This window comes from Musca autumnalis, unplaced genomic scaffold (assembly GCF_047663935.1).
Source record: "Musca autumnalis isolate F117 unplaced genomic scaffold, ASM4766393v1 scaffold_5, whole genome shotgun sequence".
Classification (NCBI taxonomy): Eukaryota; Metazoa; Arthropoda; class Insecta; order Diptera; family Muscidae; genus Musca; species Musca autumnalis.
In genome coordinates this window covers 200,485,053-200,557,141 of record NW_027412088.1, presented here as the reverse complement: position 1 = coordinate 200,557,141, position 72,089 = coordinate 200,485,053, and the positions used below count along the sequence as shown (strand labels likewise).

The 72,089-nt window shown below is 41.9% G+C and overlaps 2 protein-coding genes across 11 annotated transcripts; both read right to left on the bottom strand.

Moving 5' to 3' along the window:
* Nucleotides 1–43,602: 43,602 nt before the first annotated feature.
* Letm1 (Leucine zipper and EF-hand containing transmembrane protein 1) lies at nt 43,603–71,250 on the bottom strand. Of its 10 annotated transcripts, none has more exons than XM_073956393.1 (6): nt 71,048–71,250; nt 70,425–70,683; nt 45,742–47,783; nt 44,986–45,090; nt 44,629–44,925; nt 43,603–44,558 (listed from the first exon to the last, which is right to left on the bottom strand). In XM_073956393.1, exons 2-6 carry the CDS (start codon nt 70,498–70,500, stop codon nt 44,400–44,402), a joined length of 2,679 nt encoding a protein of 892 aa, XP_073812494.1. In that variant the 5' UTR covers nt 70,501–70,683; nt 71,048–71,250; the 3' UTR covers nt 43,603–44,399. The 10 variants fall into 10 exon arrangements, with proteins under 10 accessions (XP_073812494.1, XP_073812492.1, XP_073812500.1 ...); XM_073956391.1 differs by having other exon boundaries at nt 71,106–71,250; XM_073956399.1 differs by having other exon boundaries at nt 70,425–70,662; nt 71,106–71,250.
* Nucleotides 61,713–63,058, bottom strand: vrs (versager). Its single transcript, XM_073956402.1, has 2 exons — nt 62,612–63,058; nt 61,713–62,547 (listed from the first exon to the last, which is right to left on the bottom strand). Exons 1-2 carry the CDS (start codon nt 62,915–62,917, stop codon nt 61,813–61,815), a joined length of 1,041 nt encoding a protein of 346 aa, XP_073812503.1. The 5' UTR covers nt 62,918–63,058; the 3' UTR covers nt 61,713–61,812.
* Nucleotides 71,251–72,089: the final 839 nt, after the last annotated feature.

The window sequence follows — 72,089 nt, the reverse complement described above, 5'->3', positions numbered from 1 at the left end:
GTAGTTATTTCCAGACACAATTTTCCCTGAGTTCCATTTTTGGAAAATTAAAACTTGCTAAAGGTGTCTAAAACTTGTTAATGAAGTAAATTAAATGCATTGCCCTTAAGTGGATGAAAATGTTAGGTGTTAAAGTGGATGAAAATGTTAGGTGTTATGGAGTGCAAATAGTTTGGTGAATAATCAAATCTCACTGTCCTTTTTTATTCACCTTCATAGCATAACAAACCTAATAACTTTATGGGTTTTCTTTCATTATCCCCCCACTTTTGTTGTAATTAAATATTCTCAGAGAGTGAAAAACAAAGTACCAAGAAAACCTGATGACTGCCTGCAATTATCTTACTACGAATTGAATTTTTCGTTTTGGTAATGGAACAAAAAAATGTGTTTTAATTGCATGCTCATTAATTGTACTTCAACAAGGATGCAAAGCACACTTACCCACACACACATAAATAGTCATGCATGCATTCACTCATTTATCCATTCACTGAATGAGTTAAAGCTACTTCATAATAAATGAAGTCATCATCAATTCGAAAAATTATCCTTGCTCCACAAGTCTTTGGAAAAATGCATTTGCTTCTACTTTTCAATTAAAAAATATTTTCTAGAATTTTTGTAATGAGTTTGGTGGTAATAGTTCTTTGGGGTGATAATTGATAATAAAAATAATCATACGCACTGTTGAACATTGTTATTATTAAATTAATAATAGTCATTCGCCACAATGTCCGAAAGGGTTAACAATAATTCACTCTCTCAAGGTTTCTGGTCAAGCAACTCGGTCTATGGGATATGAAGAGAGGGTGATGAGTACTTACTTTCCGAAATGCAGATAAAACGATATGATTGAGGATAACTGTATATCACCCCAAGGTGATATGGTTCAACATCATTTCTGAAAAAATCACACATAAACAAAATTCACATGAAAATATTATTTCAAAATTTCTTTTCAAATCCCTTGTCTCCCTTTGTCATTCCATCATTGTCCTGAGGACAACAGAATTAAAAATTTAAACCTTGGCAATGAAAAACACAATTCATTCGTAAATCCCCAAAAGAAAATCCTCATCAATTCAATTAAACCTATCCAAACCCATAGGAGTTCTACTGAGAACCACAACATCTGTTTGTGGTTAATGCGATGTCACTATGCGTTCGTCATTGTAAATGTAGTTGTTTTTGTTGCTCTTGAAGTGCCAAGTGTCCGAGGAATTTCATTAAATTGAAATTAAAAATTGAAAATATTAAAAAAGAGAGCGTAAGGAGGTAGGTACTAGAAGGATATGAGTCACTGCATAAGTAGAGGTATTTGAAGCAAGCCTGAGGGTAACGTTTCTAAAGGAAGGCTTTAAAGACGAGCTTAAGGAAGCCCTTTAGACAAGAAGAAGAGAGTCTTCATAGTCGAGCTGAAGGAAGTCATTATAGACGACAAAGTGGTAGTAATTACAGACAAGGATGCTTCTTAGGACCCTTTTCAAAGGTAAGGTTGCTTCTTAAAGACCTTTTCCAAAGCAAAATGTGCTTCCTAAAGACCCCTTCCAAAGGAAATGGTGTTTCCTAAAGACCCTTTCCAAAAGAAAGGGTGTTTCTTGAAGGAAGTCTTTAGTGATAAATTGCAGAGAGTCTTCATAGATGAGTTGAATGGAGTCTTTATAGTCGCACTGAAGAAAGTCTTTATAGGCGAAATGAAGGGAACCATTACAGCCGCCTGAAAGGGAGTCTTTATAGACGAGCTGGAGGAAGACTCTATAGAGGAGCGGAAAGGAATAGACGAGATTATTAAAGCACGAACTTGTGACGGTCTTTTAATGAATGGTCTCCAATAAAAAATCCTTCATACGGCCCCTTATTTGTGGAAGATAAGGTCCTTTCATCTAAATGGTCCACAGGGTTGTCTATAATAGAGTAACTGGCCCCAAGGGTCGTCCTCTGAAGAGTTGATGGTTTCTAGGGTCGTCTATGTAAATTAAATGGCCCCTCGGACCGTGCACTGTAGAGGAGATGGCCTCTAGGATCTTCTATTGTAGAGTAGATGGCCCCTAGTGTCGTCTGATGTAGAGTGATGGCCTCTAGGGTTGTCTACTGTAAAAAAGGCCCATAGGGTCGTCTATTGTAGAGAAAATGGCCCTTAGGGTCGTCCACAATAGAGTATATGACCCTTAAGGTCGTCTACTGTAGAATATATGACCCTTAGAGTAGTATACTATAGAATAGATGGCCCTTAGGGGCGTCTACTGTAGAGTAGATGGCCCTTAGGGTCGTCTACTGTAGAGTAGATGGTCCTGAGGGTCGTCCACTATAGAGTATATGACCCTTAAGGTCGTCTACTGTAGAATATATGGCCCTTAGAGTAGTATACTATAGAATAGATGGTCCTTAGGGTCGTCTACTGTAGAGTAGATGGCCCTTAGGGTCGTCTACTGTAGAGTAGATGGCCCTTAGGGTCGTCTATTGTAGAGTATATGGCCCTTAAGGTTGTCTACTGTAGAGTAGAAGGCCCTTAGGGTCGTCAACTGTAGAATAGATGGCCCTTAGAGTCGTATACTGTAAATTAGATGGCCCTTAGGGTCGTCTACTGTAGAGTAGATGGTCCTTAGGGTCGTCTACTGTAGAGTAGATGGCCTTAGGGTCGTCTACTGTAGAATAGATGGCCCTTAAGGTCGTCTACTGTAGAATAGATGGTCCCTACGGTCGTCGTCTATAGAGTAGGTGGCCCCTAAGATAGTCTACTGTAGAGAAGATGGCCCTTAGATTTGTCTACTATAGAGTAGATGGCCCCCAGGGTCGTCTAGAGTAGAGTAGATGGCCCTTAGGGTCGTCTACTGTAGAGTATATAGCCCTTACGGTCGTCTACTGTAGAGTAGATGGCCCTTAGGGTCGTCTTCTGTAGAGTAGATGGCGCTTAAGGTAGTCTACTGTAGAGCAGATGGCCCTTAGGATCTTCGTCTATTGTAGAGTAGATGTCCCTTAGTGTTGTCTACTGTAGAGTAGATGGTCCTAAGGGTCGTCTACTGTAGAGTAGATGGCCCTAAGGGTCGTCTACTGTAGAGTAGATGGTCCTAAGGGTCGTCTACTGTAGAGTAGATGGCCCTAAGGGTCGTCTACTGTAGAGTAGATGGCCCTAAGGGTCGTCTACTGTAGAGTAGATGGCCCTAAGGGTCGTCTACTGTAGAGTAGATGGCCCTAAGGGTCGTCTACTGTAGAGTAGATGGCCCTAAGGGTCGTCTACTGTAGAGTAGATGGCCCTAAGGGTCGTCTACTATAGAGTAGGTGGCCCTTAGGGTCGTCTACTATAGAGTAGGTGGCTCCTAGGGTCGTCTACTGTAGAGTAGAGTAGGTAGTCGTCTACTGTAGAGTAGACCATAAGAGCCATCTACTCCACTACAGTAGAGTAGATGGCCCTAAGGGTCGTCTACTGTAGAGTAGATGGCCCTTAGGCTCGTCTACTGTAGAGTTGATGGCCTATAGGGTTATGTACTATAGGGTAGATAGCCAATAGGGTCGTCTACTGTAAAGTATATGGCCCTTAGACTCGTCTACTGTAGAGTATATGGCCCTTAGGGTCGTCTACTGTAGAGTAGATGGCCCTTAGGGTCGTCTACTGTAGAGTAGATCGCCCTTACGGTCGTCTACTGTAGAGTAGACCATAAGAGCCATCTACTCTAATACTGTAGAGTAGATTGCCCTTAGTGTTGTCTACTGTAGAGTAGATGGTCCTAAGGGTCGTCTACTGTAGAGTAGATGGCCCTAAGGGTCGTCTACTGTAGGTTGTCTACTATAGAGTAGGTGGCCCTTAGGGTCGTCTACTGAAGAGTAAATGGCCCTTAGGATCGTCTACTATAGAGTAGGTGGCTCTTAGGGTCGTCTACTGTAGAGTAGATGGCCCTTAGAGTCGTCTACCGTAGAGTAGATGGCCCTTAGCGTCGTCTACCGTAGAGTAGATGGCCCTTAGGGTCGTCTACTGTAGAGTAGGTAGCCCTTAGGGTCGTCTACTGTAGAGTAGATGGCCCTTAGGGTCGTCTACTGTAGAGTAGATGACCCCTAGGGTCGTCCACCATAGAGTAGATGACCCCTAGGGTCGTCCACCATAGAGTAGATGGCCCTTGGGGTCGTCTACTGTAGAGTAGATGGTCCTAAGGGTCGTCTACTGTAGAGTAGATGGCCCTAAGGGTCGTCTACTGTAGAGTAGATGGCCCTAAGGGTCGTCTACTGTAGAGTAGATGGCCCTAAGGGTCGTCTACTGTAGAGTAGATGGCCCTAAGGGTCGTCTACTGTAGAGTAGATGACCCCTAGGGTCGTCTACTGTAGAGTAGATGACCCCTAGGGTCGTCTACTGTAGAGTAGATGGCCCTTAGGGTCGTCTACTGTAGAGTAGATGACCCCTAGGGTCGTCTACTGTAGAGTAGATGGCCCTTAGGGTCGTCTACTGTAGAGTAGATGGCCCTTAGGGTCGTCTACTGTAGAGTAGATGGCCCTTAGGGTCGTCTACTGTAGAGTAGATGACCCTTAGGGTCGTCTACTGTAGAATAGATGACCCTTAGGGTCGTCTACTGTAGAGTAGATGGCACTTAGGGTCGTCTACTGTAGAGTAGATGGCCGTTAGGGTCGTCTACTGTAGAGTAGATTGCCCTTAGGTCGTCTACTGTAGAATATATGGCCCTTAGGTTCGTATACTATAGAGTAGGTGGTTCCTAAGGTCGTCTAGTGTAGAGTAGATGAAATGTCTTTTAAAGGCCTCTTTAATCTTCTACCTTTCCTTTAGTAATACCTTCCGTGTAATGCCCCATATTCTTAAATCCGAAAACGAAAAAAAATTTATTCCATATTATTTATTTATAGACTAACAAAATCTTTTAATCCTTGTAAAACCTCAAACAGATATACCTCTGGCCACATAGACGAACAACAACTAAGCATAGTTCTAGTAGAACTACATACAAAACATTAGACTATATACAAACATATGCATATATGCATGTACTTTCCTCCCTACAGAATACCACAAGTGATAAAAGTTGTAGAACTACAACAACAACAAGAAAAGTACACACAATTATTTATCCACAATTACAAATAGAAAAGTCCTACTATGTTCACACGCACGCACACACACCGTAACAAAAGGACACCTGCATAAACTGAACTTTAACACATTGGCAATTGGGGACACACTTAACATTGAATGCACTGAAAACAATAAAATGCTATCGGGAAACCTCAAATGGGGAAAAAAGACTAGAAGAAAAAAAACAACAGAACTACTCCAAGGTAAGTGACTACTATCCCCCAACTCCTTTTCTCCTCTTTACCAACAATGTATGTAGTTGTAGACACATTATACGACAAAAAAGTTAAGCAATGACAACTTTTCCCCCTTTACAACAAACTGAACAAATATTACATTACAACAACAACGGCTAAAACACGACAGTAATCCCAAGATTTTTTTTATTTAGTGGTAAAGTGAACAACAACAACATCAACAACAACCTATGTATAAAACTTAATCTAAAATTCTCGATTTGAACTTAATTCACACCTAATTCCCACAATACCACAAAAGAGCAAACACTCACCGGCAAAAGGTACAGAGATAGAGAGAGAGCACAGAGACCTGATAAGCATTACGCTTCTTCATTAATTTAATTCAAGTCCCAGTGCAGGAGGCGTGTATGTGTGTATTACAGCAATATTACTAATGAGTTGTATTCTATGCGGTGCCAAAGCGTCATGTCTCCCATTACAGGTGGAAATAAACAGGGAGTTATTATTCTCGGAGGATTCAAACATTTAATATTTTCAGTGTTTTAAATTGTTGACGGTTAATTGCTGTAATGTCTTCCTTTGTTGTTTTTCTTATTAAAAAATACAATATTTAAATTATTTGGAAAAGATTTTAATGGAAAATAAGTTAGCGTTTTCGTTGTAGATGTGTGCAGATGTGATAGAAAATGATTATACCCTACACCACTATGTGGGGAGGGTATTATAAGTTGGTTTTGGCCAAAAAGTTTGTAACGCATCGAAATAATGGTCGTAGACCCATACTTATATATACCAAAATGAATGTCTCGACGAGCTGAGTCGATCTGGCTATGTGTGTCCGTCCGTCCGTCTGTCCTTCTGTCCATCTAAACCTTGTAATCACGCTACAGGTCGCAATTTTGATCGGATCGTCACGAAAGTTTGGGAGTTGATGAGCGTCCTGGAGGGGAAGAAGCCTATTGATTTTGATGGTCGGATAATATTCAGGGGTCGGAATGGGCAAAAAACTTATGTGGATAAAAAGACAACGTTTTTTCCCAAAGCGAATATCTGAGGTTCTATATGGGGTATATCGAAAGCAAGAACTGACAATAAAAGTAGAAAATATCACCTTTCTAATGATGTAAAGTAAGTTCTCGTAGGTTATCAAACAACGAAGATATTACAATAGTCGCAAATAAAACGCAAATTTTCATTCTTGCGATTTTAATTATAATGACGAATATCACAGCTTTGATTGGGGACTTTTCAAAAGCAAAGCCTGACTATGAAAGTAGAAGATCCCATCTTTACAATGATGCAAACTAGGTCGGCGTAGGTGACCAAATAACGGAGATATTGCAATAGTCGGTAATACATCCAATTTTTCCATTTTTTTTTGGGATTTCACGCTACAGGTCGCAATTTTCATCGGATCGTCACGAAATTTTGGGTGTTGATGGGAGTCCCGGAGGGGAAGAAGCCTATTGATTTTGGTGATGGTTGGATAATAATTAGGGTCGGAATGAGCAAAAATTAGTTAAAAGTTTAGTCGCTAATAGAACCCAAATTTCATTTTTGGGATTTTAATACAGTAGAACCTCCATAATTCGTAATTCAAGGGACCGGCTATTTTATTCGAATTATCGAGTATTTCGAATTAGCGAGGTTAAAATGCGTAGGAAATGAATTCAAGGGACCGACAGCTTTTACGAATTATCGAAGATTACGAATTATCCATGTACGAATTATCGCGACTCTACACTTACACATTATACAGTGTTTTATATTTCAAACAATAATTTTGGAGAAAACAACAATTCGAATGGATCACAGCTTTTATATCTTACCAAATAAATATCCTTCAAGAATGCCACCAATAAAAATTTAGACTAGAACAACCGTGATAACCTAATAATTAAGAATTATGTATAACCTCACAGACTTCGAATTCCAGACAAAAATACCAATTATCGAGAAGACCAATACATACATATTTTATACGAATAATGGCGATTTTTCCAGTGGGCCCGCAATTACGAATAATCGGGGCACAAATTATCGCCATTCTACTATATTTCCAATATTAAACAACTATAAGGCAAATAATATATGACTTATACCTTAAAATACAAATACCCGTATTGCCGGGAATTTCAAAAAATTTTCCCGGGAAATACCGTTCAAAAAATTTCGGGAATTCCCGGGTAATCCCGGGACGGGAATTCTCGACCAGAAACTCTAATTGCGACATTTTGTAACATTGAATGTAAATGTAGTTCTATTCAAGAAAATCACAACAATAAACCGCTATATCCATGTTAGTTTTCAAGTTTATTTTCGTAGATTGACGGATAGCGGAATATGTTTCACTCTTGCAATCTCTTTTGAAGATGTTCTCTCTTTTTGAAAACAAAATAGAATAAATGTTTTGTCATGTTGTTTAAAATTTATTTTTTATTCGGGGTTAAAAAAAAGTTTTTTGATAAGTTTGATGTGCAAAAACGTATTATTAAATAAAGGTGCAACAAACGTGTCATTGAACTAAATTAAAAAACTGATGACCATTTTCAGTAGAATATTTGGCAACTTTAGATTCATTTTTGGGACAATACATTGTTTTATTATCTCATTAAACTTTTATACATTTTATTTCAGGTATTTTTAGTTCAATGTTTCAAGCATAAGAAAATAAAAAGTTTTTACACGATATCCAACAAGAATTGTGAAAAAATTTGAAAATACATAAAACGCCTTAAAATTTAATGGTCAAAACATATGCAACTGAGTCAAATCGCATGCAAAAATTTTCAATATTTTGTAAAATATAATTTTTAATATGATTCAAGTTATTTTTATACCCTACACCACTATGTGGGGAGGGTATTATAAGTAGGTTTTGGCCAAAAAGTTTGTAACGCATCGAAATAATGGTCGTAGACCCATACTTATATATACCAAAATGAATGTCTCGACGAGCTGAGTCGATCTGGCTATGTGTGTCCGTCCGTCCGTCTGTCCGTCTGTCCATCTAAACCTTGTAATCACGCTACAGGTCGCAATTTTGATCGGATCGTCACGAAAGTTTGGGAGTTGATGAGCGTCCCGGAGGGGAAGAAGCCTATTGATTTTGGTGATGGTCGGATAATATTCAGGGGTCGGAATGGGCAAAAAACTTATGTGGATAAAAAGACAACGTTTTTTTCCAAAGCGAATATCTGAGGTTCTATATGGGGTATATCGAAAGCAAGAACTGACAATAAAAGTAGAAAATATCACCTTTCTAATGATGTAAAGTAAGTTCTCGTAGGTTATCAAACAACGAAGATATTGCAATAGTCGCAAATAAAACCCAAATTTTCATTCTTGCGATTTTAATTATAATGACGAATATCACAGCTTTGGTTGGGGACTTTTCAAAAGCAAAGCCTGACTATGAAAGTAGAAGATCCCATCTTTACAATGATGCAAACCAGGTCGGCGTAGGTGACCAAATAACGGAGATATTGCAATAGTCGGTAATACATCCAATTTTTCCATTCTTTTGGAAATCACGCTACAGGTCGCAATTTTCATCGGATCGTCACGAAATTTTGGGTGTTGATGGGAGTCCCGGAGGGGAAGAAGCCTATTGATTTTGGTGATGGTTGGATAATAATTAGGGTCGGAATGAGCAAAAATTAGTTAAAAGTTTAGTCGCTAATAGAACCCAAATTTCATTTTTGGGATTTTAATACAGTAGAACCTCCATAATTCGTAATTCAAGGGACCGGCCATTTTATTCGAATTATCGAGTATTTCGAATTAGCGAGGTTAAAATGCGTAGGAAATGAATTCAAGGGACCGACAGCTTATACGAATTATCGAAGATGACGAATTATCGATGTACGAATTATCGCGACTCTACTGTAATAATGACGGATATCACACCATTGGTTGGGGACCTTCTAAAAGCAAAACCTGACTAAGAAAGTAGAAAATCCCATCTTTAAAATTATGCAAATTAGGTTGGCGTAGGTGGTCAAATAATAGAGATATCGCAATAGTCGGTAATGCATCCCTTTTTTCCACTTTTTCTGCAATCACACTACAGGTCGGAATTTTGATCGGATCATCACGAAATTTGCTCACAGTTATAGAAGCCTATTGATGTTGGTGATGTAGAGAGTAGTCAAATCAAAATTAAATATTAATTATTTTGGTTCAGTTCGCCTTAAGTAATTTGGTATAAAAGCCAGAGAGGTGAAAACTTTCGTATCTCCGTAAAAGAAATGTTTTCGAGTGAAAAGATTATGCACAGGGGTAGTGGTGTAGGGTATCACATAGTCGGCCCCGTACCGACTATAGCCTTTTCTCACTTGTTTTAGTATAAGTATATTGATAGAAAACCTTCTATTTATATCCTTTCTCCCTATCGATAGAACACCCTTGAAATGTCACATACAGAGGTCTACTACGGAAAAAAACCTTCTGGTGGTCTACTAGAGATAGAATTCTTTTATAGATAGAAGGCCTTGTAAATGCCTCCTAGAAGTCAAAACAATTCCATTGGTCTCAAAAATTTGATTTCCAATAGAGTCCAATGGAGTTCTTTTTAGATTCTCCTATAGGTAACAGACCCTTTAAAAGCATTTTATGGATAGAAGATGTGTCTTCTTCATTCTCTATGGATAGGCCTCTTATAACTAGGAGAACAATTGAAATGTATTTTAAAAAATGTCTTCAGTAGAAAGAAATTCTTCTGAAGGTATCATATCTTTAGAAGACCCTTTAATGGCCCCTTACAAATTGAAAATTTTCTAAATGTCTCCAACAGATTGACCCTTGGTGCCATATACTCTACCGAAGACGGGCCATCTATTTTGCAGTTGCTGATCATTACCATAGTAGAGTACTTTAGTAGTCATCCACTCCATAACAGACGACTCTATAGGTCATATACTTTCCAGTAGAGAACCTTATATTCCATCACGACTATAGCAGATGACTCTTAGATGGTTCCAGTGGTGATCTGCTGTAGAGAGTTAGGGTCCGAGAGACGTCTACGGTAGAATATGTGGTACACAGGGTCGTCTACTGCAGAGTCCATGATCCATGGGTGGTCTATAGTAAAGTAGATGGCCCATGAAAAGTAGGATAGAGCCGTCTACAGTAGAGTAGATGCCCCCTAGGGTCGTCTACTGTAGAGTAGACGGCCTTCTGATTTATCTACTGTAAAACAGATGTTCTTGTGTCGTCTACTCTAGAAAAGATGGGCTCTAGGGTCGTTTACTGTAGAGTAGATGGCCCCCAGAGTCGTCTACTGTTGAGGAGATGTCCCCTAGGGTTGTCTACAATAGAGTAGATTTCCCATAGGGTCGTCTACTGTAGGGTAGATGGCCATTAGTTTCGTCTACTGTAGGGTTGATGGACCTTAGGTTCGTCTACTGTAGAGTAGATGGCCCTTAGGGTCGTCTATTGCAGATTAGATTACCAATAGGGTCGTCTACTGTAGAGTTGATTACCCATAGGGTCGTCTACTGTGGAGTAGATGGCCCCAGGGTTTTCTACTGTAGTGTAGATGACCCCAGGGTCTTCTACTGTAGAGTAGATGGTCCCAGGGTCTTCTACTGTAGAGAAGATGGTCGTCTCTGTGGTCGTCTACTATAGAGTAGATGGCCCATAAAATGGTAAAAAGATGTTCTTGTGTCGTCTACTATAGAGTAGATGGGCTCTAGGGTCGTTTACTGTAGAGTAGATGGCCCCCAGAGTCGTCTACTGTTGAGTAGATGGCCCCTAGGGTTGTCTATAATAGAGTAGATTTCCCATAGGGTCGTCTACTGTAGGGTAGATGGCCCTTAGTTTCATCTCCTGTAGAGTAGATGGCCCTTAGGGTCGTCTACTGTAGAGTAGATGGCCCTTAGGTTCGTCTACTGTAGAGTAGATGGCCCATAGGGTCGTCTACTGCAGAGTTGATTACCCATAAGGTCGTCTACTGTGGAGTAGATGGCCCCCAGGGTCTTCTACTGTAGAGTAGACGACCCCAGGGTCTTCTACTGTAGAGTAGATGATCCCAGAGTCTTCTACTGTAGAGTAGATGGCCCCTTGAGTCGTCTCTGTGGTAGTCTACTGTAGAGTAAATGCCCCCTAGGGTTGTCTACTGCAGAGTAGATGGCCCCTAGGGTCGTCTACTGTAGACTAGATGGTCCCAAGGGGCGTCTACTGTAGTGTAGATGGCCCGTAGGGTCGTCTACTGTAGAGTAGATGGCCCGTAGGGTCGTCTACTGTAGAGTAGATGGCCCGTAGGGTCGTCTACTGTAGAGTAGATAGCCCGTAGGGTCGTCTACTGTAGAGTAGATGGCCCGTAGGGTCGTCTACTGTAGAGTAGACGGCCTTCTGATTTATCTACTGTAAAACAGATGTTCTTGTGTCGTCTACTATAGAAAAGATGGGCTCTAGGGTCGTTTACTGTAGAGTAGATGGCCCCCAGAGTCGTCTACTGTTGAGGAGATGTCCCCTAGGGTTGTCTACAATAGAGTAGATTTCCCATAGGGTCGTCTACTGTAGGGTAGATGGCCATTAGTTTCGTCTACTGTAGGGTTGATGGACCTTAGGTTCGTCTACTGTAGAGTAGATGGCCCTTAGGGTCGTCTATTGCAGATTAGATTACCAATAGGGTCGTCTACTGTAGAGTTGATTACCCATAGGGTCGTCTACTGTGGAGTAGATGGCCCCAGGGTTTTCTACTGTAGTGTAGATGACCCCAGGGTCTTCTACTGTAGAGTAGATGGTCCCAGGGTCTTCTACTGTAGAGAAGATGGTCGTCTCTGTGGTCGTCTACTATAGAGTAGATGGCCCGTAGGGTCGTCTACTGTAGAGTAGATGGCCCGTAGGGTCGTCTACTGTAGAGTAGATGGCCCGTAGGGTCGTCTACTGTAGAGTAGATGGCCCGTAGGGTCGTCTACTGTAGAGTAGATGGCCCGTAGGGTCGTCTACTGTAGAGTAGATGGCCCGTAGGGTCGTCTACTGTAGAGTAGATGGCCCGTAGGGTCGTCTACTGTAGAGTAGATGGCCCGTAGGGTCGTCTACTGTAGAGTAGATGGCCCGTAGGGTCGTCTACTGTAGAGTAGATGGCCCGTAGGGTCGTCTACTGTAGAGTAGATGGCCCGTAGGGTCGTCTACTGTAGAGTAGATGGCCCGTAGGGTCGTCTACTGTAGAGTAGATAGCCCGTAGGGTCGTCTACTGCAGAGTAGATGGCCCGTAGGGTCGTCTACTGTAGACTAGATGGTCCCAAGGGGCGTCTACTGTAGAGTAGATGGCCCGTAGGGTCGTCTACTGTAGAGTAGATGGCCCGTAGGGTCGTCTACTGTAGAGTAGATTAGATTAGACCCCTAAGATGGTCTAATGTAGAGTATATGTCCCCTTGGGTCGTCTACTGCAGAGTAGATGGCCCCTAGGGTCGTCTACTGTAGACTAGATGGTCCCAAGGGGCGTCTACTGTAGTGTAGATGGCCCGTAGGGTCGTCTACTGTAGAGTAGATGGCCCGTAGGGTCGTCTACTGTAGAGTAGATAGCCCGTAGGGTCGTCTACTGCAGAGTAGATGGCCCGTAGGGTCGTCTACTGTAGAGTAGATGGCCCGTAGGGTCGTCGTTCCTGGGTTCGTCTGCGGTATAATAGATGTTCCCTACGGTCGTCTGCGGTAGGGTAGATAGTGTTTAGGATCGTCTACGGTGGAGTATATGGTACCTACAAACCCCGTGGTTCACCCCTAGTAGCCTACTAGTGTCGTCTACTGTAAAGTAGATGCCCATAGGTTCGTCTATTGTGGAGTATATGACCCCATATTGTCATATACGGCTAGTATAAAATTGATTGCCCACAGGGTCGTGTACTTTGGATACTGTTTTATATAGAAGTATTTCTTTAAAAGGCCATACTTCCTTAGGTCCTTTCTCACTAATTTAGTTCATGCACGTCCGGTAACTAAATTTACGGCTTAACTCTATGAGCTCATTATTAACATTCACCATCGTTTTTTTTCTGCGCGATAACAATAGCTGAGTGGTTATTGTAGCTGTTTACATACATCTATCCTCTTAAATAGCTCGGATATTAAAGCGATCCACTAAACATCCTGCACATTTCATCAACATGGTCATCATCGTAAACTATTTTCAGTTCAATTATTAAGCCATTGTTTCCTGTTGCTTTTCCAAATGTGTATGTGATGGTTGTATGTGAAGCTTTACCACCACACATTTCTACCAAATAGCGCGGGAGAGTTTCAATTGTTTGACGAATCATGATATTTGGTAGTTGTACCCTTCGTCCTCTTTATTGCTATGACGCTCCCGTTCGAATAAAAGCTAGATGGAAACCATTCGTTCTCAGTTTATTAGCCGGGTACAATGAAGTACTTTTAACACTTTTTTTATCGCCACCTTCTCTGATGTTTGCCTCAGGCTATGAATGATGGCTGTTTCGATGAATGGGATGAAATAAAAATCCACTTGAAATCCATGAAAATCGTCAACGGTTTGTTTATTACTCGCTATGTCAGCCGGATGGCTTTATAGGCAATGGTAGAGAGGACAGCCATGAATATAGTCAGGGTGAGACTACCACCATAGGGAAAACATAAGGGGCATTGAAGTACTTAATTACTAAATTGTTTACAATTTCGAGGATTAAAGTTTAACTTGTGGACTATATTTGCAAATTAAAAGATGCTGGGTAAAAACATGCTTTAGGTTTAATTTAAAGGTAATCTGAATACCCTGTAACATTGAGGCCCAACCCTCTTTCCTACGTCTCTGCTAGAGTAATATTATCTCACGAATCACCAGGACAATGAAGTACAACAACATGCAACATGAACGTGAATGTTGTATTTAAAACTTCCGACAGCGCATTTATTGCCAACCATCCCAAATGACTTGCAATTCGAATGTTATTTTTCCGATTATGAGGAAAGGATTAAAATGCTCCAAATGAGAAACATGTTTGCCACACAGCATTGAGAGGCAATTAGTTAATGACAATTGAACAATGAACATCAAAATACTATAACTATAGCCGATTAGGGGGGAATTAACAATGAAATACGGTTTATTGAATTGATTGTAGACCATTTCAGGAGCACTCTTTCTTTCGTAAAAGTTCAATAGAAGCACCCTTTCTTTTAGAATTGGTCAATGGAAGCACTCTTTCTGTTAGAAAGGGTCAATGGAAGCACCCTTTCTTTCAGAAAGGGTCTACAGAAGCACACTTTCTTTCAAAAAGGGTCTATAGAAGCACCCTTTCTTTTAAAAAAAGGTCTAAATAAGCACTTTTTTCAGAATGGGTCAGCACTCTTTCTTTCAGAAAGGTTCAATAGAAGCACTATTTCTTTTAGAATTGGTCAATGGAAGCACTCTTTCTTTTAGAAGGGGTCAATGGAAGCACCCTTTTCTTTCAGAGGGGGGTTTTCAGCACACTTTCTTTCAGAAAGGGTCTATAGAAGCACCCTTTTTATTCAAAAAGGGTCTAAATAAGCACCTTTTTCAGAATGGTTCAGCACCCTATAGAGGCAACCTTTCTTTCAGAAAGTTTTTATAGCAAACACATATCCTCGTATTATCTCTAAGAAAATTTAAGATCAATGTGACCATTGATCATCTAGTGAAGCATTTAATATACCCATGCAGAACCCGTTACTCTAAAATAGATCCCTTGGACCAGTCACAACACGACAATGAGAGCCATATACACCTTATTCGATGAAGATATGCCTTAACTACTTTAACATAGGTTGCCATGCGCATCCTAAACTTTACAGTGGGTGCCATTTATTTTATCACATATCATCTGATCACCCCGTGAAGGATCTAAAATACACCTTGAGAACATTTTTTTCATCAATAACAACTTCCACAATATCTCCCAATATCTGATAGCTTTTTTTAAGTTCCTCCTTCTAATATTGTTATCATTAAAATTGTGATAAATAAATCCCATTAGCCCTCAGCTTTATGTTTCAAACTATAAAATTACAACAATGTAATTCCATTATATTAATAAAAATTTAAAACATTTGAAAAAGTGCTGTAAATTCAGACAATTTATAAAAAAATGCAATCTCCTTTAAAATTTTCCCCCATCATTCAAAAATTTCTCCCAGACGCACACAGACACACCCACACAGACGTCTACAGCCAGTCAGCAAAGAACCACAATAATATTCATGATAATAATGGCATTGTTTCATTTAACAAGAACAACAATAAAACGCGAACATTCATTCACCCGCATACGCAACAAAATAACAGTCAAATGGTAAATTTCTCCAGTCAAACACATCTCAACGATAATCGAAAGAACAGCAACAACGGCAAACCACAACGATTTGCCACATTTCAAAATGTTTGCCATTCCAAAGAAGAGCATACTCCCACACTCATCATTTCCATTTGTATTCCCTGTCACGCAAGAACAACAACGCCGCAAAATAAAACATATGTAGACACATGATTGTGTGTACATACATATGTATGGATTTGTGCGACGTGTATTGCTGTCAGGCATGTCAGTTAATATTAACACAGCAGCCACAGCAACTCCTATCTGCATCATTTTGGAATTACATGTTAATATATAACTGTTACATATCCAGACACCAAGAGTTAAAGGCAAATACACTCACTCCCTTCCTTACGCGACTCACTTCTCTTATTTTCTCCTTCACCTGCCCCCACACATACACACTTTTTACAATTGCCCTCAATTTTTGCTGTTAAATTACACGATTTCCTGATTGCTTTCAAGCAAAGGATTATGGAATACATTAACGCGGTCTTCGGGTTGTTTTATAAAAAGCTACTATTTAATTTCCAGTCCATAGTTTTATGTTGTATTGGGGCGTCTACTATACAGTAGATGGCCCATTGGGGCGTCTACTATACAGTAGATGGCCCATTGGGGCGTCTACTATACAGTAGATGGCCCATTGGGGCGTCTACTATACAGTAGATGGCCCATTGGGGCGTCTACTATACAGTAGATGGCCAATTAGGGCGTCTACTATACAGTAGATGGCCCATTGGGGCGTCTTGGCCCATTGGGGCGTCTACTATAGAGTAGATGGCCCATTGGGGCGTCTACTATAGAGTAGATGGCCCATTGGGGCGTCTACTATAGAGTAGATGGCCCATTGGGGCGTCTACTATAGAGTAGATGGCCCATTGGGGCGTCTACTATAGAGTAGATGGCCCATTGGGGCATCTACTATACAGTAGATGGTCCATTGGCGCGTCTACTATACAGTAGAGGGTCCATTGGGGCGTCTACTACACAGTAGATGGCCCATTGGGGCGTCTACTATACAGTAGGTGGCCCATTGGGACGTCTACTATACAGTAGATGGCCCATTGGGGCGTCTACTATAGAGTTGATGGCCCATTGGGGCGTCTACTATACAGTAGATGGCCCATTGGGGCGTCTACTATACAGTAGTTGGCCCATTGGGGCGTCTACTATACAGTAGATGGCCCATTGGGGCGTCTACTATACAGTAGATGGCCCATTGGGGCGTCTACTATAGAGTTGATGGCCCATTGGGGCGTCTACTACACAGTAGATGGCCCATTGGGGCGTCTACTATACAGTAGATGGCCCATTGGGGCGTCTACTATACAGTAGTTGGCCCATTGGGGCGTCTACTATACAGTAGATGGCCCATTGGGGCGTCTACTATACAGTAGATGGCCCATTGGGGCGTCTACTATAGAGTTGATGGCCCATTGGGGCGTCTACTACACAGTAGATGGCCCATTGGGGCGTCTACTATACAGTAGATGGCCCATTGGGGCGTCTACTATAGAGTTGATGGCCCATTGGGGCGTCTACTACACAGTTGATGGCCCATTGGGGCGTCTACTATGCAGTAGATGGCCCATTGGGGCGTCTACAATACAGTAGATGGCCCATTGGGGCGTCTACTATACAGTAGATGGCCCATTGGGGCGTCTACTATACAGTAGATGGCCCATTGGGGCGTCTACTATACAGTAGATGGCCCATTGGGGCGTCTACTATACAGTAGATTGCCCATTGGGGCGTCTACTATACAGTAGATGGCCCATTGGGGCGTCTACTATACAGTGGATGGCCCATTGGGGCGTCTACTATACAGTAGATGGCCCATTGGGGCGTCTACTATACAGTAGATGGCCCATTGGGGCGTCTACAATACAGTAGATGACCCATTGGGGCGTCTACTATATAGTAGATGCCACATTGGGGCATCTACCATAGGGTAGATGGCTCCTTGGGGCGTCTACTATAGAGTAGATGGCCCCTTGGGGCGTCTACTATAGAGTAGATGGCCCTTTGGGGCGTCTACTATAGAAAAGATGGCCCATTGGGAAGTCTACTATAGAGTAGATGGCGCATTGGGGCGTCTACTATAGAGTAGATGGCTCCTTCGGGCTTCTACTATAGAGTAGATGGCCCATTGGGGCGTATACGGTAGAGTTGATGGCCCATTGGGCCGTCTACGGTAGAGTTGATGGCCGATTGAGGCGTCTACTGTAGATTAGATGGTCCCAAGAGCCATCTACTATATAATATGACGTAACTGTTTGTTTTTCTCCTTTTTATTCAAAGCACACAAACAACGTATCAAACAAATAAGAAATGAGTGTAATTTAGTGATAAAATTTAAAGTATAAGAGGATGATCATCATCATAAAAAAAGTGTTATTCATTATAATCATCATTACCAGCACAACATCGTTGTGGTTTGTCACCATCATCAGCAATGCCAAGCAAATCAACAATTCAAATCAATACAGATAAACAATTTTTACACACACATACTTGGAGACAAGTCTCACACAGATTTTTGGAGTAGAGTCTTTATGTTTCAAAAAGAATTCCAATAACACATTTGTCCTTTTTTTCCTGTATATATTTATTTGTGTGTATGTGTGTAAAGTTACCGAATTTCTTATAAGATTTTGTTGTTGTTGTTTAAAATTCATACATTTTTCAATTTGAAATAACCACAAGAACTACAATCATTTGAGTGTATTTATTGGCATATGTATATGTGGCCCATTTGTCTGTCTGTGTCTGTTTTCTTTCATTTGTGTAAATATGTACATAAATATAGAATTTGTGATAATGAATACCAAAAAAAAAACTGCTGATAAAGCTTTTGATATGTAAATTACTTAGACAAGACAAACAAATATTGGATTACGGATGGATGGATGCATGAATGGATCAATGGATAGGTTATAAAAATCAAATAGAATGGATTGTTTGTTTTTGTGGTGGCTTTCGAAGCGCAGAACCAATATGAATAAATAATGAAGACATCAAAATTATCACATATGTATTTTCAAATGTGAGAATTATCGTTATTGAGTGGTTATCGATTACTAAATATAATGTATTGGGGTTTGGCAGAAGAAATTTTATTTCGAAATACAGGATGGATGATTAATTATTTAATACCTAAAATTATATATTAAACATTACCAGAACTCCTGATATGTTTAACAAGGTTTTATTATTCGTTGCATTTCATATTTTTATAAGGTTATTTATATATATTTTTTATCTTTATATTTAAGTACTTTCCTGTATAAAAAAAACTTTCTTCGTTCTCTAAATTTACGTTTTTGTGACAATGAAAAATAAAAATATATTGCAAACAGTTTCATTTAATTGCAATTCTATTCAAATAAATATGAAAATCGATTGTATTGAATACATTTTGAAGTACTTTAAAAAGTAACAAAATTTTCAAGTGTTTACTAAAGAAAAGGCACACACACAAGAACATCCTTGACAAAATCAACAAAACATTTAGCAGATAAAACTACAATTTTCACAGACACAATATCACAGATTCGAAGCAGGAGGGAGGTCTTTTACAAGGCCTCATCTTTTGTGTAACATTGCCTAATCCGAGTTTTAGCAGAAGTATGAGTATCTTTTCATAGCTTCAAGACAAAACACAAAGTTTGAGTTTATTGAGAAAATAATAGAGACGAATACGTTACACTCTTGTGTCTGATTCTTCTCCACAAGAATTCTGAATTCGTACCAATATGATTACAATTATAGCTCCTTTATATGACAAAGGAGCTATAATTGTAATCATATTGGTTTTGTTTATCAATCTAAATCTCATAAATGCTCTGAAAAGTTTTTTTTAAGATGTTTAATATAATAAGTCAAAATTTAGCTTAGACAATTTTTCTTGTTGCAATTGTCTGTTTAACACACGCAGTCTCTCTCACCAACAAACTGACAATTGTCAAAAGTAAAATTAGCTAATGTAAATCTAGACTAAAGCAATGAAAAAATAAGCTCCAAAGAAAATTTTCTCCAACAAAGGCCCCTCATATGGGCTCTTTATTTTAGACACCAACTCAATATGCTCTATGCACTCTATCTTGTTTTGCAACCAACTAACCACCCGACCAACCACATTAGTATTCGTTATAATTTCTATAGAGTTTCTCTAATAGAGTCTTATGACACAAAGTTCAACTTTGTTTATTTATGATGCCATTGAAACTCGTTTAACAAGCTCAGCAGAAGAAATCGAAGAAGGAGTTAACGAAGCCATAGTAACAAGGAAAGATTGCATGTTGAATTTGAAAACTTTCAAATGGTTTTCAGATTTTTATTACATTAAACGAAATACTAAAATCTTTTTAAGAGTGATATTAAAAAACTGTTTTGGAACAAAAAAAATACACATTTATGAATCATACGCACTATAACACACACGACAAACGCATGCTGATTTATCAACGATCCATTGGCCCATCTAGAGGAGGCGACAATACAAAACATCTACTCTACAGTAGACGATCCAATATTTAATCTAATTTAAAGTAGACGACCCACCACAGTAGACGCCCAATGGGACATCTACTCTACAGTAGACACAACAATAGGCCATATATTCTATAGTGGACAATCTTCAGTAGACGACCCTAAGGGCCATCTACTCTACAGTAGACGACCCTAAGGGCCATCTACTCTACAGTAGACGACTCTAAGGGCCATCTACTCTACAGTAGACGACACTAAGGACCACCTACTCTACAGTAGACGACCCTAAGGACCACCTACTCTACATTAGACGAGCCTAAGGGCCATCTACTCTACAGTAGACGAGCCTAAGGGCCATCTACTCTACAGTAGACGACACTAAGGACCACCTACTCTACAGTAGACGACCCTAAGGACCACATACTCTACATTAGACGACCCTAAGGACCATCTACTCTACAGTAGACGACCCTAAGGGCCATCTACTCTACAGTATACGAGCCTAAGGGCCATCTACTCTACAGTAGACGACCCTAAGGGCCATCAACTCTACAGTAGACGACCCTAAGGGTCATATACTCTACAGTAGACGACCCTAAGGGCCATCTACTCTACAGTAGACGACCCTAAGGGCCATCTACTCTACAGCAGACGACCCTAAGGGCCATCTACTCTACAGTAGACGACCCTAAGGGCCATCTATTCTACAGTAGACGACCCTAAGGGCCATCTACTCTACAGTAGACGACCCTAAGGGCCATCTACTCTAAGGGCCATCTACTCAGTTCAGTTTTGACTCTTGTAGCAAACAGAAGTGCTTAAACTACGCGCATCGCAAAAAAAGTTGTTTCAAATTTGAACTAAACTTAAATTTCCAAATAATTTCGGTGAAAACAAAAACAAAAATGGACTTTTTGCAAGTATCAACGGTTGTATGCAATAAGTGTAATGTACCAATAACGTCGGCTAACTACGTATGGTGTCGCAGCTGCGACAAAAAATACCATTTCTCCGCATGTAGTGGGCTCTCTGAAGCCAGTTACAAAACTATGGGCACGTCACGAAAATTGGAGTGGAAATGCGAGATCTGCAGATCAAGGCAAAGATCTCCCAACAACACCAACCACACATATGTTAACACCGATGATTTGCAAATTGCATTAAAACAACAAAATCAACATTCGGCAGAACACTCTACCTCACATCAAGCTCAATATGTTGAAGAAATCACACAACACAACGACCCAAGGGGCCATCTACTCTACAGTAGACGACCCAAGGGGCCATCTACTCTACAGTAGACGACCCAAGGGGCCATATACTCTACAGTAGACGACCCATACAGTAGACGACCCTAAGGGCCATCTACTCTACAGTAGACGACTCTAAGGGCCATCTACTCTACAGTAGACGACTCTAAGGGTCATCTACTCTACAGTAGACGACCCTAAGGGCCATCTTCTCTACAGTAGACGACCCTAAGGGCCATCTACTCTACAGTAGACGACCTTAAGGGCTATCTACTCTACAGTAGACGACCCTAAGGGCCATCTACTCTACAGTAGACGACCCTAGGGGCCATCTACTCTACAGTAGACGACCCTAGGGGCCATCCACTCTACAATAGACGACCCTAAGGGCCATCTACTCTACAGTAGACGACCCTAAGGGCCATCTACTCTACAGTAGACGACCCTAAGGGCCATCTACTCTACAGTAGACGACCCTAAGGGCCATCTACTCTACAGTAGACGACCCTAAGGGCCATCTACTCTACAGTAGACGACCCTAAGGGCCATCTACTCTACAGTAGACGACCCTAAGGGCCATCTACTCTACAGTAGACGACCCTAAGGGCCATCTACTCTACAGTAGACGACCCTAAGGGCCATCTACTCTACAGTAGACGACCCTAAGGGCCATCTACTCTACAGCAGACGACCCAAGGGGCCATCTACTCTACAGTAGACGACCCAAGAGGCCATCTACTCTACAGTAGACGACCCAAGGGGCCATCTACTCTATAGTAGACGCCCCAATGGGCCATCTACTTTATAGTAGACGCCCCAAGGGGCCATCTACTCTATAGTAGACGCCCCAATGGGCCATCTACTTTATAGTAGACGCCCCAATGGGCCATCTACTTTATAGTAGACGCCCCAATGGGCCATCTACTCTATAGTAGACGCCCCAATGGGCCATCTACTTTATAGAAGACGCCCCAATGGGCCATCTACTCTGTAGTAGACGCCCCAATGGGCCATCTACTCTGTAGTAGACGTCCCAATGGGCCATCTACTCTATAGTTGACTCCCCAATGGGCCATCTACTTTATAGAAGACGCCCCAATGGGCCATCTACTCTATAGTAGACGCCCCAATGGGCCATCTACTTTATAGAAGACGCCCCAATGGGCCATCTACTCTGTAGTAGACGCCCCAATGGGCCATCTTCTCTATGGTAGACGCCCCAATGGGCCATCTATTCTATAGTAGACGCTCCAATGGGCCATCTACTCTACAGTCGACACCACAATGGACCATCTACTCTGGAGTAGACGACCCTGTGGGCAATCTACTGTGAATTAGACTACCCTTGGACCATTGGGATAGTAGGCTATGTACTCTATAGTAGACGCCCCAATGGACCATCTACTCTACCGGTAATTCACAACAGTATCCGACCATAAGGGCCTTCCAAAAGGGACCATAAGCGCCATAGACAGTAATAAGCCTACGCTAAGAGCTATCAGCAATACAGTAGCCGACCATAAGGGTCATGTATGCTACAGAAGTCGATCCTAGGAATCATCTGCAGTACATTAGCTAACCATCTAACCTGAAAAACAAACCATATGATCATCTAGACAACAGTAGTAAGCTCTTAGAGTCATCTACACTACAGTAACCGACAATAAGACCCATCATCTAACTACAGATGCCGAAAATAACGAACATATTTACTATATTACCTGCCCCTTAGATGCATTTGTAGATGGCGCTTATGGTAGGCTAATCTAGTCAACTATAAGCACCATCTACACCAAAATTACCGATCTATACAGCCATCTACACTACAGTAATTGACAATGAGGACCACCTACACTACCGTAACGACCATAAGGACCATCTACTTTGCTTTAGCCGAATCTAGTGACCACTTATTCTAGCGCCATCTAGATAGAAGCCGACCCTAAGAGTCAATTCACTGTATTAACCGACCATATGGGCCTATAACACTTCAGAAGCCCACCATAGGTACCATCTGTCCTACAGTAGTCGATCACTACACTACGGTAGCCCATCACCAGCACTTCTACACTACATTAACAGAAGTGTTGCTATCTACATTTAAGAGTCAAGCCTCATGGTCAAACACACTTTAGTAGCCTAAGGGCCATCTGCCCTACAGAAGTCGATCTTAAGGACCTCTACACTACCATAGCCGGGCATAAGAGCCTTCTAAACTTCATAAGACTCTACAGCAACCAACCATAAGGGTCTTTTATTGTTCAGAAGCCTACACTTGAGGCCATCTGTTCTACAGTAGTCGAGTCTAAGGAACATCTACATTACAGTAGCCGACCATTAACGCCATCTATTTACGTAAAAGCCAACCCTAAGGGTCTAATTCACTACAGTGACCGACCTTCTATACTTCAGGAACTTACTGTAAAGATCCTCTACACTACGGTACCCACCATAAGCCCTTCTACACTACAGTAGCAGACGATACACTATAATAACCCACCCTTGTTTGACTTCAATTCGCTCTTATATTACTTACCTTTCCTCTTTATTATATTAATAAAAAAACAAACAAAAAATACAAAAAAAAATCCAGATTACCGCACCAAAAAGTCTACCCTCACCCCCACGGGAATGTTTATGTGTACATTTTTCGTTTGTTTTTAGCTTACTGAAAATCCCAAATTATTTTTGCCTCAATAATTCTATTTAATCCGACACAATTACGATTGCCAAAATGAAACAGCATTTCAATAACGAATAACATCTTCCGAGCAATGATAGCAGACACATCCGACGAGCATTGCAAATGAAGGCGGATAATTTTTTCTTCCTCGCTATTGGAGTGTATTGGCCTTGTTGGCAGCAGCTAAGTGGGTATTATTTGGCATACATACATATACGAAAACAATCATATAAAAACACACATATATACACATGTATGCGTATTTATATGTGCCTTAAATATATTCCGATGAATATGCCAATAAAAAATAAATACAATTATTAATATTATTTGAGCAAAAGTATTTTCATCTTCAATTTATTTTTTGGATGGGTCTTAGCGTTTCATTGGGTCCAATCAAATGAAATGAACCGAACGCCATATTATTTGGCAAATTTACATTTATTATAAAAAGCCACACAAGGATGTGTTTGTTACTAGTTTAAATCAATACTAATCCCACCGATAATACCAACCACAATCTTGGTAGGCAATCTAAGTCTTCCGATTGAACGATTCACCTTGCTTAAAATAGAAATATTTCAGAATTGAATGCCATAATCATTACTTAAAGCTAAACACAAATTATCATACCAATCACCCCCCAGCTGCTGTAGGTGGCGTATGAGTAACATTAATTTAGCCAACCTAAGGCGCCTACGTAACATCCATTCAGCCAACAAATTATTACTTATACGCATGCATGATTTTCAACTGAAGAAGAAATGAAAGACGTGATTTATCCCTAATATTGATTAAAATATTTAGATTTATATGCACACATCGAAGCACACACACACTTACACTTACACATGACTAAATGTTTAAAGATTTAATTTGTGGCACAAGGTCGTTCTCTGCCTGCTTCTCATCGTTGTTGTTGCTGCTGTTTGTTTCATTCTCTAATAAATGCATAAATAACACAAAACTTTGCACCACTTGAGTGTCGACTAAGTATGTGAAAATCTTCCTCTGCTGCTGCTCTATCCTCTTCTTCTTCCTCTTCTTCAACCTATTGAGATATGCGGAAATGCTGTTGTTAGCACAAATATCATCTCTATGTTAGGCAGAACTTATTATCAGGAAGAAACCATCTAATTTATATAGGATGGCGATGAGCTTGATAATGATGACAAAGATGATACACAGCCACGAACAAACAGACAGACAGGCATACATATATTGCACACACTCACAAGTAATGTTATAATAAAGGCACATAACGAAACAAACACATACATGCATAGATATGCACACATTCTTAAGATGACAGATATAGCAGTAATCAAAATATACGAGGTGGGTAAAATAAAGACAGGAACCACATATATTCGATAGTACAATTCCTGACGACCCTGGGGAACATCTATGCTATAGTAAACGACACTTGGAGCCATCTACTTATAACACACGCCCCAAAGGGTCCATTTACTTTGCAGCAGACGACCCTACGGGGTCATCTTCTGTGCAGTAGACGTCCCTGGGAATCATCTACTCTGCAGTATATGACAATAGGGACCGTCTACTCTGCAGTAGATGTCCTTAGGATTCATCTACTCTACAGTAGGCGTCCCTAGGATCCATCTACACTATTGTAGACGCACCAATGGGCCATATACTCTACAGTAGACGCCCCAATGGGTCATCTACTGTACAGTAGACGCCTCAATGGGCCATATACTCTACAGTAGACGCCCAAATGGGCCAAATACTCTACAGTAGACGCCGCAATGGGCCATCCACTCTACAGTAGACACCACAATGGGCCATCTACTCTACAGTAGACGCCCCAATGGGCCATCTACTCTACAGTAGACGCCCGAATGGTCCATCTACTCTACAGTAGACGCCCCAATGGGCCATCTACTCTACAGTAGACGCCCCAATGGGCCATCTACTTTACCGTAGACGCCACAATGGGCCATCTACTCTACAGTAGAGGCCCCAATGGGCCATCTACTTTACCGTAGACGCCCCAATGGGCCATCTACTTTACCGTAGACGCCCCAATGGGCCATCTACTTTACCGTAGACGCCCCAATGGACCATATACTCTACCGTAGACGCCCTCATGGGCCATCTACTTTACCGTAGACGCCCTCATGGGTCATCTATTTTACCGTAGACGCCCCAATGGACCATATACTTTACCGTAGACGCCCAAATGGGCCATCTACTTTACCGTAGACGCCCTCATGGGCCATCTATTTTACCGTAGACGCCCCATTGGGCCATCTACTTTACCGTAGACGCCCCAATGGGCCATCTGCTCTACCGTAGATGCCCCAATGGGCGATCTACTCTACCGTAGATGCCCCAATGGGCGATCTACTCTACCGTAGATGCCCCAATGTGCCATCTACTCTACCGTAGACGTCCAAAGGGTCATATAATCTACAGTAGACGCCCCAGTGGGCCATCTAATCTACAGTAGACGCCCCAGTGAGCCATCTACTCTACAGTAGACGCCCCAGTGGGCCATCTAATCTACTGTAGACGCCCCAGTGGGCCATCTACTCTACAGTAGACGCCCCAGTGGGCCATCTACTCTACAGTAGACGCCCCAGTGGGCCATCTACTCTACAGTAGACGCCCCAATGGGCGGTCTACTCTGCAGTAGATGTCCTTAGGATTCATCTACTCTACAGTAGACGTCCATAGGATCCATCCACACTATAGTAGACGTCCCTAGGAATCCATCTACACTAAAGTAGACGTCCCTAGGGGTCAGCTACTCTGCAGTAGATGACAGTAAGGGCCATCTAACCTACAGTACACGTCCCAGTATACTTCCGGAAGATCCATCTACACTATATTAGACGTCCCTAGGGGATATCTACTCTGCAGTAGCATTAGACGTATCCACTGTAGATGGATCCTAGTAGAGGCCTCTACGGGCCGGGCCAACTACTCTGCAGTAGATGTCCCTAGGATCCATCTATTCTACAGTAGACTTCCCTAGGATCCATTTAAACTACAGAGGACGTCCTCAGCATTACACGTCCCTGACGTCTCTGCAGTAAACGTCCTTAGAAGCTATCTACACTCTTTTTGATCAGTAGATGGCCCAAGAGGCTATCTATACTGCAGTAGATGTCCCTAGGATCCATCTACTCTACAGCAGACAACCCAGAGAGTCATCTAGTCTACAGTAGACAACCGTAGTTTACATCCATTCTGCAGTAACGAACATAAGGGTCATATACTCTGCAGAACATAACCCTAGGAGTTATCTACTCTACATTATAAGACACCAAGAGCCACCGACTCTACAGGAGACGACCCTAAGGGTCATCTATTCTACAGTAGAAGACCCTAAAGGCAATCTACTCTACAGTAGACGACCCTATGGGAATGGACCCTACTGTAGAGTAGACGACCCTATCTACTCTACAGTAGACGACCCCAAGGGCCATATTCTCTACTTTAGAAGACCATAAGGGCCATCGATTCTGCAATAGAAGACCCTAAGGGCCATCTACTCTATATAAGAAAACCCTAAGAGCCATCGATTCTGCAATAGACGACCCTAAGGGCCATATATTCTACAGTAGACGACTCTAAGGGTCATATACTCTACAGTAGACGACCCCATGGGACATTTACTCTACATTGACTAACGTATGGCCCATCTACTATGACGTAGTCGCCCATATGGGTCATCTACTCTACATTAGACGACTCTATGGGACATCTTCTCTACAGAAGACGACCCAATGGGTCACCTACTCTACAGTAGACGACCATATGGGTCACATACTCTACAGCAGCCGACCCTATGGGCCATCTAGTCTACAGTAGACCCCCCTTGAGGCCCCTAAAGACCATCTACTCAACAGAAGACGCCTCTAGAGGCCATATACTCAACAGTAGACGCCCCTAGAGGTTATCTACTCAACAGTAGACGCCCGTAGAGGCCATCTACTCTACAGTAGACGTCCCTAGAGGCCATCTACTCAACAATAGACGCCCCTAAATGCCATTTACTCTACAGTAGACGCCTCTAGAGGTCATCTACTCTACAGTAGACGCCCCTAGAGGCCATCTGCTCTACAGTAGTCGTCTCTAGAGACCATCTAGTCAACAGTAGACGCCCCTAAATGTCATTTACTCTACAGTAGACGCCTCTAGAGGTCATCTACTCTACAGTAGACTCTAAGGACCAGCTATTCTGTAGTAGAGGGTCATAGGTCATCTACTCCGTAGTAAACGACCGTAGGGATCGTCTACTATGCAATAGACACCCCAAGGACCATATAATCTGCAGTAGATGACCATAGAGGCCAACTTCAGTGCAGTAGACGTCTACTCTAAAGTAGTCGCACGTAAAGGCCATATTTTCTACCTTAGAACCCCCTAAGTGCAGTCTTTTCTACTGTAGATATCTGTCCGAGATCATCTACTCTACAGTAGATGAAACTGTGGGTATTTTACTCTACAGTGACCGACCCTAGGGTAAAAGTGTTCTTTGAAGTAGGTCATCTACTCTTTACAAGAAGGCATTCAATGACCATATGAAGCCATTATCACTTCTACAGCATACTTCCTTCGTCTACATACAGTCCAGAAATTTGTGATCCAAATTTTTAATTTCATTAGAAAATAACTACCCAAATATTTCACATAACCATGACAACCACACTACCGCTCGATAAATAACCAGCAACATAACTTAATACAAATCTTCTGATGAACATAAATTCATGGAAATGATTCACTTTTGTATTCTTACATTAGATTTTATTTCGCATTGTTTTAATTTACGGCTGTGGGTTTAAATTTCAATTAAAATTTTACAGATAATAATTTATAAGAAATTGCAGTTTTTGGAACAGCAATGGTATGTGTGAATGGATATCCTTGACAATATGTGTGTGGGGTAGATAACATGAATGCAAAGAGTTCAATGTTTAAATTGTGTGGATTAGTTTTAAAGGATTCTTTGATCAGGTGGTCTTTGACAATCTTTAAAAGTACTTTACATGATTCACAGGCAGCATGTATACCTTAAGTAGGCAAAATATGGGGTTAGTAGGCGGTCGTTTCGGATGATTTTTGTGTCCTAATACTATAATACTACTCCTACGGGGAACAAGTACCTCCACAATTAGTTTTATTATTTTATTTGTAATTTTCTAACATCTATTTTTTCTGCTTCTTTGGCCTTCGCAAGACTTCCATGTTTCTTTATACTTACTTTATACTTAGCATCGTATCCTTACAAATATTAGTTGAAATTGCTTCATTCACTTGTGTGAATTTTTGAAATTCAATTTGTTTCACATTTCAAAAGTTTTCCAATAAAGAATGTTTTCAAAATTATCCTGCCGTATTTTGAAGGAATTTGTTATCGATAACAACAATGAGGGCTTTCATCCGTTTAAATATTCTCAGCGATATAAATTATTAAGGAAGAATGAACGAAATTACCAACCATCCGCTCATCAAGAAGATACAAAGGCAAATTCAAACGTGTCCAGTTCTTTTGATGATAATTCGAAATCAAAGGAAACATATATTTCAGTAAAAACTTTGACGTCCCGGATTTCAAAAGATGATTTAGACGCTAAACCTAAATTTAAAATCCATCAATCTACCCAAACTCAGGATCCTAATAAAGCTTTTGACACCATCGCCCGTGAAGCGGCGGATTTCAATAAACAACTTCTTGAGAAAAGCAGCACACTTACGAAAACTTTCAAAGAAACTGGGTCGTGTAATGAACCACTCTTGAAAATTACAAACAAAAGTATTTTAAATAGCTCGTCCTCAAGGGAAACGCCGCACAACAAATTTCCCAAAACTTCCAATAAAACTTCTCCGAAACGCCTTATCCCCTTATGGAAACCGACAGCCTTAAGAACTTCTAGGCCATATACATCTCGATCTAGCTCTCGTAACCTCAAATCCCTACCATTTTCTTATGATCTATCACGCGAAGAACTAAAGGCCATTGATAATATCAATCACCCTATGAAGCCAAGAGCCGTTGAAGAATTAGATTGTCTAAAAGCTGGCAAAAGATTGGAATATTTAAAGCAAAGATATCTACAATCACCGGATCATAAATATAATTATCCAGAAGCAACATCGTGGCGTATTGGTTGGTTGGTTGCATCGTAACATTCGGGGGAAGTGGGGAATAAAGGGTACATATTGTCCTTAAAAGTTGAAGGATTTGTCAATAAAAGAACAGCAAACCTTGTATGGAGTCCATGTTTTTTCCTACAGAAGACAACCATAGGTACCATCTATTCTACAGTAGACGCCCCTTGAGGCCATCTACTCTACAGTAGACGCCCCTTGAGGCCATCTACTCTACAGTAGACGCCCCTAGAGGTCATCTACTCCACAGTAGAGGCCCCTAGAGGTCATCTACTCCACAGCAGACGCCCCTAGAGGTCATCTACTCCACAGTAGATACCCCTAGAGGCCATCTACTCTACAGTAGACGCCCCTAGAGGCCATATACTCTACAGTAGATACCCCTAAAAGCCATTTACTCTACAGTAGACGCCCCTAGAGGCCATCTACTCTACAGTAGATACCCCTAGAGGCCATCTACTCTACAGTAGACGCCCCTAGAGGACATCTACTCTACAGTAGACGCCCCTAGAGGCCATCTACTCTACAGTAGACGCCCCTAGAGGCCATCTACTCTACAGTAGACGCCCCTAGAGGCCATCTACTCTACAGTAGACGCCCCTAGAGGCCATCTACTCTACAGTAGACGCCCCTAGAGGCCATCTACTCTACAGTAGACGCCCCTAGATGCCATCTACTCTACAGTAGACGCCCCTAGAGGCCATCTACTCTACAGTAGACGCCCCTAGAGGCCATCTACTCTACAGTAGACGCGCCTAGAGGCCATCTACTCTACAGTAGACGCCCGTAGAGGCCATCTACTCTACAGTAGACGCCCCTAGAGGCCATCTACTCTACAGTAGACGCCCCTAGAGGCCATCTACTCTACAGTAGACACTCCTAGAGGCCATCTACTATAGACGCCCCTTGAGGTCATCTACTCTACAGTAGACGACCCAAGGGGCATTCTACATTACAGTAGACGACACAAGGGTCCATCTATTCTACCGTAGATGACCCAAGGTGCCATATACTTTACCATAGATGATCCAAAGGGTCATCTACTCTACCATAGACAACCCAATGGCCGTCTACTCTACAATAGACGATCCTAGGGGCAATCTACTCCACAATAGACGACACAGGGGGCATCTACTATACAGTAGACGACACAGGGGGCCATCTACTCTACAGTAGACGACCCAAGGATCATATACTCTGCCGCAGTTTAGCCTTTGAAACATCTACTCCATAGTAGACGACCCTAGGGGCAATCTACTCTACAGTAGACAGCCATAGGGGTCATCTACTCTACCGTAGACGTCACAAAGATCCATCTATTCTACCGTAGATGACCCAAGGGGCCATATACTCTGCAGTAGACGACCCTAGGGGTCATCTACTCTACCGTAGACGACACAAGGATCCATATACTCTACGGTAGACGACCCAAGGAGGTATCTACTCTACAGTAGACGACCCAAGGGGCCATCTACTCTATAGTAGACGAACCAAGGGGCCACCTACTTTACCATAGATGATCCAAAGGGTTATCTACTCTACCATAGACAACCCAATGGCCATCTTCTCTACAGTAGACGACCCTAGGATCATATACTCTGCCGGAGATTAACCTTTGGATCATTCACTCCACAGTAGACGACCCAAGGGGTCATCTACTCTACAGTAGACGACCTAAGGGGTCATCTACACTACAGAAGACGACCCAAGAGCCCATCTACTCTACAGTAGACGACCCAAGGGGCTATCTACTCTACAGTAGACTACCCAAGAGGATATCTACTCTACAGTAGACGACCCAAGGGGCAATCTACTCTGCAGTAGACGACCCAAGGGATCAGCTACTCTAAAGTAGACGACCCAAGGGGTAATCTACTCTACAGTAGACGACTCAAGGGTCCATCTACTCTATAGTAGACTACCCAAGAGCCCATCTACTCTTTAGTAGACGACCCAAGGGCCCATCTACTCTACAGTAGACGAGCCAAGGGGCTATCTACTCTACAGTAGACTACCCAAGAGGCTATCTACTCTACAGTAGACGACCCAAGGGGCAATCTACTCTGCAGTAAACGACCCAAGGGGCATTCTACTCTACAGTAGACGACCCAAGGGGCCATCTACTCTACAGTAGACGACCCAAGGGGCCATCTAATCTACAGTAGACGACCCAATGGGCCATCTACTCTACAGTAGACGACCCAAGGGGCCATCTACTCTACAGTAGACGACCCAAGGGGCCATCTACTCTACAGTAGACGACCCAAGGGGCCATCTACTCTACAGTAGACGACCCAAGGGGCCATCTACTCTACAGTAGACGACCCAAGGGATCAGCTACTCTAAAGTAGACGACCCAAGGGGTAATCTACTCTACAGTAGACGACTCAAGGGTCCATCTACTGATAATATCAATCACCCTATAAAGCCAAGAGCCGTTGAAGAATTAGATTGTCTAAAAGCTGGCAAAAGATTGGAATATTTAAAGCAAAGATATCTACAATCACCGGATCATAAATATAATTATCCAGAAGCAACATCGTGGCGTATTGGTTGGTTGGTTGCATCGTAACATTCGGGGGAAGTGGGGAATAAAGGGTACATATTGTCCTTAAAAGTTGAAAGATTTGTCAATAAAAGAACAGCAAACCTTGTATGGAGTCCATGTTTTTTCCTACAGAAGACAACCATAGGTACCATATATTCTACAGTAGACGCCCCTTGAGGCCATCTACTCTACAGTAGACGCCCCTTGAGGCCATCTACTCTACAGTAGACGCCCCTAGAGGTCATCTACTCCACAGTAGAGGCCCCTAGAGGTCATCTACTCCACAGTAGAGGCCCCTAGAGGTCATCTACTCCACAGCAGACGCCCCTAGAGGTCATCTACTCCACAGTAGATACCCCTAGAGGCCATCTACTCTACAGTAGACGCCCCTAGAGGCCATATACTCTACAGTAGATACCCCTAAAAGCCATTTACTCTACAGTAGACGCCCCTAGAGGCCATCTACTCTACAGTAGATACCCCTAGAGGCCATCTACTCTACAGTAGACGCCCCTAGAGGACATCTACTCTACAGTAGACGCCCCTAGAGGCCATCTACTCTACAGTAGACGCCCCTAGAGGCCATCTACTCTACAGTAGACGCCCCTAGAGGCCATCTACTCTACAGTAGACGCCCCTAGATGCCATCTACTCTACAGTAGACGCCCCTAGAGGCCATCTACTCTACAGTAGACGCCCCTAGAGGCCATCTACTCTACAGTAGACGCCCCTAGAGGCCATCTACTCTACAGTAGACGCCCCTAGAGGCCATCTACTCTACAGTAGACGCCCCTAGAGGCCATCTACTCTACAGTAGACACTCCTAGAGGCCATCTACTATAGACGCCCCTTGAGGTCATCTACTCTGCAGTAGACGACCCAAGGGGCATTCTACATTACAGTAGACGACACAAGGGTCCATCTATTCTACCGTAGATGACCCAAGGTGCCATATACTTTACCATAGATGATCCAAAGGGTCATCTACTCTACCATAGACAACCCAATGGCCGTCTACTCTACAATAGACGATCCTAGGGGCAATCTACTCCACAATAGACGACACAGGGGGCATCTACTATACAGTAGACGACACAAGGGGGCCATCTACTCTACAGTAGACGACCCAAGGATCATATACTCTGCCGCAGTTTAGCCTTTGAAACATCTACTCCATAGTAGACGACCCTAGGGGCAATCTACTCTACAGTAGACAGCCATAGGGGTCATCTACTCTACCGTAGACGTCACAAAGATCCATCTATTCTACCGTAGATGACCCAAGGGGCCATATACTCTGCAGTAGACGACCCTAGGGGTCATCTACTCTACCGTAGACGACACAAGGGGCCACCTACTTTACCATAGATGATCCAAAGGGTTATCTACTCTACCATAGACAACCCAATGGCCATCTTCTCTACAGTAGACGACCCTAGGATCATATACTCTGCCGGAGATTAACCTTTGGATCATTCACTCCACAGTAGACGACCCAAGGGGTCATCTACTCTACAGTAGACGACCTAAGGGGTCATCTACACTACAGAAGACGACCCAAGAGCCCATCTACTCTACAGTAGACGACCTAAGGGTAGACGACCCAAGGGGCAATCTACTCTGCAGTAGACGACCCAAGGGTCCATCTACTCTACCGTAGATGACCCAAGGTGCCATATAATTTACCATAGATGATCCAAAGGGTCATCTACTCTACCATAGACAACCCAATGGCCGTCTACTCTACAATAGACGATCCTAGGGGCAATCTACTCCACAATAGACGACACAGGGGGCATCTACTATACAGTAGACGACACAAGGGGGCCATCTACTCTACAGTAGACGACCCAAGGATCATATACTCTGCCGCAGTTTAGCCTTTGAAACATCTACTCCATAGTAGACGACCCTAGGGGCAATCTACTCTACAGTAGACAGCCATAGGGGTCATCTACTCTACCGTAGACGTCACAAAGATCCATCTATTCTACCGTAGATGACCCAAGGGGCCATATACTCTGCAGTAGACGACCCAAGGGGCCATCTACTCTATAGTAGACGAACCAAGGGGCCACCTACTTTACCATAGATGATCCAAAGGGTTATCTACTCTACCATAGACAACCCAATGGCCATCTTCTCTACAGTAGACGACCCTAGGATCATATACTCTGCCGGAGATTAACCTTTGGATCATTCACTCCACAGTAGACGACCCAAGGGGTCATCTACTCTACAGTAGACGACCTAAGGGGTCATCTACACTACAGAAGACGACCCAAGAGCCCATCTACTCTACAGTAGACGACCTAAGGGTAGACGACCCAAGGGGCAATCTACTCTGCAGTAGACGACCCAAGGGATCAGCTACTCTAAAGTAGACGACCCAAGGGGTAATCTACTCTACAGTAGACGACTCAAGGGTCCATCTACTCTATAGTAGACTACCCAAGAGCCCATCTACTCTTTAGTAGACGACCCAAGGGTCCATCTACTCTACAGTAGACGAGCCAAGGGGCTATCTACTCTACAGTAGACTACCCAAGAGGCTATCTACTCTACAGTAGACGACCCAAGGGGCAATCTACTCTGCAGTAAACGACCCAAGGGGCATTCTACTCTACAGTAGACGACCCAAGGGGCCATCTACTCTACAGTAGACGACCCAAGGGGCCATCTAATCTACAGTAGACGACCCAAGGGGCCATCTACTCTACAGTAGACGACCCAAGGGGCCATCTACTCTACAGTAGACGACCCAAGGGGCCATCTACTCTACAGTAGACGACCCAAGGGGCCATCTACTCTACAGTAGACGACCCAAGGGGCCATCTACTCTACAGTAGACGACCCAAGGGATCAGCTACTCTAAAGTAGACGACCCAAGGGGTAATCTACTCTACAGTAGACGACTCAAGGGTCCATCTACTGATAATATCAATCACCCTATAAAGCCAAGAGCCGTTGAAGAATTAGATTGTCTAAAAGCTGGCAAAAGATTGGAATATTTAAAGCAAAGATATCTACAATCACCGGATCATAAATATAATTATCCAGAAGCAACATCGTGGCGTATTGGTTGGTTGGTTGCATCGTAACATTCGGGGGAAGTGGGGAATAAAGGGTACATATTGTCCTTAAAAGTTGAAAGATTTGTCAATAAAAGAACAGCAAACCTTGTATGGAGTCCATGTTTTTTCCTACAGAAGACAACCATAGGTACCATATATTCTACAGTAGACGCCCCTTGAGGCCATCTACTCTACAGTAGACGCCCCTTGAGGCCATCTACTCTACAGTAGACGCCCCTAGAGGTCATCTACTCCACAGTAGAGGCCCCTAGAGGTCATCTACTCCACAGTAGAGGCCCCTAGAGGTCATCTACTCCACAGCAGACGCCCCTAGAGGTCATCTACTCCACAGTAGATACCCCTAGAGGCCATCTACTCTACAGTAGACGCCCCTAGAGGCCATATACTCTACAGTAGATACCCCTAAAAGCCATTTACTCTACAGTAGACGCCCCTAGAGGCCATCTACTCTACAGTAGATACCCCTAGAGGCCATCTACTCTACAGTAGACGCCCCTAGAGGACATCTACTCTACAGTAGACGCCCCTAGAGGCCATCTACTCTACAGTAGACGCCCCTAGAGGCCATCTACTCTACAGTAGACGCCCCTAGAGGCCATCTACTCTACAGTAGACGCCCCTAGATGCCATCTACTCTACAGTAGACGCCCCTAGAGGCCATCTACTCTACAGTAGACGCCCCTAGAGGCCATCTACTCTACAGTAGACGCCCCTAGAGGCCATCTACTCTACAGTAGACGCCCCTAGAGGCCATCTACTCTACAGTAGACGCCCCTAGAGGCCATCTACTCTACAGTAGACACTCCTAGAGGCCATCTACTATAGACGCCCCTTGAGGTCATCTACTCTGCAGTAGACGACCCAAGGGGCATTCTACATTACAGTAGACGACACAAGGGTCCATCTATTCTACCGTAGATGACCCAAGGTGCCATATACTTTACCATAGATGATCCAAAGGGTCATCTACTCTACCATAGACAACCCAATGGCCGTCTACTCTACAATAGACGATCCTAGGGGCAATCTACTCCACAATAGACGACACAGGGGGCATCTACTATACAGTAGACGACACAGGGGGCCATCTACTCTACAGTAGACGACCCAAGGATCATATACTCTGCCGCAGTTTAGCCTTTGAAACATCTACTCCATAGTAGACGACCCTAGGGGCAATCTACTCTACAGTAGACAGCCATAGGGGTCATCTACTCTACCGTAGACGTCACAAGGATCCATCTATTCTACCGTAGATGACCCAAGGGGCCATATACTCTGCAGTAGACGACCCTAGGGGTCATCTACTCTACCGTAGACGACACAAGGATCCATATACTATACGGTAGACGACCCAAGGAGGTATCTACTCTACAGTAGACGACCCAAGGGGCCATCTACTCTATAGTAGACGAACCAAGGGGCCACCTACTTTACCATAGATGATCCAAAGGGTTATCTACTCTACCATAGACAACCCAATGGCCATCTTCTCTACAGTAGACGACCCTAGGATCATATACTCTGCCGGAGATTAACCTTTGGATCATTCACTCCACAGTAGACGACCCAAGGGGTCATCTACTCTACAGTAGACGACCTAAGGGGTCATCTACACTACAGAAGACGACCCAAGAGCCCATCTACTCTACAGAAGACGACCCAAGAGCCCATCTACTCTACAGTAGACGACCCAAGGGGCTATCTACTCTACAGTAGACTACCCAAGAGGCTATCTACTCTACAGTAGACGACCCAAGGGGCAATCTACTCTGCAGTAAACGACCCAAGGGGCATTCTACTCTACAGTAGACGACCCAAGGGGCCATCTACTCTACAGTAGACGACCCAAGGGGCCATCTAATCTACAGTAGACGACCCAAGGGGCCATCTAATCTACAGTAGACGACCCAAGGGGCCATCTACTCTACAGTAGACGACTCAAGGGTCCATCTACTCTATAGTAGACTACCCAAGAGCCCATCTACTCTTTAGTAGACGACCCAAGGGCCCATCTACTCTACAGTAGACGAGCCAAGGGGCTATCTACTCTACAGTAGACTACCCAAGAGGCTATCTACTCTACAGTAGACGACCCAAGGGGCAATCTACTCTGCAGTAAACGACCCAAGGGGCATTCTACTCTACAGTAGACGACCCAAGGGGCCATCTACTCTACAGTAGACGACCCAAGGGGCCATCTACTCTACAGTAGACGACCCAAGGGGCCATCTACTCTACAGTAGACGACCCAAGGGGCCATCTACTCTACAGTAGACGACCCAAGGGGCCATCTACTCTACAGTAGACGACCCAAGGGGCCATCTACTCTACAGTAGACGACCCAAGGGGCCATCTACTCTACAGTAGACGACCCAAGGGGCCATCTACTCTACAGTAGACGACCCAAGGGGCCATATACTCTACAGTAGACGACCCAAGGGGCCATCTACTCTACAGTAGACGACCCAAGGGGCCATCTACTCTACAGTAGACGACCCAAGGGGCCATCTACTCTACAGTAGACGACCCAAGGGGCCATCTACTCTACCGTAGGCGACACGGGGAGCCATCTACTCTACAATAGACGATCCTAGGGGTCATCTACTCTACCGTAGACAACACAAGGATCCATCTATTATACCGTAGATGACCCAAGGGACCATCTACTCTGCAGTAGACGACCCAAGGGGCCACCTACTTTACCATAGATGATCCAAAGGGTCATATACTCTAACATAGACAACCCAATGCCCATCTACTCTACAATAGACGAACCAAGGGGCCATCTACACTACAGTAGACGACCCAAGGGGCAATCTACTCTACAGTAGACGACCCAAGTGGCCATCTATTCTACGGTAGACGAACCAAGGGGCTATCTACTCTACAGTAGACGACCCAAGGGGTCATCTAATCTACAGTAGACGACCCAAGGGGTCATCTACTCTACAGTAGACGACCCAAGGGGCACTCTACAGTAGACGACCCAAGGGCCCATCTACTATACAGTAGACGACCCAAGGGGCCATCTACTCTACAGTAGACGACCCAAGGGGCCATCTAATCTACAGTAGACGACCCAAGGGGCCATCTACTCTACAGTAGACGACCCGAGGGGCCATCTACTCTACAGTAGACGACCCAAGGGGCCATCTACTCTACAGTAGACGACCCAAGGGGCCATCTACTCTACAGTAGACGACCCAAGGGGCCATCTACTCTACAGTAGACGACCCAAGGGATCAGCTACTCTAAAGTAGACGACCCAAGGGGTAATCTACTCTACAGTAGACGACTCAAGGGTCCATCTACTGATAATATCAATCACCCTATAAAGCCAAGAGCCGTTGAAGAATTAGATTGTCTAAAAGCTGGCAAAAGATTGGAATATTTAAAGCAAAGATATCTACAATCACCGGATCATAAATATAATTATCCAGAAGCAACATCGTGGCGTATTGGTTGGTTGGTTGCATCGTAACATTCGGGGGAAGTGGGGAATAAAGGGTACATATTGTCCTTAAAAGTTGAAAGATTTGTCAATAAAAGAACAGCAAACCTTGTATGGAGTCCATGTTTTTTCCTACAGAAGACAACCATAGGTACCATATATTCTACAGTAGACGCCCCTTGAGGCCATCTACTCTACAGTAGACGCCCCTAGAGGTCATCTACTCCACAGTAGAGGCCCCTAGAGGTCATCTACTCCACAGTAGAGGCCCCTAGAGGTCATCTACTCCACAGCAGACGCCCCTAGAGGTCATCTACTCCACAGTAGATACCCCTAGAGGCCATCTACTCTACAGTAGACGCCCCTAGAGGCCATATACTCTACAGTAGATACCCCTAAAAGCCATTTACTCTACAGTAGACGCCCCTAGAGGCCATCTACTCTACAGTAGATACCCCTAGAGGCCATCTACTCTACAGTAGACGCCCCTAGAGGACATCTACTCTACAGTAGACGCCCCTAGAGGCCATCTACTCTACAGTAGACGCCCCTAGAGGCCATCTACTCTACAGTAGACGCCCCTAGAGGCCATCTACTCTACAGTAGACGCCCCTAGAGGCCATCTACTCTACAGTAGACGCCCCTAGATGCCATCTACTCTACAGTAGACGCCCCTAGAGGCCATCTACTCTACAGTAGACGCCCCTAGAGGCCATCTACTCTACAGTAGACGCCCCTAGAGGCCATCTACTCTACAGTAGACGCCCCTAGAGGCCATCTACTCTACAGTAGACGCCCCTAGAGGCCATCTACTCTACAGTAGACACTCCTAGAGGCCATCTACTATAGACGCCCCTTGAGGTCATCTACTCTGCAGTAGACGACCCAAGGGGCATTCTACATTACAGTAGACGACACAAGGGTCCATCTATTCTACCGTAGATGACCCAAGCTGCCATATACTTTACCATAGATGATCCAAAGGGTCATCTACTCTACCATAGACAACCCAATGGCCGTCTACTCTACAATAGACGATCCTAGGGGCAATCTACTCCACAATAGACGACACAGGGGGCATCTACTATACAGTAGACGACACAGGGGGCCATCTACTCTACAGTAGACGACCCAAGGATCATATACTCTGCCGCAGTTTAGCCTTTGAAACATCTACTCCATAGTAGACGACCCTAGGGGCAATCTACTCTACAGTAGACAGCCATAGGGGTCATCTACTCTACCGTAGACGTCACAAGGATCCATCTATTCTACCGTAGATGACCCAAGGGGCCATATACTCTGCAGTAGACGACCCTAGGGGTCATCTACTCTACCGTAGACGACACAAGGATCCATATACTCTACGGTAGACGACCCAAGGAGGTATCTACTCTACAGTAGACGACCCAAGGGGCCATCTACTCTATAGTAGACGAACCAAGGGGCCACCTACTTTACCATAGATGATCCAAAGGGTTATCTACTCTACCATAGACAACCCAATGGCCATCTTCTCTACAGTAGACGACCCTAGGATCATATACTCTGCCGGAGATTAACCTTTGGATCATTCACTCCACAGTAGACGACCCAAGGGGTCATCTACTCTACAGTAGACGACCTAAGGGGTCATCTACACTACAGAAGACGACCCAAGAGCCCATCTACTCTACAGTAGACGACCCAAGGGGCTATCTACTCTACAGTAGACTACCCAAGAGGCTATCTACTCTACAGTAGACGACCCAAGGGGCAATCTACTCTGCAGTAAACGACCCAAGGGGCATTCTACTCTACAGTAGACGACCCAAGGGGCCATCTACTCTACAGTAGACGACCCAAGGGGCCATCTAATCTACAGTAGACGACCCAAGGGGCCATCTACTCTACAGTAGACGACTCAAGGGTCCATCTACTCTATAGTAGACTACCCAAGAGCCCATCTACTCTTTAGTAGACGACCCAAGGGCCCATCTACTCTACAGTAGACGAGCCAAGGGGCTATCTACTCTACAGTAGACTACCCAAGAGGCTATCTACTCTACAGTAGACGACCCAAGGGGCAATCTACTCTGCAGTAAACGACCCAAGGGGCATTCTACTCTACAGTAGACGACCCAAGGGGCCATCTACTCTACAGTAGACGACCCAAGGGGCCATCTAATCTACAGTAGACGACCCAAGGGGCCATCTACTCTACAGTAGACGACACATGGGGCCATCTACTCTACAGTAGACGACCCAAGGGGCCATCTACTCTACAGTAGACGACCCAAGGGGCCATCTACTCTACAGTAGACGACCCAAGGGGCCATCTACTCTACAGTAGACGACCCAAGGGGCCATCTACTCTACAGTAGACGACCCAAGGGGCCATCTACTCTACAGTAGACGACCCAAGGGGCCATCTACTCTACAGTAGACGACCCAAGGGGCCATATACTCTACAGTAGACGACCCAAGGGGCCATCTACTCTACAGTAGACGACCCAAGGGGCCATCTACTCTACCGTAGGCGACACGGGGAGCCATCTACTCTACAATAGACGATCCTAGGGGTCATCTACTCTACAGTAGACGACCCAAGGGGCCATCTACTCTACCGTAGGCGACACGGGGAGCCATCTACTCTACAATAGACGATCCTAGGGGTCATCTACTCTACCGTAGACAACACAAGGATCCATCTATTATACCGTAGATGACCCAAGGGACCATCTACTCTGCAGTAGACGACCCAAGGGGCCACCTACTTTACCATAGATGATCCAAAGGGTCATATACTCTAACATAGACAACCCAATGCCCATCTACTCTACAATAGACGAACCAAGGGGCCATCTACACTACAGTAGACGACCCAAGGGGCAATCTACTCTACAGTAGACGACCCAAGGGGCCATCTACTCTACAGTAGACGACCCAAGGGGCCATATACTCTACAGTAGACGACCCAAGGGGCCATCTACTCTACAGTAGACGACCCAAGGGGCCATCTACTCTACCGTAGGCGACACGGGGAGCCATCTACTCTACAATAGACGATCCTAGGGGTCATCTACTCTACCGTAGACAACACAAGGATCCATCTATTATACCGTAGATGACCCAAGGGACCATCTACTCTGCAGTAGACGACCCAAGGGGCCACCTACTTTACCATAGATGATCCAAAGGGTCATATACTCTAACATAGACAACCCAATGCCCATCTACTCTACAATAGACGAACCAAGGGGCCATCTACACTACAGTAGACGACCCAAGGGGCAATCTACTCTACAGTAGACGACCCAAGTGGCCATCTATTCTACGGTAGACGAACCAAGGGGCTATCTACTCTACAGTAGACGACCCAAGGGGTCATCTAATCTACAGTAGACGACCCAAGGGGTCATCTACTCTACAGTAGACGACCCAAGGGGCACTCTACAGTAGACTACCCAAGAGGCTATCTACTACTCTACAGTAGACGACCCAAGGGCCCATCTACTATACAGTAGACGAACCAAGGGGCCAACTACTCTACCGTAGAAGACCATAGGGAACATCTCTTCTACAGTAGACGACCCTAGGGGCAATCTACTCTACAGCAGACGACCCAAGGGGCCATCTACTCTACAGTAGACATCGCTAAGGTCCACAAATACGACCTTGGAGGCAATCTAGGCGAGTTCAGGGACCGTTAACTCAACAGTAGACGGCCCCAGGAACATTTACTCGACAGTAGACATCGTAAGGTCCACAAATACGACCTTGGAGGCAATCTAATCGACACTATACGACCCAAGCGGCCAACTACCATCTACACCACAGTAGATGACCGGACCAATTGAGTCTTCTATAGTAGAATAGATGATTCATTGGGTCATCTGTAGTAGATAGCCCCTAGTGTCGTCAACTGTAGAGTAGATGGCGCCTTTGGCAGAGTATGTTGGTTCTAAGATCGTCTATTGTACAGTAGATGTCCCCATAGGTTGTCTACTTTTTTAGAGTAGATGGCACCAAGGTCGTCTACGGTAGAGTAGATGGCCCCATATGGTATCTACTGTACAGTCCTTGGGTCCCTTCAGAGTCGATGTGCCTCCAATTTAGAGTAGACACTCTCTAAATTCCTTTTGTATTAAAATTTGAATTTTTTTTTTATTTTTCGTTCGTTTTTTTTTTTCTTAATTTTTTGCATGTATATATTTTTATTTATTTATAAACATTACTTAGACCTAAATAAAACTATGTAAAACTTCTATTTATTCCTTTAATTTAAGCACAATAAATAATGGTTTTCGTAGTTCGCATATTGTTGTTTTTTTTTTTCTTCTTTTGTCTGTTAAATAAATAAACTTCAATGGTGTTGTATTTTTAGTTTTGTTTTTTTGGTTTATTACTCACACATAAATATATAAAAAATATCTTTATTATCTTGATTGGTTTAGCAGCTTTCACATATCAATATTAAATTTATACAAACATTGTTTGACATTGTTGTATTAGAGAAGGTTTTGTGCTAATTGGTTATGATGGTTTAGAGTTAAGTTCTTATTCCGAATCATAATTAATACTTCAATGTGGGACAGTGAAGCAGGAAACTCGAATAAAACTCAATGGAAAGTTAGGAAATCAAATAAAAAACGTGTTAATAATAAAAAATAATAATATTTAGAAATCACTTAAAACAGCCTTCGTTTCATTCTATTTAATTAGTTTTTAAGCTTCGGATTTGTTTCTTCTTTTAATTAATATACATCAAAACAACAAAAACGGTTATTATGGAAAAAATTAAAATTAGGAAAGGAGGGAAGGGACTTGGTTTCAAACTGAAAATTCTCGTTTGTCATATAAGGTACTAATAAGTAGTTGTTGTTGTTTTTCTTATTTCTCTGTAAACATGTTGCATTTATGAAAACCCATATGTCGAAATTTACCAATTAAATATTAAAGTAAACTAAGTAAGGAATTAGAAACATCTTATAGGAGGAGAGGTGTAACACACCCAACATACGCAGGTGAACATTGACCAAGTAATCCTCTACAGCTAACTGGACAATAACGAAGGAAGGAAGAAAAGTATCTCTTTGTTTTGCTTAGTTCTTCTTGCTACTGGGTTTATTGTCCATATTTGCATTGTTACTTTTCCCCTTATCTTCATCACGAAGTCATATCGTTTTATCCTTAGTGTTTGTTGGAGTAGTCTTACTTGTTGTTGTTGGTATGCTGGGTGGTATGGCTGAGCTAATATCAGCTTTAGGTAAAATTTTCTCCTTTTGTTTTTCCGCTGCTTCTAGCAATGCTGAATCGGATGGTTTTCCAGAGGTCTAGGGAAAGACAAACAACAAAATGTTAACATGTATTACAAATCTAACAGTTTACACATTAGAACACTACCTCTGCTGATTTCAAAACATTCTTTTTATCTAGCGCATCCAAATCTAAGGCATTTTCCTTCACCACCTTTGCACAATCTCTAAGATCTTCAGTTAGAAGATTCTTTTTAGCGGCCTCAGCCTCAGCAATTTCTTCAGCCAATTTCTTAACACTATCGGCTTCTTTTATACTCTTGGCCAAGGCCTTTTCGATTTTATCTTGAGTCTCAATAACTTGTTCCTTATCGAACAGCGAAATCAAATCTTCCACTTGTTTTTCATCCAGTTTAACATTTTCACGACCAATGGCTTCAATGACCTGTGAACAAGAAACATGAATACATCTTTTGTAAACATTTTAAGATGAATGTTGGCCAACCTTTAAAACTTCATCGACAGAAATGGCACCATCTTTGTCTGCGTCCAATTTACTGAGAACATTTTCAATTTGTTTGAGTCTGGACTCATCGGAGGTTTGCTTCAACTGGAAGAAGAGATAATTAGTATAATTTTAGGAACGTCTCCTAAACAGTAGTACGGTGGAGATGGCACTAAGGATTGTCTATTGTAGTGTGAATGGTCCAAAGTCGTAGAGTCGTCTACTGTAGAGTAGATGGCCCCAAGGGTCGTCTACTGTAGAGTAGATGGCCCCAAGGGTCGTCTACTGTAGAGTAGATGGCCCCAAGGGTCGTCTACTGTAGAGTAGATGGCCCCAAGTGTCGTCTACTGTAGAGTAGATGGCCCCAAGCGTCGTCTACTGTAGAGTAGATGGCCCCAAGGGTCGTCTACTGTAGAGTAGATGGCCCCAAGGGTCGTCTACTGTAGAGTAGATGGCCCCAAGGGTCGTCTACTGTAGAGTAGATGGCCCCAAGGGTCGTCTACTGTAAAGCAGATGGCCCCAAGCGTCGTCTACTGTAGAGTAGATGGCCCCAAGGGTCGTCTACTGTAGAGTAGATGGCTAAGGGTCTCTACTGCAGAGTAGATGGCCCCAAGGGTCGTCTACTGTACAATAGATGGCTCCTTGGAACGTTTATGGTGGTATAGGGAGCCCCTAAGGTCATCTACTGCAGAGTAGATGTCATCTAGGGCCACCTACTGTGGCGTAGAACATAATTTCTCTTCAATTTTTTCTTACCTTCTTAATTGTATCTACTAAATCCTCAATATGTACAATATCTTGTTCCAAAGATTTTGCCTCGATTTCAGCCCTTCTCAGTTCTTCGGCACTTACGTCACCAGGCAGTACTTTCTCCTTTTGTTTCTTTTCCAAATCATCCAATACCTTGTCCAATTGACCAATCATGCTATTAACCTTTTTGAATAGCATTTTGGCGGCACGACTTTCGCGCACAGGTTCCTTAACAACTTGACGTACTTCGCGTAATTCTTCCACATCTTCCTTGTATTCCTCCAGCTCTTCCTTAAGATCTTTAATGGTTTCCTTTTCGACAACCATTTTCTTATCACTTGACAGGGATTTCAGAGCTTCACTGATCAATTCAACATCCTTAGAGGTAAGAGTCTTCTCCTCGGCATCTTTGGCCTTGGCAGCCACATCGTCTTTGGTCTTTTGTTCGGCAGCAGTGAGGACCACAGGCTTGGGTTTAACAGCAGCTGCAGCGGGCGCTTCAGCTTTGTCTGTTACATCGCGGGCCATATCAACCATAGTGGCTTCCTTTGTGATGTCAATTGTGGCCGCCTTATCAGCTGCGGCAGCTGCATCCACCAATACCTTATCGGCAGCCTTGGCCTTTTCTTCTTCCTTCTCTTCTTCCATTTCTTCCTTGATCTTGCGTTCCTCTTCTTTGATGATTTCAATCTTGGTCTTGTTATCGATTTTACCTTCACGTTCACCAATAGCAGCCTTGGTTTGAGCAGCCAATGAATCGGGTAGTACACGTATGGTTTCCTTAAGCTTATCTGTGGTCATCGTTTCATCGGCGATAAGCATTGTGCGGGATAACAATAACAATGTTGGTGGTACTTTTTCATTTAGTGACAAGTCAATCCATTCTTGAAGCTGGGTACGCATTCTTTCCTCGGTTAAACCATAGGCACGCATGCCTCTTGCCTTGCAGGCTTGTTGCAGTTCCCAGAGGACCAGAGAATTCACACCTTCTCGGGAAATTACACGATCATCGGCTGCCAAGGAACGTAACTTCATGCGCAACTGGAATCTCAAGAAGTTCGAGGTACCCACTGTGTTCAATTCCAATACCTTACACAAAGCGGCCAATTGTTCCCTTGACAATGAATCCAATGTGATTTCATCCTCAAACCTCTTGGCATACTTGATGATCTCATCATTGGAAACATATTCTGTGGGGTTTTTGATTTTTTGGAAAAAGTTATCAAATTGTTTGGCTTCCTCACTCTTGTGTTCCTTGTGCTGCACGGCCATTTCGTCGAGGGTCTTTTGCAAGAACTTTGCCATTTCCAGACGCACTTGAAGATTTTGCTTTAGCTTATCTTCACGTTCTTTGCTTGTTTGGAATGTTGAGGGTAACATGCCAGGGAAAAATTTAATAAAGACAGGCAACAGCAATTCCATAAAGGGTACAATGATGAACACCGAGAATGGAATCAAACGAAACAGATCTGAAGTGGTACGCACCAGCAGCTTGTTTTCTCTGCGTGTCAGTGTTTTACCATTAAGGACACGCCACAAGAGTTTGCGACAAATATTGATGTCAATGAAGAGCAAACGGAAACCATGATAGTAATGGACAATTTCCTCCCATATACGTGTTTTGAGGGATTTTTTAACAGCCAATTGCTTGGGTGGAGCCTCAGCTAATTTATTGTTTGTTCCCTCCACGGTGTTGGAAGCGGCAGCAGCTGACGCCGCTGGGGCAGCTGCATTACCATTGGCTACCTCTTTTAAAATTTCTTCAACTTTTTCCTTTTGCTTGTTTTTCATGGTCTGCACAGTGACCTCTACCTTGGACGAGGGTTGTTCATACAAACGATGACTGAGATGCAAGTAACGGTTTGCAGTATAACTATAGGCTGCAGAAACTGAGTCATAATAGCTACCAGCAGCCAAGGGTAGATAATAGTGGCCCGGCAATAGAGCTGAACGGCTGTGGTTAACATGTTTCAAAGAACCCGAGGGGCCACTGTATGGCTCTATGCGATATTTCAAAGCAAAATGGGAACCATTGTGTGTTGTGGTATCTGGAAAAAAAAATATGGGAAAAATAAGAAGACATAGATTAGTAGGTGTTGATAGGAATGGTACATTAAATATATGTAAAATACTTTGATAGGGTAAAAACATCAAAATAATGGTTTTTGGGCATTTTCAAAAAAATCTTCCATTAGTCTTAACTTTTGGAAGTGGGGGTCAATGGAGAAAACATTCTACATCAAATTTCTCTATAACCCATGGTACAACAGAATGTAGTGAATATAATATATACATAAAAAAAGTCACAAAACAAATTGGTAATCTTTTTATTTAAAAAACAAGTAAGAACAGACTATAGTCGGACGGGGCCGACCATGTGATACCCTATACCACTATCCCTGTGCACTAGCTTTCCGGGCTAGCTGTTATAAGATGTGCATTAGAAATTTTACCAATTTTCACACAAAAGTTTTGATCAATTTAACCCGCTAAATATTATCCGATCATACCGTTGACTTGCACGCTACTTCTTCATCTCAAACCAAAACTACGTTTAAAATTTCGCGCCGATCGGACTATTATTGCGACCTACAGAGCGGCTACAAAATCGAGCAAAAATTTTGTTTTTGGTCCATTTCATCCCTTTAACATTTCACGATCATCGCCAAAAACTAATCAGTTCTATTCTGGTCCAAACCCGACCTCCATACTAAATTTCGTGACAATCGGTCCATAATTGCGGCCTCTAGCTTGATTACAATTTTTAATGGACGGACAGACGGACGGACGGACGGACACACATCGCTAAATCGCTTTATCTCGTCGAGATATGAAGTTTGGTATACCACATGAGGGGTCTACGACGAATATTTCGCGGCGTTACATGAATTTTTGGGAAAACAAACTTATTATACCCTTTTCCACATTGTGGTATAGGGTATAAATAAGGTTTCGAAGTTCTTTCAAAATGTGCGAATCTCTCCCCTTAATCTTCGTTTTAGAGGGATGGTTTTAATGGAAGAAATGTTCTATACCAAATATTACCAATAGTCGCTGATCAAATAAAATTTATAAATATCATAGAAACATTAAAAAATATTACAAACAATTTTGGTATTTTAATAAGAAAAAATATTAGGTTAATTTGGTGGCTTTTCCAAAAGTTGGCCAATTCTTCCTCTAATCTTCATTTTAGACGGTTGAAGTCAATGGAAGAATTATTCTACATCGAATTTCACTATGGATCGCGGAACAAAGGAGATATGTAAATCTCATACAAACATAGAAAATATTACAAACAAATTGGACATTAATCATGAATCAAAATTTCGGTAAATTTGATAGTTCTTTCAAAATCGGCAAAAATCTCCCCCTAATCTTCATGGAAGAAATGTTCTACATCAAATATTATCATGGATCACTGAACAAAAGATATCTGCAGATAAAATATGAACACAAAAAAATATAACGAAAAAATTATGTTTGATGAAAAAAATATTTTTAGGTAATTTTAAACTTTTTGCCAAATCCCTTACCTAATCTTCATTTTAGAGAGTTGATACTAATGGAAGAATTATTCTACATCGAATTTCACTGTGGGTCATGGAACAAAAGAAATCTGCAGATCTTATATAGACATCAGAAAATACTGCAACAAATTGGACATTTAACAAGCATAAAAATTTAGGTTAATTTAGAGGTTCTTTCGAAATGTGCTAAAATCTCCCCCTAATCGGCTTTCCTTTGATAATGGCTTTCCATTTTCAATTGCATCATTTGTCATTAAGCTCGACTCTAACGAGAAATTAATTAAAATTAATATTAAAAATGATCTTCGCCCTAATAGGCAAAATTTTCAGATAAAAAATAAAATCAGTCTGAGCCAGGCTGGCTCAAAAAAGTGTTGTCACGGTGTGTTAGTGTTCAGAGCCAAACTCATAACTTTCAAAGACTGCGCTAAGAGTTTGTCATGAAAGCCATACAATGATTGAACAAATATTCAGCGTTGTAAAAGTTAGATGATAGCGAAGCCGCTCCACAGCCGATATGTCTGAAGAGCCTCTACCAACGGCGAATCATGTCACATAGTAGTGGTTGTGTGGGTTCGAATCTTCGGCTTCCCTTTTGGCCATTAAGCTCGACTCTAACGAGAAATTAATTAAAAATATTATTAAAAACAAGTAAAAAAGTATCAGTCGGCTTTGCCGACAGAGATATACCCTCAGCCTGTGTATATTGAAACAATTTTTTTCCCCAAAACGCATGTATTTAGGGAGTTTTAAGAATTTTGGGCGTTTGAACTGACAAAAATGTTGATTAGGATTTAATATCAAAAGTTTTGCGGAGGAGATACTAAAAAGAATGGATCTCCAGCCACTATATATGGTACCATAGGGGTTTTTTAGAACTTCAGGGATGTTTGCTCAAGAAGTATGAACTTGCCCCTGAAACAACTTTTACCATCGCAATTGAGGCAGCGAATGCAAGTTGCTTCAACAAAAATCAAAGTGATTCGAAAGCAGGTCTTAAAGTGAACATGTATCCGAAATTTTGAGTGGGAGGTACCGGATGGAGTGGACAAATATAGTCCATATTTGAACCTGATCTATATCTGGTAGATATATTAGGATGTGTAAAGTATGGACCAATTCGGCCACTCTCTTCAAAAGTTATCGTACGCACAATTTTTCCGAACATTTTTGAACTTTTGTGGGGGAGGTACCTGAAGGAGTGGACCGATATGGTTTATCTTCGAACTTAAACTATGTTTGGACAAAATATTACTAAGGCCAAACTTTGGACCGAATCGGCAGACCTGTTCGAGAGTTATTTTGCCCTCCAACCTCCTCACACGGTGTCATAGGGGTTTTTTGCAACTTTCAGGCTATTTTCTCAGGAAGTATGGACTTGCCCCTGATGAAACTTATACCGTCGTATGGAGGGCAGTGAATACAAGTTGCTAAAGCAAAAATCAAAGCTATTCGAGAGATGTTCCTAAACTGAACTTTTCCAAAATTTTGTGTGGGAGGTACCCGACGGAGTGGACCGATTGAGTCCATATTAAAACCTGATCTTAGTCTGGTACACGCTCCACAATGGGCAAAGTATGGACCAAATCGGTTACACCCTTCAAGAGTTATCGTGCGTACAAATTTTCCGAACATTTTCGAACTTTTGTGGGGGAGGTACCGGAAGGAGTGGACCGATATAGCTCACCTTCGAACTTAAACTAAGTTTGGACAAAATATTACGGAAGCCAAAATTTGAACCGAATCGGTTCATCCCTTCGAGAGTTATCGTGCGCTCCAGCCAGCCAGACAGACAGACAGACGGACGGACATTGCTCAATCGACTCCAAATTGTCTGAAACACATTTCGTCCAAACATACTTGGGGTCTAAAACCATTATTTCGATGAGGCACATTTTGCCCGTATGAAAGTGTATATACCCTTCATAGCCTAAAGGCTGAGGGTATAATGATCTTCGCCCTAATAGGCAAAATTTTCAAATAAAACAAGTAAGAAAGTATCAGTCAGCTGAGCCGACAGAGATATACCCTCAGCCACGTACCCGAAGAAAAAAAGTTAACACACTACTTCTGTAGGTTTTTTAGCTGTTGGGAAAATTTTCCAGGATGGAAAGGGCCGCAAAAAACTACATTTTGCAACAAAATTCAGAATGATTCAAGACGAGTGCATTTTTTCCAAACTTTGGGTAGGGTGTACCCATAGGAGTGATCCGATGTAGTACATATTCGGACCTAATACAAATCTGTAGGAAATATTTTTTTCTTTATTAGTCTATGGATATTTTCCTTACAGACTATATAATTACTATGTTGTACTTAATTTTCTGAATTTAAATATATTACAATTTTACTTTTCAATTTACAAAGTTTGAGCTAAATCGATTTCTCTCTTAAAGGATTACGTTACACATTGTTGTTGTTGTTGTAGCAGCTAGAAACCTACGTATAAGCATAGGTTTTTTGCTGTGTTGGCAGCCACTGGCCGAAACACAATGGTTTCGGGTCAATCCGGTACGAAAGAACCCGCTGCCGTGGGATTGCATGTTACACATTAGCCAGTTTAGGTGGTGCCGGTAGGATTTTCTGGACCTTTTTGGGTCATTATCTCAGGAAGTATGGACTTTCCCACGAAAAAAATTACAACGTCGTAACAGGGGCCGCAAGTGCAACCTGCTGCGTCACAAATTAATAAGATCAGAGAGGAGTTGTTAAACTATACTTTTTCCAAATTTTGTGTGGGAGGTACTCAAATGAGTGGACCGATATAGTCCATATTAGAACTCGATCTGTGCCTGAAAGTAATATTACCAATAGCAAAGTTTGGCTCAATGCGGTTAATTCCTCCTAGAGTTATCATGCCCACAATCTTGGCGAAAAATTTTGAACCTGTGTGGAGAGGTACCGGAAGGAGTGGACCGATATGGTCTATCTTCGAATTTAAACTAAGTTTGAACAAAATATTGAAAGACCCAAAATTTTAACCAAATATGTTGATCCGTTCGAGTTATCGTGCACTCCAACTACGACACATGGTATTATATGGGTTGTTTGCAGTTTTCATGCTGATTTCTGAGGATATATGGACTTGCTCCTGAAAAAAATTATATCGTCGTAATGGGGTTAGTGAATACAAGTGGCTGCAACAAAAATCAAAGTGATTCGAGAGCAGGCCTTAAACTGCACTTAAGCAAAATTTTGTGTGGGAGGTACCCGAAAGAGTGAACCAATAGGGTCCATATTGGAACCTCATCTATGTCTGGTAGAAATGTCACGATGTGCAAAGTATGGACTAATTCGGACAATTTTTCCGAACATTTTTGAACTTTTGTGGGGGAGGTACCTGAAGGAGTGGACCGATATGGCCCATGTTCGAACTTAAATTAAATCTGGATAAAATATTTCGATACCCAAAATTTGAACCGAATCGATTGATCCGTTCGAGAGTTATCGTGCGCACCAGCCAGACAGACAGGCAGACAGACGGACGGACATAGCTAGATCGACTCAAAATTGTCTGAAACGGATATCGTACAAACATACTTGGGGTCTAAAACCATTATTTCGATGAGGCACATTTTTGGCCGTATCAAAGTGTAAATACCCTCTTTAGCCTAAAAGCTGAGGGTATAAAAAGTTCTACATCAAGTTTGATCATGGGTCCCAAAGAAAGTGAAAGCTGTATATGTACAGTGGCGGCCATATAATTAAGAACGACATCGTATTAAAAAGTATTTGACTTGCTACGTTCCAAATATTTGAATATTTATATGGAACAAAATTTGTAAATAAAGTAAAGGCAAAGCACTTTCAAATAAAGCCAAAACATGTTTTAATTCTCCCTCGTTTATACGAAAGAAACCACGATTTATTAAAATAGTCATAAATCTACCTGGCCACATAATTAAGAACGATATAAGTAAAGGTTACTTTAAGGTAATTTTCATATACAATATGTGAATATATCGTTATGTATTTTAGAAAGCGGTTACTTTGATCCATTTTTAGTATCAAATGTCCTTCAATGGCACATATTATTGAGTCTAAGTTTGATAATTAGGGCAAACCTAAGGTTTTCCAAAATTTGCCCATAATTTGACGAATTTATTTTATTTTTGGGATCTAAAGCCACAATTTTTGCTTCCTCTCATTCCTTCGACGACGCTCTGGACGATACCTTGTGATTATCGTTCCATAATCGGCGCTTATTTACCCTTAAATTGGCTTTAATCCACTTGTTTGAGTCCTTTACGAGGGAATTGTCTGGGAAATAGTTTCGTAAGAACCATTTCCACCTTATAAAGCGGTAGGATTTTTGTCTGCAGGTAGTAGAAAGGAAATGAAACAATAATATAACGTCTATACAAAAATTGGAAGAATTCCACACCGAATATAACAATTATTACATAAAGTTTTGAATTCTCGAATTCCACGATAATTTTGTGTATGTACATCTGACATTAGTTTATACAAAAATTGTCTTTTCATCCATAAAAATTATTGATTTGACTGGTTTTGATATTAATAAGAGCTTCATTGATTAAAAAGTCTTACATAACTATGCCTACCACACCCACAAAGACATTGTGCCATGAATGCTTTCAAAATATTAAACCTTTCATTTTTGTTCGGTTTACCGTTAGGCCAATTTTTTGTACAAAACGAAATAATTTGTTTATTTCCTGTCTATCAACTGCAGACAACAATACTACCGCTTTGAAAGGTGCAAATGGCGCATACGAAACTATTTCCCAGACAATTCCCTCGTAAAGGACTCAAAGAAGTGGGGTAAAAACCAATTTAAGGGTAAATAAGCGCCGACTATGGAACGACAATCACAAGGTATCGTTTAGAGCGTGGTCGAAGGAATGAGAGGAAGCCAAAACTGTGGCTTTAGATCCCAAAAATAAAATAAATTCGTCAAATTATGGGCAAATTTTGGAAAACCTTAGGTTTGCCCTAATTATCAAACTTAGACTCAATAATATGTACCATTGAAGGACATTTGATACTAAAAATGGATCAAAGTAACCGCTTTCTAAAATACATAACGATATATTCACATATTGTATATGAAAATTACCTTAAAGTAACCTTTACTTATATCGTTCTTAATTATGTGGCCAGGTAGATTTATGACTATTTTAATAAATCGTGGTTTCTTTCGTGTAAACGAGGGAGAATTAAAACATGTTTTGGCTTTATTTGAAAGTACTCACCCTGTATTTTATTTACAAATTATGTTCCATATAAATATTCAAATATTTGGAACGTAGCAAGTTAAAGAATTTTTAATACGATGTCGTTCTTAATTATATGGCCGCCACTGTATGTACATATAATAGAAACATAAAAATATTACAAACAAATTGTATATTTTGATGAGAGAAATATTTTTAGGTTAATTTCGAAATTTTTTTTAAATGTGCCAACAAGATGCGAAATGTCTATGAACGGTTCCTAATGGTAAAAATAGCAAAAATTTTTTGAAAATATCCAATTTGTATACTTTTTTCTCCGACTCTGGTCCAAAGATACGCAACCGCCCAAAAACTAAGGATATAGTCAACTACAAAAATGTACCTTAGATTTCAAGAAACAAGATCCTAAAACAAATGAATATTCTAGGAACGATTCTTCAAGCTCAAAATTTGATTTTTTTAGATCATTATTTCCTGTTCAGGTCCGTAAATAACAAACCTTTCAAATTTCCTTGAGTTTTTAACAGGTTGTTATTCCCAAACCTGAGCAGGGGTAAATGTTAAAAATAATTTAATTGTTCGTGAATTTCAGCCCTAAGAATCATTCCTAGAATCTTCATATGTTCTAAAAAGTCGTTTATTGAAAATTAATTTTTGGGCAATTCGATATCTGTGGACCAGAATTGGAGAAAAAAGTGTAAAATTTGAATAGCTTCAAAAGTGTTTTGCTATTTTTACCATAAAGGACAGTTCATAGACATTTCGCATATTCCAGCAAGTTGTTCATTGATGGCTTTGCTACACTATTGTGGTTGATTCTTTTCTTGAATTTTGAACGGATTAGTATCTATGGAGCAGAAGCCGAGAAAAGAGGATCAAAATCGCAATTGTTTTGCTATTTCGACCATTAAGATCCGTTTCTACAGAGTTCGTATATTCTAGAAAGATGTTTATTGAGATCTAAGGTACATTTTTGTAGTTGGTTGTTTGCTTCAAATTTGAGCGGTTTGATAGCTGTAAAACAAAACTTGAGAAAAATTTTAAAAGAAATTTGACCATGGCGATTTTCACCTTGCAGATGAAGTTTGATGGATTATATGTATTCACGATTTTTGTTCTTTAAGACAAGAGCTACAACTTTGTCTCTGAGATAAATTCAAATTTCCTAACGGTTTGGAAGATATAGTCCAGACTAAATGACCCTTTTTACATCAAAGCCTCAAACTTTTGTAGGCCTATAACCGCGAAAGTTGATGAGATAGGGAAAAACGGCGCGACACGTGTCTTCTCTTTTTTGGTGTTCTATCACAATGTGGTGTCAGAATATGGTTAATAAAACATGACTCAAAAAATTACACACAGTGTATACCTATCTCTGCTAATTCTTCATTCTAGGCCTTTGATGTCACAAGGAGGAAATATTTTAAATCGAATTTGACTTAAAGACACCGAACACGAGAAGTCTGTGGGCATAATATGTATGTAAATTAAAAAATAGCACAAACAAATTGAAAATTTTTAACAAATAAACAAGTGTGTGTTAAAGTTGAGACTTTTGCGACATGTGCCAAATTCTCACCTTTGTCTTCATTTTGGGAGGGTAATGCCAATGGAAGAAATATTCTACATAAAACCTCACTCTTAGTCACCAAACAAAAGAAAACTGTAAATATGTATAATACATAACTATTAAACGGCCATAACAAATGGAAGACTAAAAACATGACATTATCTACAGAATTTAGGTTAGATAGTCCATTTTCTACAATTTTCGTTGACATTTTTATTGCCCATATTTAAACTAATATCACGATTAACCCACAATTTTTACAATTATTGTTTCACAATTCTTCTTATAGTTTCAAATTACTGATAAACGTCCATATGGATTGATAAGTAATTTTAAGATTAAGTTTTCCATGACAAAGAATAGGTACTACATAGAAAAAGTTAATCATTAAAGTCCTCCATTATTTCGTTTTATTACAATTCAAACTCGTTTATCTTAAACAATCCTTCGTATCTAATCGAAACACTTTCTATTTATTGTATTGTTTATCTTTGAACTTGTTTTCTTCACATCATGTCCATCATCATTAACGTCATTATCATTTATTTCTGTTTTGCTGTCGTATTGTTATTTTGTTTCCGTTTTGTTTTTAGCCATTTTTCTTTATTTACTAATTTCATAGCTATTGTTGTATTTTACACATTATCGTTTGCCATCTTTAGATTCACAAGTGCTAATCATAATAAAGTTATTATTGTGACTAACTAAGATCTGAGGTAAGAAAGAGCAGCAGCAGCAGCAACAGGTATGACGAAGCAATCATGCTGGTGGTGTTAATTTCGAATGATCTAATAACTTATGTAAACATTAAACAAAAAGCAGTAATCAATATACAACAAAGAATATTGAAAAATACAACCATATGACCAACGATGTGTGAAATAGTTACATTTGGTTGACGGAACTTTTATATGACTACTCTTTGGATTCTGTGAGCAAAACATTAAGTTTTCTATAGAAAGAATCTTTTTGACCTTTATAACAAGAAACTTCGATCATCCATTTATCACAAACAAATTGGTTGGGTTATTTTCGAAATGTTGCAAAATATACCCCTATTTTTTAAATTAGCAGAATGATGTCAATGGAAGATATATTCTACAATGCATTTCACTATGGGTCACAGAAAATTTTCCCTATGGTCTTCATATTATGTTGTTGTTGTTATTGTAGCAGCTTCCACAAGTACATGTACATCTTTATTTTATTGATTCGGCTCTGCCTCCAGTTCCAAGTTCAGAAAGGACGCCACCTGAATAGGATTAGTCCAAAGAGAGAGAGAGAGAGGAGTTAAGTCAGTCGGGTTGGCTTGGCAGTTAAACAGGTTCTGCGTAGTATGCGGACCGGTGCCACATGCCGGGCAGATATTCCGCGTGTCATCAATCCTGGCCCAGTAAGACTTGAGGCGGCTGCTCCAACCAGATCTAAGTTGTACCAACACGACTCTCGTTTGTCTTGGCAGCTGTTGCTCTTCCGCTGCCACGGGTGGTGGATGATCTTCGAGGACGATGTTCACACTGTAGGCTGTCGGAGCCTCTGCAACCGCATCAGTATGAATGTCTCCTAAACCTGCCTGGTATGTACGTTGATCTAGAGGTTCTCTTTTATATCTTTGGACCTCTCTCTCTAGATCTCTATGATCCTCCCTAACTCGCCTGGGGGGTTCAGGCATGTCCACCAGATGGTGATTTGGTTGGTCTTGACTACAGCATCCAAGCAAGTACTGCATCGTCAGCATCCTGTTGTGACGACGCACAGGAAGGATCTTTGTCTCCTCATGTAAATGGTCCACTGCAGACATGAGGTGATACCCTGTAGCTGTTCTCAGGGCAGCATTCTGACAGATTTGTAGTTTATTCCAATGCGTATCACTTACGTTAGCAAACCACGCTGGCGCCGCATAGCTTACCACAGACCGAACTATCGCGTTGTATGTGGTTAACAAGGTTTCTTTATCTGCACCCCAAGTGCTGCCGGCTATGGACTTGAGGACCTTGTTCCTGTTTCTCAGCTTATCGCAGATAACTGTAGTATGCTGGGACGACTTATACATGCTATCGAATGTGACCCCTAGGATCTTCGGGTAGTTTGTGGTCGGAATAATTGCACCGTCGATCTGCACATTCAGTGGGAGCTTCATTTGCGCCGTACATGTGGTGAACAATGTGGCTGTTGACTTAGTGGTGGATAATTTCATATTCCTCTCGTGGAAAAACTCTACAAGATCAATGAGATAGGCATTTAGCCTGTCACAAACGTTACCGATATTGGGACCTGACGCCATGAGTTTACAATCATCCGCGTACGTAATTAACTCAATACCGTCGGGAGGGCGTGGAATTGCAGAGAGGTAGAGGTTAAACAGTTCCGGAGATATCACCCCTCCTTGGGGAACTCCCTGCTTCACTCTACGGGGTTTGGATTTCCTGTCTCTGAATTCCACGTATGACTGGCGACCACACAAATAGTTGATGACCCAGCGTTTCAGACAAGGCCGGAGGGTAGTATTCTCGATATCCTCGAAAAGCCTAGCATGGCTGACCATATCAAATGCTTTGGTCAGATCCAATGCTACCATCACTGTTCTGTGACATGGTTTGTCCTGGTTGAGTCCCCGTCCAATATATGTGGAAGTGGCGTGCAGTGCTGTTGTGGTACTGTGCTGCTTCCGGAACCCGTGTTGATGATCTGCAAGTGGATAGCACGTTCTGATGCTGGGGAGGAGTAATGCCTCGAGTATCTTTGCTACTGGTGATAGATGCGAAATCGGCCTGTACGACTCACCTTTACTGGCATCTTTGCCAGGTTTCAGCAGCGGGACCACCCTGCCCATCTTCCAGACATCGGGAACAATTAGGGTGGCTAGCGATAAGTTGAGGACCTTACTTAAATACTCGACTCCTGGGTCACCCAGCTGTTTTACCATCACCATAGAAATTCCGTCAGGTCCAAGCGCTTTGGATGACTTTGCGCCTCGGATAACATTTGCAACATCATCCATCGTAAATTGTGGCGGTTCTTCCTCGGCTGGAAGAGATCGCAAACGACGCAAAACACTTCTCTTCCTCCGGTCGCTATCGGGGTGCTCGATAAATTATCGCACCTCTTCGGATCTGTCACAGCCACGCCGTTAAACGTGACAGATGTCCGATCGTCTCTCCTACCAGGGTTCGATAGCGCCTTAACCGTTGTCCACAATTTATTACAGCCGGTTCCAATGTTGCAGCGCTTCAGATGTTCTAGCCACTTTTTCCGCTTGTGTTCACTGACTTATCTATTGACTTCATCACGCTCATTAGCTAATCCCGTCGCCTCTGCTGGGAAATTGGGTCTTATTTCAGGTATTCGACCAGCAGGGATAAAGCGAGCGGCTGCAGAAATGATGATGTCTCGAAACTTCCTCTCTGCTACCCGAACATCAGAGGGACTTGGCAGTTCTCTGAAGCGTTGATTAGTGAACTCTCTGAAACCTTGCCAATCCGCTTTTCCATGATTAATGAAAGTGCGGCGTTCAGAGGTTATGAAGTCTGGTGGTCTGTTTATGGAGATGAGAATTGGGAGATGGTCCGACCCAAGGGAAATGACGGGTTGCCATGTCACGTCATTCGTCAGACCGGGTGACACGATGGATATGGTCAGGTGAACTGTGGCAGTCTCCTCTAATCCTGGTGGGTGCGTCCTCGTTCGCAGTGCAGAATGTGGAGCTATCTATTTGCTCAGCCAGATCTGTACCTCTCTGGTCATTACCTAGAGCTGAATGCCATAACTCGTGATGTGCATTGAAATCCCCTAGGACCAGCCGGTTATCACCTCGCAACAGAGATCTGATGTTAGGCAAATAACGCGGGACACAGCTATTGACCGGCGGGATATACACATTCAGCAGTTCTATCTCGGCGGATCCACACCTTACCGCTACCCCCATACACTCCAAGTATGGGTCACTAGAGTCTAGCTCAGGCGAGATAGGTCTGTACTGGACAGACTGGTGCAGTAGGAAGGCAAGCCCTCCACCCCCACTTCTCGTGCGATCCTGGCGAAGAACGTTGTATCCATCACAACTCCGAAGACTGAAGTTGTTGCTCAGCTTCGTTTCCTGAATCGCCGCGACCATAATATTTCTCCGACTCATAAAGTCCACGATCTCATTGATCTTGGTTCGAAGACCATCGCAGTTAAACTGCAAGAATGTTACATCCTCAGGAACTGGGACAGCAATGCGTGGTGTTAATGGCTGCTGCTGATATTGCTGCCTGGGAGATTGCGGGGGAGTTTCATAATCCGATGATGTTGATGATGAAGACTCATTGGGGTTCATATTGGCGCAGCACGCGGTAACATAAATCCTGTCGTAATACTCCCTCAGGTAGGTCAGACCTGAACAGTTCCTAAAATGCACCCATCCTTGGCACCCGTTGCATCTCATTGACACCGACCTATGGTGGATGAGACATTGACAAACGGTGCAGAACCTTGGCCCGGGGTTACGCTCAATCCCGGCACGGACCAAAAGAATCCGGAGCAGGCATTCCGGGACAGGGCGCTCCCAAGATAAAAATAAAGACGAACACGAACAAGTAGTTGCTGAGGTGACGGCCCCTGGCCGAGAAGATGGTTCCTCGGGTCAATCCGGTACATAGAACCAGTGAAAGATATGTTCTACATCGAATTTCACTATGGGTCACAGAACAAAAGAAATCTGTAGAGATACTATAAACATAAAAACGAATGGAAAACAAATTACAAGTTTTTCAAGAAAAAATAAAATAGGTTAATTTTGAAAAGTACCATATTTTTCCCGTGTTTTTCATTTTATGGGGTTAGTGTCAATAGAAGATACGTTCTATATCGAATTTCATTATGGGTCACAGAACAAAAGTATTCTGTAGAGAAACTCTAAACAAGAATATATTGAGAAAAAAAATTTTATTTTAGGTTAATTTTGAAATGTATTAAAATTTCAATCTGTCCTTTGACCTGTTTGGTGTCAATGGATGATATATTCTACACCGAATTTTACCATGAGTTATAGAACAAAAGAAACTTGTAAACATATTACAAATCACAGTGCGCCTTAACTAATTTTAAACGGAAGGTGCTTATACCTGGGAAGTTTTTGTAGATTCTGAATATCTCAAAAACGGTAAAACCTACGAAAATATCAGAAAGGTCAATCTTGTGGAGAAATTTCACAACTACTCGCGGTTTCCAAGCAAAATCGTGAAAACTTAAAGAACCCCTAAAAATGTGAACTTAAATCGCGATTTATTTGAAAATCCCTCCGGCGATTTTTTTGTTTCTTGATATTTCTCATCTATGAGCATTGTAGTTTCAGAATCTGCAAAAACTTCCCAGGTGTAAGCACCTTTCATTTCAATTTGGTTAAGGCACACCGTGAAATATGAAGAAATAAGGCAAACTAATATCATATTTTATGAAGAAAGCAATTTTTGGCTATATTTATTTCTTCTGAAAAAGATCCAAAATCTTTGGATTTTTCATTTAATTGGGTTGATATTAATAGAAGAAATATTCTACAAACATCCCTAGTGTCCTTGATTACAAGGATATACGAAATACGTTCCTTGAAAGTTCTTTAAAGTCTATCCAAATGTCAATTTATAAGAAACCCCTTAAGTCTCATATAAAAACACCCTATTAGAAGACCATTTGCGCCGTTCATTTAAAGAGTTTAAATTATTACAAAATATAAAAATACATATTTAACAATTTGAGATAATAAAACATTAAACAATACAAAAAAACACCACAAAATATTTTAATTTAAGTAACTAAGTGGTTTGGGCGCTAAAATTGTTGTTACATCTTCGACACATGTCAAATCAAATTGTTCTCCTTCTTGTACTTTCATTTCTTTTTTTGTTGCCATGCTCTTTTGTGAAGCCTTATTTGAAGTGGCTGTTGAAGAATTTCTTGCAATCTCCTCTTTCGATTTCGTATCTTCTTGAGCCGACGCAAGCATTTGATCTTTTGAAATTTGTAGTCGGCTTGGTAGTTTTTGCTCATCATTTAGATTTGAAGATGTTGATGGTCCATCCTTATCTTCCCGATGCAATTCCTTTTGTTCATTTAACAATTTTATTTCACTTGTCTGATCCTGATGATCTTTGCCACGTAATGATGTTGTTGACGGATTTTGAATTTCGCTTATTTCTAACGATGGACGACCTTGACCCACTTCACATTGCATCTGTAGTCCATTTGTGGGCATTACCAAAAGTGGACTTCTATGCAACCATTCTGTATATATTCTTAAATTTAAATCCTCAACTGCACCATCACTTAAATAACCAATTTCATTATCATAATGTCTGCGATGATTTTTAGATTTTGGTAATGGCACCATGCCACCACCAAAGATAAACTTTCTATTATTGGTCCTTAAACGTTTACGGGCACGATCATATTCATTTCCAGAAATGGATTCTTGACTGTTGTGACGATTTACATTTGAATTTGGATCTAAATTTTGGGCACTTCTCTTGCGGGCAACCTTAAGGTATAAAATGGTAGGTAATTTAATGGCAAATTTATAGGAGATGGGTTATCAAGCTTACTCTCGGTTGAAAATATTCCCTATGCAACTGAGGCAATGGTCGTCGGCTTGCTGGTGGTGTCATACCATAAGAATGACCAATGGCAAATTTAGATCTACCTCTTTTTTCAATTAAGCCCACTTCACTTAAATCATTTAGCGAGTGCTCAATCATGGTCTCCAGATTTGGAACTGGCACCAAATTTCTCATTTGATACTCCACCTGAAGAACAACTGCCGTCTGTGATATTGGCTTGTTAATATTGCCATTGCTTAATGCATTCAGAGCCTTCAAAACATGGCGATTAACTTTCTTTGGTACACTCATTGTTGCTGATAATTTTTTACGAAAGAAAATTTAGAGCTCACGAAATAATTACAAATTAAAAAATAAACTTTTTTTCAATAAAAAAAGAAAATTGATTTTGAACGATTTGATTTTTTTATGGAAAGAAAATGAAAAGCTAACTTGTTTGTTTTTCAGAGTAGAAAATGGAATGGGAGTTTTTTGCATGACCTTATTCCAATTGATGGAGTTGGTTTCTGATCGGAAGATAGGCCAAAAGATGTCCTAAAAGCTGTTTGTTTTTTTTCAATAAAGTAGTCTCAAAAGGACTTCTCAAAGAAGACCAAAAAGGCCTTCAAAAATAGAACCAAAAAATGTCTCCTAAGAAGATTAAACAGTCTTCTCAAGGAGTACTTAGGAGCTTCTGATTAGCAATAAAAAAAGGTCGAACGACCTTCTGATAGAAACTCAAATTTAGTCCGACAACCAAATGGTCTTCTGAGAAAGGACCAAAAGTAGAATTTCTGCTAGAAGACCAAATGTACTTTTTATAGAAGACCGAAAGATATTTTTTATAGAAGTCCAACATATCTTCCAAAAGTAGATCCACGTGTCTTCTTACAAACGGCCATAAAATTACTTTGATTCTAAGGTCTTCCAACAGAAAAACAAACAATTATTTCTTTGAAAAATAACCAAGACGACTTGATAAATAAAGTGCAAGAGATCACGTGATTGAAGACCAAACGTTTTCTGATAGAAGGGTAAAGGATGGAATATACATATCCAAATATCCAATAGAAATCTAAAAGGTCATATAAGAGGGAACATCGAATTCTTCTATATAATTGTTCCACAAACATCCCATACGGGACAAGGGAGACTTCTCTCATATCAATGAGTGCACCCCGATTCATATTAGCTCAATGATATGGGACTCACAGTTTATCGCCGAGTCCGAACGGCGTGTCCTAAGACACCACTTGTTGAGAAGTTTTACATGGCTGAAATACTCAGAAAATGTCGCCAACATTACTGAGGGGTATTTTGCCAACGTTGAAAATGTTTGTGTTTGCCTGGCGGGAAATCGAACCCACGACCTTCAGCGTGCAAGGCGGGTGTGCATACCATTGCACCACGTTGGCACCGAATTCTTCTGTGCTGTTATAAAAAAAAGACCTTCCTCTGAAGCCCAAATATCTTCCAGGAGATCTGAAAAGAATGTATTTTCTTTCTTTCCAACAATTACCCTTTCTGTGGTGACACTAAACGTAATTTATGTCCAAATCATCATATACAAAATTCATTGGATGCTGATATCGATCTTTCCAGGACAAAGAGAATTTTTGTCATTTCTTTGTATGTATTTTGAACACAAGAAGATCATTGACCCACATTGTTTCACACACAAAAAATATGAGTAAAAGCACACTCCTTAAAAATCTTAAAATACAAAAGTGGGTCATCGAACTGTTTTGTGTCAGTTCCGAATCAAATTAAACATGTTTTTGCTTATTTTTTATGGCATTTCTAATTTATCAAAAGACACAATGAGACGTATGCCACTTTTATTTGGTGACAATTTGTCTAGCATAAGTGCACACTTTTCTGAATGCATGTGTGTGAAGTGTTTCGAAATGATGCAATACCAAAGAAAGTTTATGAAAGAAGAAATCGCATACTAATAATATACGTACATACATATGTATAATTTGTATGTCGACATGATTATTTCTGATTTCGGAGTTCCCAATGAATATTTTTGAAATTTGTATAATGCTAATCAAATAATGTGCATACCGCTTTTTAAAACAACACCTGTACAATTTGCGATCTTAAACAAACCATTTTTATACCTTTTCTTATATGTTTATTATATAAGACAAAATTGAGGCCCTCATTCTCATTATGCATGAAAATCTTCCACTCTTACGATAACTTGATGTACCTAGCAAGGAATTGTGTCCAGTTTTTAAAAAGTCCATCAATAGATTTCCTCTCCACAAAATTACAATTCTTTTTTACAAGCTGAAACTTGTAATGTTTTGTTTCTTTGCGAGATTAAAGTACACAAATTTTCCTGTTACACATTACACGATAACATAATTGATGTTTGCCAAATAGAATTTGGCCTACCCTTTGTCTAAAAGTATTGCGCTTTCGCTTTTGTCTTAAAAGTTTGCTTATATTGTAGTTTTTTTCTTTTTTTCTTTGTGGTATATACTAAGAGCATTAAACCAATTTCTGCAAGTGGATAACCTTCAATTGGTTCAAGTTTATGAGAAATGCAAAAGAAAAGAAAACGCAAAAAAGGAAAATCAATTATTTGTCAGTTGGCAAAATATGTCAGTGCTAACACGAAAACAACAAGGTACGTATTTTCACTTTTCAAATTAAATCGAAAGGGAAAAACCATAACACACAGAGCCTACAGCAGAGGACGCTTGGGGCCACCTACTCTACAGTAGACGACCACGACCCTTGGGGCCATCTACTCTAGAGTAGACGACCCTTGGCGCCATCTACTTTACAGTAGACGACCCTTGGGGCCATCTACTCTACAGTACACGACCCTTGGGACCATGTACTCTACAGTAGACGACCCTTGGGGCCATCTACTCTACAGTAGACGACCCTTGGGGCCATCTACTTTACAGTAGACGACCCTTGGGGCCATCTACTTTACAGTAGACGACCCTTGGGGCCATCTACTTTACAGTAGACGACCCTTGGGGCCATCTACTTTACAGTAGACGACCCTTGGGGCCATCTACTTTACAGTAGACGACCCTTGGGGCCATCTACTTTACAGTAGACGACCCTTGGGGCCATCTACTTTACAGTAGACGACCCTTGGGGCCATCTACTTTACAGTAGACGACCCTTGGGGCCATCTACTCTAAAGGAGACGACCCTTGGGGCCATCTACTCTACCATAGACGACCCTTGGGGCCATCTACTCTATCGTAGGCGACCCTTGGGGCCATCTACTTTACAGTAGACGACCCTTGGGGCCATCTACTTTACAGTAGACGACCCTTGGGGCATCTACTCTACAGTAGACGACCCTTGGGGTAATCTACTCTACAGTAGACGATCATTGGTACCATCTACTCTACAGTACACGACCCTTGGGACCATCTACTCTACAGTACACGACCCTTGGGACCATGTACTCTGCAGTAGACGACCCTTGGGGCCATCTACTCTGCAGTAGACGACCCTTGGGGCCATCTACTCTACAGTAGACGACCCTTGGGGCCATCTACACTGCAGTAGACGACCCTTGGGGCCATCTACTCTACAGTAGACTACCCTTGGAGCCATCTACTCTACAGAAGACGACCCTTGGGGCCATCTACTCTACAGTAGACGACCCTTGGGGCCATCTACTCTACAGTAGACGACCCTTGGGGCCATCTACACTGCAGTAGACGACCCTTGGGGCCATCTACTCTGCAGTAGACGACCCTTGGGGCCATCTACTCTGCAGTAGACGACCCTTGGGGCCATCTACTCTGCAGTAGACGACCCTTGGGGCCATCTACTCTACAGTAGACGACCCTTGGGGCCATCCACTCTACAGTAGACGACCCTTGGGGCCATCTACTCTACAGTAGACGACCCTTGGGGCCATCTACTCTGCAGTAGACGACCCTTGGGGCCATCTACTCTGCAGTAGACGATCCTTGGGGCCATCTACTCTGCAGTAGACGACCCTTGGGGCCATCTACTCTACAGTAGAAGACCCTTGGGGCCATCTACTCTACAGTAGACTACCCTTGGGGCCATCTACTCTACAGTAGACGACCCTTGGGGCCATCTACTTTATAGTTGGACACCTTTGGGGCCATCTACTCTACAGTAGACGACCCTTGGGGCAATCTACTCTACAGTAGACGATCATTGGGACCATCTACTCGACAGTACACGACCCTTGGGACCATGTACTCTACAGTAGACGACCCTTGGGGCCATCTACTTTACAGTAGACGACCCTTGGGGCCATCTACTCTACAGTAGACGACCCTTGGGGCCACCTACTCTACAGTAGACGACCCTTGGGGCCATCTACTCTACAGTAGACGACCCTTGGGACCATATACACTACAGTAGACGACCCTTGGGGCCATCAACTTTACAGTAGACGACCCTTGGGGCCATCTACTTTACAGTAGACGACCCTTGGGGCCATCTACTTTACAGTAGACGACCCTTGGGGCCATCTACTCTACAGTAGACGACCCTTGGCCCTTGGGACCATCTACATTACAGTATACGACCCTTGGGGCCATCTACTTTACAGTAGACGACCCTTGGGGCCATCTACTTTACAGTAGACGACCCTTGGGGCCATCTACTCTACAGTAGACGACCCTTGGGACCATATACACTAGAGTAGACGACCCTTGGGGCCATCTACTTTACAGTAGACGACCCTTGGGGCCATATACTCTACAGTAGACGACCCTTGGGGTAAACTACTCTACAGTAGACGATCATTGGGACCATCTACTCTACAGTACACGACCCTTGGGACCAAGCACTCTACAGTAGACGACCCTTGGGGCCATCTACTCTACAGTAGACGACCCTTGGGGCCATCTACTCTACAGTAGACGACCCTTGGGGCCATCTACTCTACAGTAGACGACCCTTGGGGCCATCTACTCTACAGTAGACGACCCTTGGGGCCATCTACTCTACAGTAGACGACCCTTGGTGCCATCTACTCTACAGTAGACGACCCTTGGGGCCATCTACTCTACAGTAGACGACCCTTGGGGCCATCAACTCTACAGTAGACGACCCCTGGGGCCATCTTCTCTACAGTAGACGACCCTTGGGGCCATCTACTCTACAGTAGACGACCCTTGGGGCCATCTACTCTACAGTAGACGACCCTTGGGGCCATCTACTCTACAGTAGACGACCCTTGGTGCCATCTACTCTACAGTAGACGACCCTTGGGGCCATCTACTCTACAGTAGACGACCCTTGGGGCCATCTACTCTACAGTAGACGACCCTTGGGGCCATCTACTCTACAGTAGACGACCCTTGGGACCATCTACTCTACAGTAGACGAACCTTGGGGCCATCTACTCTAAAGTAGACGACCCTTGGGGCCATCTACTCTAAAGTAGACGACCCTTGGGGCCATCTACTCTAAAGTAGACGACCCTTGGGGCCATCTGCTCTAAAGTAGACGACCCTTGGGGCCATCTACTCTAAAGTAGACGACCCTTGCGACCATCTACTCTACAATAGACGACCCTTGGGGCCATCTACTCTACAGTAGACGACCCTTGGGGCCATCTACTCTACAGTAGACGACCCTTGGGGCCACCTACTCTACAGTAGACGACCCTTGGGGCCATCTACTCTGCAGTAGACGACCCTTGGTGCCATCTACTCTACAGTAGACGACCCTTGGGGCCATCTACTCTACAGTAGACGACCCCTGGGGCCATCTACTCTACAGTAGACGACCCTTGGGGCCATCTACTCTACAGTAGACGACCCTTGGGGCCACCTACTCTACAGTAGACGACCCTTGGGGCCATCTACTCTGCAGTAGAAGACCCTTGGTGCCATCTACTCTACAGTAGACGACCCTTGGGGCCATCTACTCTACAGTAGACGACCCCTGGGGCCATCTACTCTACAGTAGACGACCCTTGGGGCCATCTACTCTACAGTAGACGACCCTTGGGGCCATCTACTCTACAGTAGACGACCCTTGGGGCCATCTACTCTACAGTAGAGGACCCTTGGGGCCATCTACTCTACAGTAGACGACCCTTGGGGCCATCTACTCTGCAGTAGACGACCCTTGGGGCCATCTACTCTACAGTAGACGACCCTTGGGGCCATCTACTCTGCAGTAGACGACCCTTGGGGCCATCTACTCTGCAGTAGACGACCCTTGGCCATCTACTCTATAGTAGACGACCCATCTACTCTATAGTAGACGACCCTTGGGACCATCTACTCTATAGTAGACGACCCTTGGGGCCATCTACTCTATAGTAGACGGCCCTTGGGGCCATCTACTCTACAGTAGACGACCCTTGGAGCCATCTACACTGCAGTAGACGACCCTTGGGGCCATCTACTCTACAGTAGACGACCCTTAGAGCCATCTACTCTAAAGTAGACGACCCTTGGGGCCATCTACTCTACAGTAGACGACCCTTGGGGCCATCTACTCTACAGTAGACGCCGCTAAGGGTCATCTACCCTACAATCGCAGCCGCTAAGGGTCCTCCACTCTACAGTAAATGCCCCTAAGGGTCATCACCTAAGGTCTACAGTATGAGGCGTATATTTGCCACCGTTGAAAACTTGATGTTGTGTAGCATGGGCATCGAACCCAAGCATTCAGTGTGCAAGGCGGGTATGCTGTGAAGCACGTACTCTTAAAGAGTACAATCTTTAGTTAAAATTTCGCTACGATGTGTGGGGAGCTGCCAAACTAGACATAAAGAGGCTTAACATTTGGAAATTATGGTAAACATTGCTTACGATTATTTTTAAAGTAGTCTGTTGACTAGTTTTGGTTTATCAACATTTATATGATAAATCTTGTCTTGCTAACGCCAAATGACACTACAACAAACTTTACTCCTTCAAAGACTTGTAATTGGTACATTATTCCTCAAAGATACCTACAAAAACACACAAATTATTGGTCTATTCCTTTAATTTTGAAATAGTAATACCGGTAAAAGTAGTCAACTGCTACCATATGAATTGTATGAAGTCTGAAGTAAAGGAACGCTTTTCGAGTAAAAAGTGGTAAAACTTGAAGATTCTTGCACGTAAAGGAACAGAGCTTATATTTGTTTCATTTTTGTATGCAAAATCACAATAATTCTTACCCTTTTTTCAGAAATATGCATTAATTTCTCACAAATTGTCGTTCCCTTAACATCTGTTCATCGTGTATTTATTGTGTTCATTTCCCTTTCTGAGCAGAAACTCTCAAAGATTCTCTCATCGTCGGCTATGTTTACAATGCAGGGACATTACATTGCCGTTTATTTTTATTAATTTAAGGTCAAATTTGCAAAATCCTCAATAAATTCTATTAAATGGTTATAAACTTTATAATATAAAACATCATAAAACACTTGTATTTATTAATCTCTTCTCCTTAAGTTTAAAAACTCTCATTTTGACGATCTCTTGCCATCGTTAATAAGGCTATGTTTACATTAGGACACATAATCATGGCAAATGCTATAACTTCATTTCAGTTTGATGTTAAATTTGACACAGAGTCTGAAAAATATAAGTAGAATAGTAGTTTGGCACAATAATAAACTCTTGAAACTGATTTCCTAAAAAATATTCCCTTACTTTTTCACGGACGATGGCAACCCCATTATTGCTGTGATATAAAAACAATCACGTCATGCAAAAAAAATAAACCTTCCTATTGAACACTTTTGATTTTGCATGCAAATACAATGGAAAGTTTTTGGGTTTTTATTACCCTTTCTGAAAAAAACAAAAATCACTAAAAAATTTATTTATTTACTTACATTTCTTGGTGGGCAAAGCAACATGCTTATTCAGGCCCCCACCACACTTTTTATAATTTCGCACAAAGGCATTCATTTTGCTGATGGGATGTTGTTATTTTTCCGTTTTGACGTTAACTTCTTATGGGCAATTATCGAAGAGTTATTTTTATTTCTTTTTATTCCCAGTTTTCGATTCTTATTAAAGAATCGCTGTTTTGGGGAGGTAACTATTGTGGATTAGTTGCCAGAATCGAATCTGTGTGCAGAAGAAGAAAAACTATGAAATAGAAAACAAAAAAACAACAACAATCAATTTTCTTTTTTCCACTTTCAACAACACACACACACTTGCACACGACAGTAGTATGCAGCGCGAGATATATTATTTTTCTTTTATTTCTCTGCTATATACAAACGATATCTTTTCTATTTTCTCTTATTTGTTTTCTATATTCTTTATTAATCTTTAATGCTGCTCAGTACACGCTGTTTGCAAAACTATGTATTACACAATTCTTTTGGGTCAACTGCGATCTCGTCTTTTCTCTTGTTGTTGTTGCTGACCAAGAAATTCACAAATGCCGACACAACAAACCGCAGAAGAAAAAATCGAAAAGTTACAACTTTAATTCGTTACCTACAATCTTTGTTCGATTAGGTTTTTTCTTTAAAACGTTTTTCACTTTTTTTAATATTTACTTTTTTAAAATTGGTGTCGCTAGAAGTTTCAATTTCACGATTAACAATTAATTTTCATCTCATCATCTGTTGTTGTTTTGCGGTTGCCGGACTCGACTAGAATTTGTGTAGAGGTGCCACTCTAATTAATTTCACAGACGCAATCGATAAATATCGGTTTGTCATGTCTTAATATACACCTGGCAATTTTACTTTCTACTTTCTTTTTTGCATTCGTGCATTGAAAGTTCTCCGTAGAGCTGGCAAACTATCGATATTCCCAACATTAAGTATAGTACACATTGACAAGCAAAACTGACAGTCATCAAGGTATATTTCGTGAATATCAAAGCCTAATTGAAAAATGTCTTTTATGATCTCTAAATAATACCGTAAATATTGTATTTCAAACGTTTTTAGCTAAATATTTATTTATTTATTATAATATTAACAATGTAGTTAATACACTGTTAATAACAGATGAAATAGCATTGGCTACAATGGCCATCAGCTAAAACTAGTAACAAATTCAAAACTTAAAATTATGTTATAAGGTTATATTGATTTGCTTTATGTAGTTATATATTTTGTTGATGTTTGCTGCTGTGGGGTATTTGAGGATATTCAGTCCATCATTGTTGAGGTAGGTGAGGCGGGCATTATTGAAAGAGGTGCATCCTTCTAAAATATGTTGAACGGTGCAGATGCTATTGCAATTTGGACATTTGTTGTCTACATTTTTGTTTAATAGGTGTTGATGTGTAGCTATACTATGTCCCATTCGAAGACGTGAAAATATGCGTATTTCATTTTTATGAACGTTGGTAGGATATACCGGTTTTATATTGTTGGGATTGACTTGGTTGTAGTGGATATGATTATATAACAGTTGCTCCTGTTTGCATCGTTCCTTTAGTTCACGTTTGATATAAGTTTTCAAATCAATTTTTTCGATTATGCTATCGAACATCAAAGGTGCTGAGCATGCATATTTAGCAGCTTTGT

Excerpts from the sequence above, each read along its gene's own strand:
- Letm1 (XM_073956393.1), bottom strand. The coding sequence starts at position 70,500 with ATGAATGCCTTTGTGCGAAATTATAAAAAGTGTGGTGGGGGCCTGAAT. Across the intron at positions 47,784-70,424 it reads TGCTTTGCCCACCAAGAAAT|ATACCACAACACACAATGGT; the intron begins GTAAGTAAATAA and ends TTTTTTTTCCAG. Across the intron at positions 44,926-44,985 it reads CTGTCGATGAAGTTTTAAAG|GTCATTGAAGCCATTGGTCG; the intron begins GTTGGCCAACAT and ends TCTTGTTCACAG.
- vrs (XM_073956402.1), bottom strand. The coding sequence starts at position 62,917 with ATGAGTGTACCAAAGAAAGTTAATCGCCATGTTTTGAAGGCTCTGAAT. Across the intron at positions 62,548-62,611 it reads GGGAATATTTTCAACCGAGA|GTTGCCCGCAAGAGAAGTGC; the intron begins GTAAGCTTGATA and ends TTATACCTTAAG.